Here is a 72,089-nt window from a genome sequence, read left to right as displayed (position 1 = left end):
ACTTTTTCCAGCTTTAACAAACTACAAAGTTCCGGCCTCTTTTTAATTTGGTGATATTTTCGGTTGAGGCATTTTCCCTCGCTGTTACCCAATATCAGAGTTCAAGATTCAAACACTGGAATGTGAATATTTAATTAAAAGAATTGAATACCATTCTTCCTAAATCAATATAGGTGTGAATGTAAATAAAGGAATTTCCGCGAAATCAGAATATTCCCACAAAAATATTTATGAATAAACGCAGTTATTTAAAAATAAAAACATTAATTTCATGTTTCGTGTTGGCATTCCGCTGAGTGCACGTTGGCCCTTGCTCCATAAAATTGTTTACTTATTTGAATTTTGTAATTATCGGAATTCTATTTAAGTTGCATTTAATATTTAGAGATTTGTATGTATTGTTACGCGTCTTAACTTCTAAATTAGAAAGGTCTTTTCTTTTTACATTGAAATACGTATTTAAGAGTTCTACAGTGGGAAGTCCAAGGAAGCTTTACATAAGACAAATGAAAGACTCAGTGTAAATGTTTATCCAAAATCTTTAATATTAATTGCTAATGAAATTAATATTGAGGACTCTGAAACGTCTTAAAGGATTGAGTATGCGATTTTAAAAGTTTTACGACGTGAAATTATACATATTATGTACGTGCAAACAGAACCCATAAACATAGCTGGAGCAGTGGTTGCTAAGGCTACTTTAACATATCATAGATGGTTGAAATATCTGAGTATGGGCACTGTTTGAGTATCAGAATCAGATGATTGGAATTACTTTAAATTGTTATCATCAATTTAAATTATACTTATTTAATTTATTAGTGTAAATTTAAACGTAAATTAAAATTTTAAGTTGTTAATTTGGAAAAGTCATTCAAGAATGAAATCTATTTTCCGGTTACTAACGATTACCGACCGCGATGTTTGGTAGCTGAAAGAGTCGACAGTCTTAATCTAAGGTGTTGTGTGTCCAAACGATTAAACCAATTTTCATCAAATTTAACACATTTGTTCCTCAAAACAGGAGAAAAAATGCTATATTTTTTAAAGTACAGAAGTTAATTAAATATTCAATTAGAAATTAACTGAAATTTTACCTTTTTATGCAATAATTTCGAATTAAACTTTATAAAAAATATTACGGTATTTTTTTTAAATTAAAAAGTTAACTATTTTAATGAGATCAATTATATTTTTGCACACTATTTCTCTCAGTTGAAATTTTTTTTAAAAATTATTTTAGCATTTTAATTTTTAAAATTTCAATGCATATCATTTCATCTTGTTTTCAATTGTTTGCATGTAGTGATTTAGCAATACAAACGTGAGTCAGACATTCAAGAAAAATAATTTGCAATCTTGTAAGTAAATGAAACAGATACACACTGATAGCAACAGCTGCAGGCTATTTAGGTTTTGACCTTTTTTTTTTCTACAGAATTTCAGAAGAATTAACAGTAAATTGCAGCATGAAATGTTACTTTTTTAACCTCACAAATATCATTATTTTTGCATAGATTTTCTTTCAATTATTTAGAAACTTTATCGCAGAGAATTTTGGCATAAGAATATTTGTAGATACATTTCTGGGCAACTTATTAAATTATTATACCACTAGTTTTAAGAATTCTTTTATTTTGTACTCACATGTAGTCATTTTTAATGGAATTTAAATACTTTAACGTTGCCAAAACGTAAACGTACTTCACTCTCTCAATCAGAGGCATGAAAAGTAAAGCTTTCGTCAGTAATTGAAAAAGCTAATAAACGGTCAATTTCAGCTTCTAGCGATGAGGAAAAACCAAAATTGAGTGTCTTGTCTATAATAACTTCCGAGAAAATTATACCAGAAAATATTTTTACTTGCATTTAAAAATTCAAACTTTACTTTTTTTCAACCATGTCAATTTTATTTTTAATTTTTTGATCGATACTGATTTTTAAGAACATTTAGCGGAGGCTATGGATATTTAGAGGTACTTCTTTGCCACTAAATATAAAGGCTTTTCTATACATTTTTTAATGCCTCACGTTAATACATAACTGTTTATAATGTTTCTTGTTTGTTTTAAAGTAGTGATTTAACGATAACTGAAAAAGAACAAAAGTGCACTGGTCAAATTCAAGCGAATAAATGCAAAAATATATCTTTATGAGCAAAAGAAATATTTTTTTTTTATCTTTGATAAACAAGAATACGCACAAAGAGCTGTTGCCAGATTACATCAGCTATCATTTAAGAGAACCTGAAAAGTAGAGGGAATTATTAATTGGCATCAGGAAAACTACTGACATATTTTCAAGTTTTGTAATGAATGAAAATTATTCAATACTCTCACTGTTCTTTAAACTTTTTTTTATATTTGAGCATTCATCAATAACATTTGCAGGAAAAATATAATAAATATTTCAAACTGATGAGATAATTACCTATTGATGGTTTTTAAATCTCTGCTCTATAGATATTTTAAGGAAACGTTTCAGAAAAAAAATTTGTGATATTAAATCTTTCTATTTGCAGTAATAATACGCGAAAAACTATATCTGTAATGATAAAAAAAATATTTTTTAGAAAGCCAATTTTTATGTTAAAAAATCATGAGGGTTTTATACTCAGGCAGCGTTGTGTATTTATCTTGTTTACTCGTATATAAGCAGTCAAAAGTTTGAAGACTGCGTTTTCTCTGCATGGGCTAGCTATTGCGCTTTACATTCGATGAAATGTTATAGTTTTACTACTATTCTGAATCTGTCATTTTTTAAATTGAGCTTTTCCTCTATCCCAAACGATTGTGTGTTTTTCAATATGTTAGGATGAATATCTGGGGTTTTTTTAAACATTTAAAAATTGTTTTAATTTTGATTATTTCTTTAGTATTGACGGCAATTAAAATATTAACTAAAGCTTGAATTCATATCAGTATTACTTGCTAAGAATAATCTATATTTCTTAACCGAATTGAAAGTGCTGCTCGATGGATTGTGATTATCAGTTGAATTAACGTTTTGAGAGTTCAATTTAAGTGACGTCTGTGATGCCAATATCTTTGAACAGCGTCAATTTCCGATGACAGTTTTGTTGTAAGGATAGCGAGGCTGTTATTGGAAATTGTAAAGATTTTTGATTAAATCATTTAGCAACTGAATGAATTTAATTTCCTTTTCCCATTAACTTGCAACCTTATTAATAGAAGACAAAGAAATCCGCTACCGCTAAGATCTATTTTTAATGTCGGGAATAGATGTTTCAAAGAAAAATTTGTGCCTTTCGTAAGATTTGCTAAATTACTCCTGAATTCTTGTTGTGTAATAATTGAAGAAATTAATAATTTGATATAAAAATAAATTATCAGTAGAAACTACGCAATATGAAGCATTTTGCATTTAAATTATTGTTTATCGTGACTAATAAAACATTTAGTATATTTTTGATGGAAAATTATTCCGAGATCAAAGTTTCGTGTATTTATCAGTGTATTTCAACTAGAAAGTAGTATAAGAAATCATTTGTGATTACTCCTATCTTTATTGAAAAAAAAAATTAAGGTTTGAGACTACTGTAAAACAAATTTTTTAATATATTTGAAAATAATTTAACGGAATAAATTCTTAATCTTAAGACCTAAAGCTTTCGTTTCAAATAAACATTGTAATCGAATATATGTTATTAGATGTTTTCATTTTCTTACTCATCGAATTCTAGTTTTCATATACCGTCTGGAGTTCTACGTATGAATAAAATATCATATTCAAACAAAATTTATTAAAATATGATATTAATCATAGTTAATACTTCGAACGTTTGTTTTAAAAGTAGACATCAAATTTTTCATCTTGAAGTAAAGCAACGCACTTTTATGAAAGCGCTATTGTTCATTCATTTTTTGCAATTTTAATAATCTCGCCATTCTTTTATTGTTCATTTCTGTCCATCTAATTTGGATCATTTTTAAAGAAAATCGTCCTTTTCAAGACTTCAGCATAATTGAATATTTTAATTCCGATAGAATTTGGAAACGCTGCTAGTTAATAAAAAGGCATTGTCTCATCTATACTCGTATAAATCTCAATGTGTGTGTGTGTGTTGGCGCTCTACTGGCCAGACCGTTCGACCTATAGCTACCAAATTTGCCACATGCATACCATGGAGGTCGGGAATATGCCACTGGTGTCCCTTTTTTGAATTTTTAATTATAATTTTAATTATTAATTAAAAACTAACTTTCCCGCCAAAAAAATCTTTTCATTTCTCTACCGCCAAATGAGTAAAGCTTCAATTTTTTTTCTCACGCTAAAAAGGATAGGCTTAAGAAATTTTCGGCACATTATTTCAAAGAATTCCGTTTATTTTTTAAGTGATTGATGCATTTAAAACTAAACATTGTTAATTAATCGATCTGTTCATGATGAATCTGAGAAAATTTTGTTGAAAAACTTCTTCAGATATTATATAAATTGAGTAAAATATTCTTTAGTGCCCATAAGGTTTAAATACTCAGCGACTCTGTTTTCAGTACTCGTATTTAAAAAAAATGCTTCGTTTGAGTAAAAAAAAATATATTTATTGCAATTTAATCATTTCCACTTTAATTTAAAGGGATTTAAATTCTACAGGAGCTAACCGAAAATTAGAGATACATATTACGTTATGGTTGAAGGCCTTTATAATATTATGAGTAAATTATATGGTTATTAAAATTTGAAGTTTTAAAATATTTTAATGAAGAAGCAATTAAAATGGGAGTTCCATAAAATATTTAATCATTAAAATTTTAACGTGCATTAAGATTGACGAACCGGCTGGTCGACAAAGGCGGCTAGCTATGAATAAAGGAAAATGTGAGGCGAGTAAATGGAATTTTCAAAATGAAAAAATTTAACTTAGGTTGTTGAATTCTTTATTTAAAGTGAAAGAAATAATTCTGAATATTTATTAGGACATTTTAGTAGACAAGTAGACAAAGTTTAAAACTTTTTATAGTATAAGAATTGTGATTGAAAAGTTAATATAAATATTCTTAAACAAGTTTTTATTTAATCCGTTTTTCTGAAAACTTTTCTTGTTTCAAAATCGGTTGTAAACTATTTTAAATAAAATATTTAAATCTATTTCTTGGTATTAATAAGCATCCAGTGAGAAAATTAAGAATGATTTCCTAAATCTATCGATTATGAAACCATTGATAAATAATTTTAACTTTTTCCAAATATAATTAAAATAAAGCAATATTAATTACTAGAGAAACGATTAAATTCTATGAAATAATCACTTCTCGATTACATGCTTCGCTATAATTGAGAAAAATAGAAGAATGGTGATAGTGAAACAAAAAACAATTTTCCAAAACCAAACTCCACTTTTTTGGGAATATATTTTCTTCGAAATTAATTTAAATCGTGAGAATAGGATCCTAAATTCCAATAAGTTCATTGATGTTCTTTAAAAATATTTGGTGATTATTGGAAAATAATAATTTTAATTTCAAAGATTTGAGCATAAAAAATGGTTTTTAATATTTAAAATTCTGAGCAATTTACATGTAATCACTACAGGAAACGGCAATTTTTTTAGAAATTGTAGAAAGTCCCTTTTAAATAGGAATCTTTGGTGAATGGAAACCATATTAGTTCAATTTTTTGCATCTGTAAAAAAACTAACTAAAAAGTTTTATTGTAGTAGATTCTACTTAAACAGTATATTTTGCTACAGTTTGTTTAAATTTAATATTTATCCACATCCTTAAAATTTTTCTTTAACACTGACGTTTATAAAATATCATCAGTTTGAATTCGGTGGACTAACAAAGTTTTAACGTAAATATGCTTTAACTAAACTAGCGATAATACTGTTCCCTGGATATTTTCGAATACTTCAATACGATACATGTTATGCTTAATTTCGTAGAACAGGGAGATAATTGAATAACTGAAAGTTGTTACATAATTGAATTTTTATCGTTTGACTTACGATTGATTATATGTGAAAATAATTGAAATTGACATAAACGCATGCCAGGGATTTTGAATTGAGAATTTTCTACAACTATCTTATGTTTTCCTTTCATGTATTAATGCATTTCATTATTTTTATATAACATAACTCGTTGAGGTTTATGGCCTATTTAATATTGTCTAACTAATGAAATTTTGAAGTGAATAGAGAAGTGACATTTTGGATATCTTGCAGTTGAGGTGGTACGATAAGTCGCGATGATAAATAAAAGAAATCTTCTTTGGGTGGATAATTTCTTCTGTCCTAGAAGAGATATTCGAAACCTATGTAGTTGAAACTTAGAAAATCATTCTGAATGAAATATCTTGTGTAATATCTTACAAGGTTTTTTTTTGTACCTGCTTCTCTTATGCGATTGTGGCTTTTTTGCTTTGGTGTTGGATGAATAAAGTTGCCTATCGAGAATGATTCCTAAATATTTAAAAGTGTGACTTATTTGGCTTTTCCATTTGATGGTTAGACCTTATATCAGTTTCCAAATCGGATGGTAAATAGATTTTGAAATAGAAGTGTTTAATTGGTTCTTATTTGTCTAATTTTAAAAAAACATTTAGTGCTTGTTTAATATAGATTTTGAGACTATCTGTAGTTCTGGGACATACGTAAATAACGAAGTCGTTCGCAAAAGCCTTTTTTTTTTCTATGAATCCTTAGAAGGATAAAAGAGTATAGTTAGGTTGCTTATTCTTTTGAGTTCTGTTCTATATTTGCATAAGTAGTAGGTTTTGTCGTTCTTGTTTGATTTTTGTCACTATTTTTTCTGGCCCGTTTTTCTTCTCTATTTAAGACATTTAATTGCTTTTATGAACGCTTGATGGCTGTTTTCTCCGGGGAGGTGATCTTCGTTAATATCTGCTATTTAAGTTCTACAAAATCCTAAAAAATTTTGGATTTTGTAGAAAATTTTGGATTTTGTTATTTTGGTCGATAACGCAATGAATTACAATTAGAATTTTTCCGTAGTTGTATTGTTTAAAACTTTCATAGCCCTTTGTGGTAATAATTAAACTTACAAATATGACCGAGTATATTTTCCTCAGTGGAAAAGAAACCTATTGAATCATTTTAATTTTCTATTCAAGGAATAAGTTTCTTACTCCTTCCGTTATATTATTAGAATAAAGAGTGAAAACCACTGTTAAAATTGCTCCCCATCATATGCAAACATCTGAAGAGCCATGATTTTCGAATATTTATAAAAAAAACAACTAAGAAATAGGAGAAAATAGTAGAGGAACGGGACAAATTTAATGGAAATTATGGGGTGTGTTTATGCAAATATTATTCCAGTTTTATAGTATTAAATTGCTGAATATCGTGAGGTAGCAAGAAAATTTAATGTATGCAAATGGTTGTGAAAAAGGGAGTGGAAGAAGAGAGCGGAAGTTTCTTAAATTATGAGTTCCTTTAAAGAAGTAATTTTTTCCCAGAACAGCCTTTTATTTAGCTTGCGAATGGCATGACGTAGAAATTATTTACCTTCATTCCTTTGCCGAAACCAATTATCAGTGAGTAAATAGGGAATATCGTTAAGGAAATGGAGATAATTGAAAAAGAATGATTAAAAAACCTAGAATAAGAATTAGATTTATAGCAATTAAATATTGAATCGAAATATTTAACACTATGCAAAGGAAATTATTTGAACATTTGGGCAAACTTATTTTTTTCCCTTTCTAATCTGCTATCATTTGTTTTATTTTCCGATTCTGTTATTTAATAGTCAAAGGCTGAATACTGAATAAATAAATAAAAATTCAAATTATGGAAGAAAGAATTAATCCATATTTAATGTAGAATTGTAAGAAAAACTTTTTTCAGGAATACGAACTTGAAGAAAACAAAGAGTTAAATATTATGCTGCAGAGGAAGATCTTTGAAAATCGCGAAAGACAACCTAAGAACGTTGTGGGTTAATGCATGAAATGTTCGGTGATATTTCTAATTAAAGCCACCTGTTATGAAAGACGAGTGGCAAATTAATGATGAACGATAGTAAAAATAATTCAAATCGCCGTTAAAAAATATCGTTAATTGATTGTTTAACAGAAATATTATGTAGTCTCATTTTATCCCTTATTTTAGGCGAGACACCCCTACCTTCTCGAAATAAGGAAGTATAATACAGTGTCCTAAATGTTAGAATGATGAATTCGTTGACCCATATTTCATATCTAGACCAAAAATATTCGTAAAAAAAATGTTTACACGCTTTTACCCGAATTTCTTGGGGAGATTTTCCGAATCATTCTTGAGATTCGGCCTTACAAATTATGTTGCTCTAGGTTTGACCATAGAAAATTGAATTATCTTCATGAACTTCTAAGCTCATTTTAAACTCGAAATTTTTATGAATCGTTACCTTTGAAACATCTTTAAATCAGAAAAAATACATTTTTGGAATTATTTATGGCTGTGAACCTAATTAAAAAATGTTTTGAGCTAGGTGGATGAAGTTTGTCTTGTGCATTTAGCATTAACATTTATTATTCGTATTAAATTTTGTCGAAATATGTTTAGTTCTGTCTGTTCGATTGTTCGAATATAAGGTAAAACACCAACTAGAACGAAAGAGCTGGACGGATAAAATGTTGTACATAAATTTAGTATTTCAGTATAGATATCTATTGTGAATTTGGTACAAATTTACAAGGTTCGGTCGTTTATGGATCTATACTTAGGTTCTTTTACCAGAGCGATAAATCAAAAAGGTAACGACTTATGATATTTATTTGATTTAGTTATGTAGGTGTCAAATTTTGTTTTCAATCTTGTTGGGGGGGGGTTCAAAATACATACACGGTTTTTCACTATATTACAAACGGAAGAAAATAAAACATTTATGTGTGTTACTTCTAAAATTAAATTTGAGCAGAGCTGGAGCTCCCGGTACTTCTCTCACTTTTTTTAATAGACTGTATTCGAAAACGCTTAGGGAAAGCCTTCTCTCTGGTTTATTCTCAAAACTATAATATACTGATTAATCCATTTCGTAACATGCGCTGATGCCATCACTATCAAACGATCTTTCTTTCGGTCTCTCTTTTGTCTCCGTCTTTCAGTCTGTCTCGGCCAAATGGTGCGTTTGTAATGATATGGCTTAAATCGTATTTTTCTCATGATTTTCTGTTAGATCCGGTCGCGAAATTATATATGGGATCGGCAAGAAAGTGATACAAATTATTCGTGATCATTTCATTGAGCAGAAAACTGATCCTGACTTGTAAAAAGTTGCTTTCTTGTGCGCACTATTTATATGCATTTTCATAACAATTTGAAGTATTCGATATGAACTTACGAAATTCCAAATTTTTTTTCTTATAACTTGCTTAATTATGCAAAATTTAAGGAATTTAATTTAATGTACTATTATATTAAATTAAAAGTAAATGATTCGAATATTTAAAAATGTGTTTTTATTAAATTAAGAGTTTAAATGCACATATGCGAAGCATAGCAGAGCACTTTTCTGATCATTTCAAAATCCGGGTGAATAAGGCAATTTTTATAAAATGTTCAATGGAAAAATTCTGGATTCAAAATTCTGAAAATTAATGGCATTGCAGCGAACTTATTTTTTAAAAAAATCTGCCCAAAGCAAGCATAATGAAGGCATATTTGGTACAAATTGATATATTTTAAGCTTTAATCTCCAAATAAATTATACTGAATTGTATGAGATTAAAACTATTCTGTACCTTTCCATGTTCATAAATATATAATTGATATTGCAATAAATTAAGCATCTGTAAACGAAGTTTAACGGAGTATTATTCAAACTATTTGTTGAAACATTTCAATTGTATATGAGGATTGCAATTCTGAATGGGATTCGAACTCTCAGTAGGTCAAGCCATTGCCTCAACATCCATTCTATTCCCGATATGTGAAATGAGTTGGAATATTATTCTACGTGAACAAAAATATCCCACATATTTCATAAGGCTTGACTTTTTATTTTATTTAATTTTTACAAGAATGGTATATATTTCTTCAGAAATATTTCAAGAACTGATATTTTGTTACCAGCTGTCATTATAGCAATTGACTTCATTTTATATTAGTGATTAACGCATATGCAGGAAAAGTGAAGCGTGAAAGTGTGCAGATACTTTAAATTTTTTAATGTAATAATTTCCAAGTAGGTATACAATTCTAATAATTGTACTATTGTGAATCTGTGAGTGACTACGGGCGCATGATTATTCCGACATAGTGTGCCCTTAAAGAAAAGAAAAGAGGGAGGGGTCGAACCAGACTGTTCAGGTTTCGAGAATTCGCTGCTTTTGAAGCTAGAAATCAGTCAAAAAAATTACAATCAGTCACGACAAATATTGTTCATACGGCTTAACTCTGTGGTAACAGCCTAGCTGTAACAAAATGCATGTTTGAGCCTTATATAATTACACAACATTAAAAGGATTAAAACGAAATTTAGTATACTTATTCCTAAGAGGACTTCTGGTTCTATTAAAAGGTTTCTACGGTCCTCTAAAGGGGGTACTAAAACATTTTTCTACCCTTATAAGGGTGTAAGGTAGTGATTTAATGATGATCAAAATAGAACATAAGGGCAGTGCTCCAATTCATACGAAGAATTTCAAAAGTAAACATTTCGTGAAAATATAAAATTAATTTTTTATCGTTGATAAACAGAAATACGCACTAATAGTTATTGCTAAACCTCGTGAACCATATTTCAAGAGAACTTCAGAAACGCAGGGGATTAACAATTTAGTATAAGAAAAAATTTATTTATTTTCAAGTTCTTTATGAATGAAAATTATTTAATGCCATAAAAATGATCTTTAAACCTTTTTTATATTTCAGCATTCATGAGTAAAATGTGCAGGACTAATATAATAAATATTTCAAACTAATGGGAAAACCACCTATTGATGGTTTTTAAATCATCTGCGCTATAGATATTTTAAGGAAACGTTTCAGAAAAAAGAATTTTGTGATATTATTACTGCAAATAGAAAAATTCAATACGCAAAAAGCTAGAACTGTAATGACAATTTTTTGTAGAAAGCCAGTTTTTACGTTAAAAAATCATGAGTGTTTTATACTCAGGCAGCGCTGTGTATTTATCTTGTTAACAAATATATAAGGAGTCAAAAGTTAGAAAACTGCGTTTTCTCTGCATTGGCAAGCTATTGCGCTTCAATATGTACATTCGATTAAATGTTAGATGGTTTTACTGCTTAACTGAATCTCTCCCAAAGTCATTTTTTAACCTTATTTTTCTCTCTAGCTCAAACGATTTTTCAGTTCGTTAGGATGGATATCTTGAATATATTTAAAACATCTAAAAATTGTTTCAATTTTGATTATTTCTTAGTGTTGGAGGCAATTAAAATATTCACTAAAGCATGAATTCATATCCGTTTTACTTACTAAGAATAATCTATAATTTTAAACCGAATTGAAAGTGCTGCTCGATTGATTAGTGATTATCAGTTGAATTCAAGTTTTGAGAGTTCAATTTAAGTGACGACTGTCATGTTAATATCTTAATGATCTGTGTCAAAATTTCAGTTGACAACCCTATTGTAATGATTGCGAAGCTAGTATTAGAAATTTTTACCTTCTGAATCAATCACTTTGTAAGTGAATGAATTTAATTTCTTTTCCCGTTCACTTGTAATCGTATTAATAGAAAACATAAAGGAATCCAAAACCTCTAAGATTTATTATTTTAAAATAAAATGTCGGAAATAGATATTCAATGAAAAATCCGTTCATTTAGTAAAAGTTGATAAATTACTCCTAAATTCTTGTTATGTAATGATTTAAGAAATTAATAATTTGATAAAATAAACTTAACAAAGAAATTACGCAAAATAAAACATTTTGCATTTAAATAATATCTGTTTTAAGCAATTATTTAAATAATTGCCTAAAACAGTTAACATGTTTTTGATGGAAAAATGCATTTCTCCGAAACCAAAGTTTCGTGGTATTTATATCTGTGTATTTCAACTTAAAGGTAATATAAGAAATCATTTGGGATAACTTCTATTTTTATTGAAAAAAATTAATCAACATTTTAAACTACTTAAAACATTCCTTAATATTTTTGATTTAAAAACAAAGCTTTCAATTTAAATAAACATTGTAATCGAATAAATGTTATTAGAAAGTTATTGGATGTTTTCATTTTCGTAATGTTCCAATTGTAGTCTTCATAATCCGCCTTAAATTCTACTTAGAATAAAATATCGCATTTAGTATTTGGATTGTTTGTTTTGAAAGTAGGCTTTCAATTTTTTCATCTGGAAGTAAAGCAAAGCACACTTTTATAAAAGCGCTATTGCGCACTTATTGTTTGCCATTTTGATACTCTCTCCATTCTTTCATTGTTCATTTCTACCTATCTGATTTGGACCATTTTTAAAAAGAGAAGCCTTTTGAAGACTTCAACATATTTTTTTGATTACTTTCAATTCTGATAGAATTTGGCAACGCTACGAGTTAACAAAAGCGTATATTGTTTTATTATAAATGATGGAAAATGTGAGACACGTAAATCAAATTTTCAAAATGAAACTTTTTAAATTTGGTTAAATTCTTTTAGTAGAACATTTTAGTTTCAACTATACAAAATTTAAAGCTGCTTTTCATGGTGTATTTCTGTTTCATATCACAAGAACAGTGATTGAAAAGTTAGTATGTTTTTAAATACATTTTTTTTTAACTTTGCTTCTTTCGAAATCGGTTTTAAATTTTTTATTTAAATAGTTTGCAACAATTTTTTAGTATAATTAAGCATACGGTCAAAACAATTAAGAATTGTTCTCTAAATATATCAATTATAAAACAATGAATAAATGATAACTCTTTTTTTTTTCAAATATACCTAAATTAAACTTTTATTAATTACTAGAAAAATAATAAAACTTAATTAAATTGCTACTCATATTACGTTATAATTGGGAATAATCTGATTAATATTATGATTAAATCTAATAATGTTCATGTTTTTGGATCCGTAAACCCGCTTTTCTCAGTTTACTTTTTCTTAAGTCTTGTCTGTAACAAAATACTAAAAGTAGTGTTTTGTTTAAATTACTTGAAATTTTTACCCTTACATCAACTTACTAGATTGAGCCGATTTGTAAAATTATTGATTAAAAAAACAGTAAGAATAGTGACAGTGAAAAAACAGATTTAAAAATTTTTACGGGAATTATTTTCTCCAAAATTTAGATATCGAGAATAGGATCCCAAATACCAATAAGTTCATTGTGTGAGAATTCTTTAAAAATAATTGGTGACCAGATATTGAAAGTTAAAAAATAATTTTTAATGTCTGATAATAAAAAATCATATTAAATGTCGGATATTTTTTAAACAGTTAAGGTTATACTTAACATACTATACATTTAGTCGCAGCAAAGAAGGAATATTTTCTAATTAACGTCAGTGTTAGAGAAAATTTTTAGATTTAATATTTATCCACATTCTTAATATGCTGTTACAAAATCTACTTAAAATAAGTCAACCGATATAAAACAACGAATCAAAAATTCAACTGATTTAATTTCCATTCACCAAAGCTCCTTATTTAAAAATATCAGTTTGAATTCTGTGAAATATCGAAATTTTAGCTTACTTGTGCTTTAACAGAAAACCAGCGTTCCTTGGACATTTTCAAATACTTCAACAATATGACACATGTTTTAACTTCAGAACAGTGAAAATAATTGAAAAGTTTAAAGTTACTTTGCACAGTTATGTAGCTAAATTGCTATAGTTTCGCATACGATTGATCATGCGTAAAAATAATTGAAATTAACATAAGCGCGTGCCAGAAATTTTGTGAAACTTTTAAAAACATCTTATTTTTATCATTAATGTATTATTCTATTTAATTTTTTATCAGTCATACATTATTCTACTTCATTTTTGACATTCATACGTTATTCTATTTCAAAATTTAGATTTAACATAACTGAGATTTATGGCTTATTTAATATTATCTGAAGGATAATTATTCATCGATAACACGTAATTTCGCTGCGAAAGAACCAATTATATTTATCATGCTACAATTAATTGTTTTAAAAACAGTATGAAACTGAAATTTTGGAATTAGTCTTGAATGTCAACAAACAACGCTAGTAAAATCTTTAGCTATTACTGGTAAAAACGCAATTCTGATAGTTAAAAATATTCTAATTCTTCTAATTTAATGATTTAAAGATCTATATATTTATAGAATATCCTTTCCCTCTAAATAAATTTAATCCGCTCTTGTATATTTTAAATACAAGTACTTTTAAACATGTGTCGAATTTTTTGCTCAATATCATATATTCTACTTTTACTAAAGTCTATGGGTATATAGGTCTGTTTTAATAAGAACACATTTCTTTCATAAATATATTTGCATTTTTTTTTTTTGAAAATTAAAATATATTTGTAACGTTATCTAAACTGTAATATCCCATCGTACAGTATCAAAACGAATTTTTTTTAATAAACCATTATCGTATTCATCAACCATTGTAACAGCCTTATTGCATTTCATGACGCTTTGCAAGATGTTATATTCCACAGTACATGCCATCATATTGCTTTCAAATTAGAGGAGCACAGACTCCTCTAATGCGTTATCTTCAACAGCTCTTATACTTTTAATATGCTGCAGTTTTCGCGATAATCTGGTTAGTTCATTTCTTTTGAATTTCAATGAATGAGAAGTTGCGAAATGTTTGAAAATTTGTTATAACGTCCATTCCACATAAATTGTCTTTTGTAATTCACAACGAAATAGCCTGTTAATATCATTGCACGTTGAGGTACTGTAGAAATAGTTTTAAATACCGACTTATTTATATCTTGTAATACAATATATAAGCGAAATCCACATGCTTTGTTATGAATACATAATTATTAATAATCCCCGTTCCTAGATTGTAGAACACTCCTGGTCATTTGAGATAAGTGAAACGATATGAAACATTTTTTCCCCAATTTTCAGATTAGATAATAAGAGAAGGCTCTGAAATTATATGAAATAAAATTTCGAACCCTTTTTTTTTTTTTTTACCGTATAAGAGTCCCGAAACTTTTAACAACGAAATCGTTAATAAACTAGCAATCATCTCCTTTTTTTAAGGGTTCCGACTTAGTATATGCGGAAGAATATCTTAATCTAATAATTTTGATCTTTGATATTGTAGTTGGGATTTTATACGAAGTATTTAGTATAGCATCAAAGGGAGAGAAGAAATCAGGGAATATGTATACAAATAAAAAAAATTTCATTCACTGTTTCAATAAGCTTTTTAGAATAAAGTGACATGGAAGGGTGATTATATATCTTCTTTATACTCAGATTAAACTTTCGAAATACGTAGGAAATAGGCTATGCCCTGTTACAAATAAAATTAGTTCCTAGACTATTAACTAGAAATTGGCGATACCTTGTGTGTTGGATATCCTCTGGCCACTAGTTTTCCCATTTTTGCTATTCTTTGTCCGGATTCTTTAGACATACAACAATTTCTTCAAGTAGCTCGCTGCATTTAGTTGTGAACTTGGTTTCCTTCAATCATGGCTCGATACACTAATTCGTCCGTATTTTTCTTCTGAAATGTCTACGCTTTGATCCTGTTTAACATTATATGTCTATATTGGAAGAAATCTGGCTAAGTAGATCAGAATTTGAATCGGATAATCTTGCCCTCTTCGTGTGTTGCCAAGAGCAAACTATAAAGGATGGAGTTTATCTATCCGCTTATATAGATTTGTTAACCTACAAAACCACGAAGAAATTATTTGCTCTTCTTTCCATTTTGAAATCGTGTATATATTAAGACCTGCAGAGATTGTAATTTTGGTAAACAGGTTAATTATGTTACCGATATCATGTTTAGCCAGTTCTAATCTGAGATAGGAATTTTGGCCTCGCACTGTTCTGTGAGAAATGATTTTCTGCAAGGAAGTGCTATCTTCCTTCCAGTCTAGTATTCGAATGTAACAAATATTTTGTTCTGTCTTCCGTAGAGGTAAAATTTTGGATATCGTCTGGATAGTTGAGGCGGTACGATAGGTCCCGATAATTGAATAGCAGAAATGTTCTTTGAATGGCTGGTAATCTCCTCTATACCGGGGGATATTCGAAACCTATTCAATTGAAACTTGGAGAATCATCCTCTCTGCCTCAGTGAAATGTAATATTTATCAAGGTTTTTTTTTTTTGTTCCTGCTATTCTCTTACGCAAGTGAGTGTGGATTTTATAACTTGGCGCCTGATGAATAAAGCTGCCCATCGAGAATGATCCTTAAATATTTAATGGGGTGATCATTTTTGACTTTCCCATTTGTTGGTTTGACCTTACATCAATTTCTCAATCAGATGGTAAATAGATATGGAAATAAAAATGTTTAATTGGTTCTTATTTGTCCGATTTCTAAAATTTTTGGTTCTTGTTGAATATGTTTTGAGACCGTCTGTTGTTCTGGAACATATTAAATAACGTTCGCAAAAGACTTTTTCTATGGATCCTTATTAGAATAACAGAGTATAATTAGATTCCTTTTTCCTTTGAGTTCTTTACTATATTTGCAGAAGTAGTAGTTTTTGTCGTAATGAATATGCATATTCCAATGATATAACGGAAAGAATAGCAATAAAGAGTGAAGACCACTGTTAAAATTGTTCCCCATCATAAGCAAACATCTGAAGAACCATGAATTTCGAATATTTAAAAAAAGACTTGACGAAGAAATAGGAGAAAAAACAGTAGAGGTACGAGAAAAATATAAGGAAATTATAGGATGGATTTATGGAAATATTTCCAGTTTTAAAGAATTAAGTTGCTGAATATGCATACTTTAATGTGAAGTAACAAGAAAATCTAATGTATGCAAAAAGTTGGGAGAAAGGGAATAGAAGAAGAGAGAAATTTTCTTAAATTACGAGTTCGTTAAAGAAATTATTTTTCCCAAAACAGGCCTTTTTATTTAGCTTGTGAATGGAATGACGTAGAAATGATTAACCTTGATTCCTTTGCCGAAATCAGTTATCGATGCTAGTAAATAAGGAATATCGTTAAGGAAATGAAGATAATTGAAAAAGAATGATTAAAGAAACATAGAAGAACAATTAGATTTATAGCAATTAAATATTGAATCTAAATATTTAAAACTATCAAAGGAAATTATTTGAATATCTGAGCAAACTTATTTTTATTTCCTTTCTAATCTGCTATTATTTTATTTTACGATTCTGTTATGTAATAGTCAAAGGCTGAACATTGCAATTCAATAAAAGATGTTTCAGGTTTTTTGAATAAGAATAAACAAAAATATGAGGATTGTTATCAAATTTCATATTCAAGTGGCGGATGAGGGATAACATATGAGGGATGAGACATATCAAATAAATATTTGGGAAATAAATAAATAAATAAAAATTCAAATTTTCGAAGAAAGGATTAAGCCATATTTAATGTAGAATTGTGAGACAATTTTTTTCGGGAATACGAACTTTAAGTAAACAAAGAGTTAAATATTATGCTGCAGAGGAAGATCTTTGAAAATCGCGAAAGACAAACTAAGAACGTTGTGGTTTAATGCATGAAATGTTCAGTGATATTTCTAATTAAAGCCACCTGTTATGAGGGATGGGAGTGGTAAATTAATTCGATTTATAATAATAAAAGTAATTTAAATCATCGTAAAGAAGATCGTTATGTGATTGTTTAAAATAATATTATGTAGTCCCATTTTGTCACTAATGTTAAGCGAATCGCCCTTGCCCTTCTTGAAATATGGAAGTATTATATAGTGTCCTAAACGCTAGTATGATGAATTCGTTGACCCATATTTCATATCTGGACCAAACATATTCGGAAAGAAATGTTTACACGTTTTTTACCCGAATTTCTGAGAGATTTTCCGACTCTCTTGCAATTGGGCCATATGAATTATGTTGTACTAGATTTGCCATAGATAATTGGATTATTTTCATGAACTTGTTAACTTATTTTGAACTTTTTTGTCAAGAAATGCATATTGAAAGAGAAAGTGATGCAATTGTCAAATTTTGAAATTTTGATGAATCGACAGCATTTTAAACATCTTTAAATCAGAAAAAACACATTTTTTTTTTACTTATGGATGTGAACCTAATAAAAATGTTTTGAGGTAGGTTGATGAAGTTTGGCTTGTACATTTAGCATTACATTTATTGATTCGTATTAAATTTTTAATAAATATGTTTTTGTTTGTTCGATTGTTCGAATATAAGGTAAAACACTAAGTAAAACAAAAGAGCTAGATCAGAGGGTCCCAAACTTTTTTTCTCGTGGACCACTTTCAAAGTTTTACTATTTTTGGTAGACCCCCTGCTGCTACATTTCTACTGTATTCCCAAAACTCCTAAAAATATCACCTTAAATTGGGGGTGTTAAGAAGAAAAAAAGTAGCACAATTTCTTGTGTCCTATTTATTAAAATACTTGTGGTTATACAAAATTACTTTTCATACTTTTACATACTTTTAGCCATACTTTTAATGAGACGGATGTACTTGATGAATTGACAGCAAATAATCAATATTTGGCTTCAGTTTCGTAAGAAGTAATCTCAAATCTCCCCGTTCTGTGATGTTCAATCTGCTCCTTTTTTTTTTTTTTTTTGTTAACAGGTTGGTAACGGCACTAAAACTTCTTTCGACAAGACATGACGAGGGAAACGCTATCAAAAATTTTCTCGCAATTTCCCACAGCCCAGGATATTTTTCGGGGATTTCTGCTTGCAGCCAAAATGTTTGATAGACTTTTTTAAATTTCACTTTCAGTTCCTCGTTGGTGCTGAGCTCAAGTAGCGCCTCTTGTAATACCACATTCGCCTCTTCGTCTCATCAAATGGGGTTAGGATCCATGGTGGTATTTCCATCGTCAGAATATCTTCAAATCTATTTTTGAAGTCATCGTGCAGGGTATTTAAATGTTGAGCGTATGTATGAATATCCTCATCAAGACATTCTATCTGTGACAAGTGCGGAAACTGGAAGAATTCGCGCCGACTAATATTCTGCTTCATTAATTTCAATTTACCAAGAAAAGCCGAAATTACACCCTTTGTTTTTATTAAATTAAGGCTGTTCCCTTGTAACTGCAAGTTAACGTCATTGAATTTTATGAACAAATCTGTTAAGTACGCAATGTCCGCTTTATATTTGATCAGATTTTCTTTTAAATCTGGTGTTTAGTTTCCCGACACTTTATCACTGATTCGAAAAGTGAGTAAAATCTCGATAAGCATGTACCTTTCGACAATCAGCGTACTTCAGTATGCAAGAGTAGTCGTTGAAAATTTTCATCGCACAATAGTGCAAATAAATAAGTATTCAAAGCATTGCTTCTTATTTTCTTATTATTTTTGGTGGACTGCCACTTACAACTTGTGAACCCCTGTTTTCTTTTCACGTCTATGTGGACCTCCGTGTGGTCTCCTATGGACCCCTGGGGGTCCACCTGGACCACTTTGGGAAAATATGAGCTAGATGAATAAAATGTTGTACATAAATTTAGTATTTAAGTATAGATCTCTATTGTGAATTTGTACTAAATTTCTTCAAGGTTCGGTAGTTTATTGATCTATACTTACGTACGTACACCAGTGCGGTAAATCAAAAAGGCAACGACTTATATGATATTTATTAATTTAGTTATATAGGTGTCAAATTTTGCTTTCAAACTTGTGGAGAGTAAAAAGTTCAAAATGCATACACGGTTTTTCACTATATTACGAACTGAAAAATAAAACATTTCTATGGTATTACTTCTAATATGAAAAAATTGAGACCTGGAACTCTCGGTTGTTCTCTGTCACTTTTTTTAATAGACTGTATTCGAAAACGCTTGGGGAAAGCCTTCTTTCTAGTTTATTCTCAAAACAATAATAAACTGAATAATCCAATTTGTGACATGTGCTAATGCCACCACTGTCAAATGATCTTTCTTTTGATCTTCCTTTGTCTCTGTGTTTCAGTCTATCTCTGCCAAATGTTGCGACTGTAATGATACGCGTTAGATAAAAAAAATTGAAGTATTCAATATGAACTTTCGAAATTCCAAAATTTTCGGTTTCTTTTGTATAGCATGTTTAAGCGTGCAAAATTTAAGGATTCTTTTTAATTTAATGTACTATTATATTAAAATAAAAGTAAATGATTCGAATATTTAAAAATGTGTTTGTATTAAATGAATAGTTTAATTGCACATATGCGAAGCATAACAGAGTACTTTTCTTATAGTTTCAAAATCGGGGTGAATAAGGCAATTTCTATAAAACGTTCAATTGAAAGATTCTGAATTCAATATTCTGAAAATGACTGGCATTGTAGCGAACTAATTTTTTTTTTTTAAATTCTGCCCGAAGCAAGCATAATAAAGGCGTATTTGTTAAAAATTGATATATTTTAAGCTTTAATCTCCAAATAAATTGTACTGAATTGTATGAGATTATGAATATTGAAAGATAATGCATATTTTTAAATATATAATTTTTATTGCAATAAATGAAGCATCAGTAAACGAAGTTAAAAATTTAACGGTGTATTATTCAAATTATTTTTTGAAATATTTCAATTGTGTCTGCGGATTGAAATTCTGAATGAGATTTGAACTCTGAGCAGGTTAATGCAATGCCTCAACATACATTCGATTCCCGATATGTGAAATGAATTGGAATATCAAATTCTATGTAGACAAAAAATTATCCCTCATATTTAACAAGGCTTGACTTTTCATTTTTACAAGAATGGCATGCATTCTTTTATATTAGTAATGAACGCATCGGCAGGAAAAGTGAAGCGTCAAAGTGTGCTGAAACTTTTAATTGTTTAATGTAATGATTTGCAATTAGATAAACAATTCTAATATTTGTACTATTGTGAATATGTGAGTGAACCGGAGAGTGACTGTTGGTACATGATTTTTCCGACATGGTGTGCCCCTAGAGAGGAGAAGGGGAAAGAATGGGTCGGACCGGACTTAAGACTGTGTTCAGGTTTCGAGAATTGGCTGCTTGTGAAGCTGGATAGTGAGTGGCATAACAATCAGTCACGACAAATAATGCTTATACGGCTTAGCTCTATGGTAACAGCCTGGCTGTAACAAGATGTATGTTTGAATCGCAACACCACTATAAGGATTAAAACGAAATTTAGTATACGTATTCCTTAGCAGCTGAGAGGACTTTTTATTCTGTCAAAAGGTTTCTACGACCCTCTAAAGGGGGGGAGGTGATATAAGGGTGAAAAAATTTTAATTTTCCCACCATAAATGTTGAAGAAGTCTTTGTAGAAAATTTTCTAAAATCTTAAAATTTAAGCTTTATAGTGACATAAATTTCCTTTCTAAAAGACCATTTCTCTAATCAGATTTTTTTTAAATGTTGCACATTTTATATTGCCTTTATTTTCATTTGAAGTATTAAGTTTTATTACGTTTATCAATCGCGCGGTTTTCTAGTGTTGTCGGTAATTCGTCGGTAATTTTTTTTTCATTTGCTTTTGTTATACAGCTGTTTTAGTTGGATTTTTTATCGTGTATTTTTGAAACGACGTATTAAATGTAAATACAATCTTTGAAACGACGTATTAAATGTAAATACATAGACAGAGTAAATATACGACCTACAATGTGTTTTGCTTTAATAGACGCCGGTGTATCCGCAGATACAGTTCATAGTAACGTAATAAATTTTACTGTTAATTATGATGCCTATTTTACATTCGTATGTGCTTAATTTATAAATGTTCAAGAATTTTCAGCGCATTTCAAACCTTAATTTAAATCTGTATTTCTCAAGATCCTTTAATTCCTTTTATTTCATTATGATCTATTTTGGGTTCCAGAAAAGTACTTGATTTTTCGTTGGATTCTGTAAAAGTCCTTACAAATGTAGTCGAAATGTGTTTTTCTAAGAAGGAAGAGAAAACCAGTTTGAGACTTGGTATTACCCGGACTGTTCCGCAAATGTAAAAGAATGGATACTGATGCAGTATCAGTGTCAATTTCTTGTCTCTTCTTTGTACTTTCGATTAATAAGGGGATAAGTGGGGGTTGAAGAGTGAATCCAGCTGTATTACCACAGCTTCCAAAGAATTTTCAAAAGACTTTGAAGCTGGAGATAATACTTGTTACTCCATTTAATTTTTTGAACGATTTTTGTTATAAGTTGTCGAAATTCGATGGAAGTATCCTATATCAAACTCTAAATAATATAAATTTATTGCAAAGTGTAATAAACCAATGCAAGAAAATATAATAGAAAATCTATTTTAATAGAATTTAACACCGTTTTTCGTATAATATGGCTCGCATTTTAATAGATTTAATGAATTTGAATTATCCAGGAATCTAAATTCTTTGATAAAAATTTTTTTCAAAAGTCGTATCTGAAATATTTGGGATTGATAATTAAGATTCTGATGATACTATTCCATTGAGAGGCTATAGTTGGTTTTTTTCCGTTTAATCAAGGAATTTTCAGGTTAAAAACATTGAAAAAGAAACATGTATAGAAAAATGTTTGGTTTCTGTTGGTCTGAAAAACTGTTGGCAGAATACAGCCAAATCACGAAGGAATTGACATATTGGACAATTTGTACATATAATTTATTTATGAGCAAAAATTGTAATCTGAAATAAATAAAAAGAATTTGAAAATAGAATACATTACTGAGGAGATTAAGGTTTTAACATTTAGAATTGTTGGAAACTGAGTAGATGCAATCTACACTTCAGTAGTTTGTGAACAAATTTATTGTAAAGTCAGAAAATATGCGAAATTTTAAATCTATAATAGAATTTTAGAGGTTGACAATTTAACAGAACAGAATTTTTAAAAAGTCTTTTAATGTTTCAACTGTTTGCAGTTCGTTTGGTTAAACGTAACTGAAGATTTGTGGATTTTTATCTGTCCCATGTGCATTTCGGTTCGTTCTGCCAATAACTTGGAAAAATAAGGCTGCAGACTTTTTACAAATGATTTTTGTTTCATCTCGAGTGTGAATGTGCTAGCGAAGTGAATATACAATTTTAATTTGGGTGAAATTCCATCTAATAGTTGGTAACCAAAGTGTAGTTAACGGTAGTGGTGCTTGTATCGTAATTCAAAAGAAAGCTGCAGATTTTTGTTCGACTTTTTTTTAAATGATTGTTTCGTCTCAAGTGTAAATGAATTTCTGAATAGGTTTCCTTTAGATCTTTTAGTGAATGCAAGAGTTTTCTTAAAGTTAAAATACTAGCTTAACTAGTTAACTGCGGAATTTAAAGTCCCTCAAGTCAAGTCAAGCCAAGCCAAGCAATGACGCATATACATGTCGAACGTAATGCAAAAATATGATTTTATTAGAAAAAAATTACATTTCGACCGTGCCAAAATGATTTGTATTGACGGTTATACACATCAAATGTATTTAACTAGTTCAATAAGATTTTTATTATGCGGAATCCTAATATATCATTGATATTGATTTGGTAAACTGTCCAAACCGTCTATATAAGCAAAAGCATGCAGTTTGTAAATTATGTCGGTATGTATTAATGAATACGATGCATTAACTTGTTGATCCGGGATCAAGGACGTCTCTTAGATCAGCAGAGCTGCAGCATCTCCTTAAATAATTTTTACCGGTTGTGTTTTCTTTTATTTCATTTGCTTACTTTCAAGTCTAGGGGTTCGAGTTCTGTGCTTTTTTTTTACATGCTTGAGACTTAAGATAAGCTAAGAAAATGGGAAGAAAGCAGTGAAAATATAAGACAGAAAATGAATCAACAAATAAGACAAAAGAAGGTGGAGGTAAAATAGAATGGATTGCCACAATTAATTTATTTATCAAAATAAAAAAAAAGCAATTCTTTATCCCTTAGAATTGAGGTATTAAAGCTGTAATCAGATCAGACCTAGCGTGGAGCGAGACCAATTGATCTCTCCATTTCCATCAAAAGTACCCATCTCTCCATTTCCATCAAAAGTACCCATCTCTCCATTTCCATCAAAAGTTCGTCTTCGTTGTCTCGGTGTTTTTGCTTTTTCTCAATGGCTGTTCGGTTTCGATTCTTGTTGCCTCAACAGAAATATTTCTGATTTATTGAATGTTTATATCCTTTTGTATTAGAAGTCTGTCTAATAAAAAAAAACAGTATTTAGATAATTTTTTGAAATATTCATTTTTAAGGCCGTATTTGTTAAGTTTAAAAAAAAAAATTGAGACTTTTTGGTAACTTTGGTACTTTTTTTTTGTATCAGTGCTAATCTAAGAAGCTAAAATCTCCCGTTTTGTCATCTCTACCTCCATATGTGGTTATATTGCCATTTTGATCAAAGTTTGTTGAAATTATATAATACAGAAAAGCGTAATTATATATAATTATACTAGATTATATATATATACTATATATAAAATTGTGCTAGATTATTTTTCTGGATTTAATATTAAAGTGAAAGAATATCTATAATGGAAACTTCAGATTTCTCTTAAGATTAAGTTTTTAAAAATATGAGCAGAAGATACGGGAGAAATCAGTTTTCATTAATTTTTTAAAGGCATAAGTGACCCCAGCATACTGGTAGTTGATTTTTATTTTACATAAAATAAATATAATCTATAAAATTAGTTCAAATTGAATTTTATCAATTCGAAAACCTTGCACAATTTGTGCTTCTTTATATAAAACAGAAAAGCATGATTCGTCAGGGAAAAAATAATTCTTCGTATATTTACTCTTTCCTCTTTCGTATTATTTTCAAAGTTTTCAGTTATGGATTAGAAATCTTTTCTAGAAGAATTTACTGGATGTCCTCAATGGTTAATTTAGAAATGGGTGCACGCTTCAATTGTAAAAATACTTGTCCTGAAGTAAACAATTTTTTTAAAACATAGTTTTAGTCAATATATGTACAGGTAAATAAGTTTCAAAAATATAATCTTTTAAATTTCCGTAAACTGCCCTATTAAATAAAATATTGCCATAATATTTTCAGTTCCAATTTTTGCAACTAAACTTGATATGGATATTGAAGCTTTGAATTTTATACTTTAATATATGGTAAATCAGTAAATTCTGCTTATTATTTACGTAATAATAAGCAGAATTTTTACATCATTCTTATAAGCACATATTGTTTATTTTTTCGCGTTGTTATAGTAATTGAAAATATTTGTTAAATCGGATCACAACTTCACCATGTCTGGAATCTTTTAGAAGCCGTTAGTTGTGGGAAAATCCAAAAAATAAAACGATGAACTATTTAAAGATTATATTTTAGTATTTGCATATAATATGTATAAATGTCTGAAAATTACTTCTCGTGGGAGTACGGATACAAAGACTCGTTTATGAGCAAAATATAACTTGTCTGGCAGAAGTGAGATGAGAGATAACTTGCGATAGTCATATGGGAGGAAATCTAAATAAACCAAAAAGAATTGTGAGTAAGCTAGTGACATCACTTTCTAAATGAATAAACTTAGAAATGCGGAACATCTCTGTATAAAATTTATCTTCTCAAGAATTGGATTATTGAAGGGGAGATGGATTAGTTTCACAATCAGTCTTAGCCATCCAAATTGTTATTACGTAAATTAATCCATAATCTTTAGGATTAGACTCAATAACTTTGCCTGCTCGTTTTTTAATTCTAAGCAATATCTTTGATAACCGCAGCGTTATTCAGTTGAATTTTTTACGTCTACATTGTACACTTTTTCCGCGATTGCACGAATGATATATAGGCAAGGCATTCCTGGATTCCCTGAAATCATGAAACCTTTTTCAGTAAGTCTTGCCAGCAAGAACTCGAAACATTGAAATGAATATAATCATTGAGAGGACTGATAAGAACCTATCCGATACGGACGTTAGCAGAGGTGAGACAAAGTTATTGGAGTTGTCACTCAAAGCAATGAAAAATATAGGCTTGGTACAAGATTCTGTTTCTATGGTGAAGATGATGAATTTCTCAAAAATCAAATATATTTCACGATTATCGCGCATGAGATGGAACTTTATGGATTTTACAGCTGCTCTCCACTGGACAAATGTGTAAGAATGAATTTAGCAGATTTAGAAATTTTGTATTTGCAATACGGTTACTGCCACAAGCTTAAAGATAAAAGCCTTTTTTATTGAGGATTTCCAGATTTTTTTTTTCTTCAAATGAAGTAAACTTTTTATCGGCAATTGGCAAAGGCTTTGAGCGATGGATTTCAGAGTTGAAATTTTATAATAAAATATAAATTAACTGAGGTTATCTGTTGGTGGCTTTTTGTTAAGGGATTTAAAACCTGCATTATTTCACCTCTCATCGTCAATGATACGGAAATTGGATGCAATAAATTGAATAATATCCGGTTTACCAATGGTAGTTTTAACTAAGGACTGTGATAGCTTTCTTATCTTAAAGGAATTGTTTTTGTTTTTTTATCAGAAATTCAGAATATGTTTTAATATAATTGTTTCATTAGTTAAAAGGCAAGAAATATAATTGAATTTTTGAATATTAAAAACAGTTTCATTTTCTTGAATCATTGAAGCATATAGTTTTGAAGTCTAACTAGTGATTTTATTTGCTATTGAATGATTTAATATTTATTCTAAACTACTCAAAACTGCAATTGGTGGTATTATCGCCATTCATAGTACTCATTAATGCTTGCATATTAAAATAAGCAACAAATTTCTATAGATTTTAAGAATCTAATCCTACAATCAGACAAATTTTCTTTTCTGAACTCGACTCGTGTCTATATGCAAATGTTGAATCAAAACCAGACTACTCATTTTCTAATCTGTGAATTCTGCTCACATTTTTCCCACAGATTCAGACTAATCCAATGATATATGTTGTGAATTAATGCCAATCTGGCACGATGCCTTTTATTCTTAATAGTTTCTATATCTTTTGCCGTTTTTCGTGAAACCAAAGATAATTTTTTGGAATAAAATGCAACAATACTTAAGCGGATAACTTCCAGTCCTAGGTAATTTAGCCGGTGCTGTCGCAAGATATTGTGGCGCTTGTGGTCTTTTTAGCAAATATTTTCAATTTAATATGTTTATGAATGAAAAATTCCAATAAATTAAACGATGCCTGATGAAAAGATATTTTAATATTTACATATAATATAAGCATATTTCTGAAAACGCTATTTGTGCAGTGCAATTACAAATACTCGTTTAAGAAACAACTCGGAACCTGCGTTTTTTAAGAGTAGGGGGATAGATTGCATTACTTTCAGGTCATCTTGGCTTCTTTTTTCATTCAGAGTTTAAGGAGCACCAGCTTCGAGATAGGGTATCTTCTGTCAAGGAGCCGACTGTTAAAAACTATGTAATTCGTGGTTAGCATGGACTTTTACTATACCTGTGAATCTTCAACTGAACTGCAGGCTCTGATGAAACTGGAGGGGTAAGTGGAAAGGTGAATACTCAGTCACTGTGAGAGCTTAATCTTCAGGAATGTACGATTGAATTGAAAGTAATTTTTCTGAAATTTTGGAAGTTTCCAGGAATTTTTCATTGTTTCTGAACTGCTAATCACAACGGGTCTAGTAATTAACGATAGGTGTGAAGTTATGAGAACTCTTTCATTAATGCATTAATCCGATTTTTTTATTCTCATTATTTGTTAAATTGTGATTGCTTTTGAGACCTGAGAATCCATTTGGGGGGTGGGGTATGGATTTCTTTAAATACCTCCAATTAGTTTTTTTTAAATATCTTTTGACATCAACTAAGCTATTTTCGTCTGAATATGAGTTGTTTAGCTTACCCAGTTTAAATTCTAAATGTGGTCTGTTACTTTTTGATATGGAAAATGAATAAAATTCTCTTCTATTTTCTTATCAGGAAGGTTGTATGCTATTTAGTGGATTGTTATGAGCGTTTATCTCACAAAACCAGATGGCCTTTCTCTTTGCTAATGTTCAGGTGTTTTTCCTTAATTTGTCGGTGATAGAATGTCTGCCTTGAATTTTATACAACGCGAATTGCATTTGCAATACTAATTGGTATGGTAAAACCTGACACGGTTAAAACACGTTCTAACTATAGTTGGAATTCTGTAGGTTTCGATTAGTGCTTTTGATACTGAGGTTTTGATATTGGGATAATCGTACATTTTCTTTTAATTTTCCAAGGATTGTATAATAGCATTCTTGTCAATTTCTAAGTCGAAAAAGTTCTTAGTATTTTAAATAATTGTAATCCCTTCATTCTCATTTCATCTTTACAATGGTTTGAAAGAAAGAATTTAGTAATTGTCAGCGACGTTTCTTCTGGGGTACCAGACAGTATGAATTCGTCTTTTCTTTATTTCCTGTTTTTCAGTCATCTTAATACTATCTTATGCGTTTTCATGTTTTATTCTGATGAATCATTTGTATAAATATATTCGGTGACCTGAAGATTCCGAAAAATATTTTGGTTCGTGATGTTATGGTCGTCTGAGACATTAAGTTTATTTCTGAGACTGAGTTTTCTTTGATAGGAATTTCATCTAAAGCTAAATATATAAACTGTAAAAAAATAAATAAAAAAAATTAAAACTAGTAATAAAAAAATCCCCTGAAGATTGCGGCTATAGTAAACATGACACTTAGGGCACGCCCATCGAAAAATAAATTCAATAAATCGTGAAAATGAAATTACCTGTGCAATCACAAGAAATCACACAAGACATTAAAGTTTTCCAAATTATCATTTACCTTTTGACTTTATATTGGAAATATATTTCCTATTCAAATGACTTGTTTTAGTAAATTTCATTTATCTATTTCATATACAGTCTCTTATGTTTCCTTAATATGGACCTTTGTCCTATAATGAAGATAAGTAAACCTTCAAAATGCATTTAATTTAGATCGATTGGATCGAAATTTTGGTTGGTGTGCAATTCCTGTGAAACACCAGTTTCTGTGAATGTCGGTTCTCATCTTTGAAACAGATTGACGTATTTAATTCTATAAATGCCTATTTCGAAATTGGATTGTTTTGAAATATAAAGCAATCAATTTTGAGGTTTGAATTTCTAGCAATGCAATAGTATATTTACTTTTGCATTTAATATAAGGGATTGACTTCAAAATTAAGAAAATTTATTCAAATAATGAATATCAAAAGCTTTCAGGCTTGCTTTTATCAGCACACTACGTAGTTGAAAGTAATATTTGTTAATTAAAAATATGAATCTTACCAAAAATTGTATAATGTACTTAAAATTCGGTATGAAATATTTAAACCTAATTTGTAGGTTTCTATCATTTTGAATAATGAAATTCATAAAGGGAAACCTTGCTTTTTTGTCCAATTAGAAATGAACGTAGTAACTAAACGAAAAGAGTTATAATTTGATAGAGATTACTCACCTTGTAGTGCAGATTAATATCGGATTCTGAAGCAAATTCTTCAAGCAGATGGCCATCTGTCAGTCTGTATAATCGCATACATGTAACCGCGACAATCCAAATGCAAAACTGAGATAAATGAACTTGATTATGTCATCTTGCTACTTAAAATTGTTAATTTCTTTTTTGATCAGATGGAAAAATGGCATAACCGATTTTTTTTTCTGTGCGCTGTTAAGTGCAAAACGCTTATGGGATTCTAAAAATAGAAGTCTTGAGTTCTCGTAATGTTGAAGGTCTTGCCCAAGGTTTATAATTCTTATTGGGGGAGGGGAGGGGAGGGGGGTTGATAACATCTTTAACGGCACTATAGTTTTTAAGTGTGTTATCGGATGTATAGTAGTAGAAAATACGGATGATGTTATAGTTATTAAGGCTTTATTTTGTGCAACTGCTCCCAACGGATTACAGCATTTGAATGTACAAGATCATATTTGTTATAGGTGGCGCTCTTGCATGCCATGACATTACAGCGGGTTAATGCATGAAATGCTCAGTGATATTTCTAATTAAAACCACCTGTTATGAGGGATGATTGTGGTAAACTTGTTTGTTTTTTGTGGCGACCTTGACGAGCCAGATGTTTCATTGCTTACATTAAGTTGCTCCTCGCCGCCTGGAAGGAGCGTACTTCTGGGTTTGGTATCGAAATGGATCAAAGAATTATGGCCCGATTTTCGACAGCTTCGGCAGATGAATGTGGATTTGCAGGGTGGCTTATGCAATTTCAAACAGTTCTTACAAATGTTATATTTTTCTAAAAGTTCAATTTTTTTAGAAACGCTCAATTTTAAAAATTCAGGGCATCTATGAAAAGGATATCGAATTTTGCATAAAATACATGGTTTTACATTACTTAGTTTATTCAAATTACGGAGAAAGTTTTTTAGCTTATTTATATTGCACCTTGAAATTCTTTGTGGAAATTGTTATTTGTAGGGGTTTACCCTATTTGATCGAGTACCATCGCGCTTGATTCTAAAAATTGCAAGAGCTCCTTCAATGAAGGTATCTGTTTTGATTGTATGGACATTTCTTGTCAAGTCTTTCTAATGTTATATTTACCAATAGAGCATTTAAGTTATTGCATTCTATATTCAAACTTTTTAAAGCTCTGACTTTTGTTTATTGTATCTGATATTTTGTAAGCCTTTTGCAGACTCAAAATTTAATTTTTCTAGTTGTTGATATTCACATTCAAAATATGCTACAATTGCTCGCTTATTTTCAAAGCGTTCTTTGAGACCAGCAAATAGTGACTCAAATGCATCGTCACTTGTTTCTATAAATTTAGCTTCACCACGGAGGGCAGCCTTTAAATAAAATAACTTTTGATCATTCGTTAATTCGGTATTATCGTTTATTAGACACATGAATTGATTTTTGAAATTATTGAATTCTTCCATTTCTTTTTTTCCCGTAAAATAGTGGTAAGGGAATTTCCGGAAGTTCCGATTTTAATTCAATATGATCGATATAAGCTTTCAAATTTGAATTTTGATCATTTTTATTATGCATTACATTTTCCTTAACTTTATAATTAGAGAATAAGCATTTCAAATTTACCACTATTTCGTTTCTTTCTTCTTTGATATCCAACAATTCTTGATCGCACTTCTGGATTAGTGTTTCTTCTTCGTTGATTTCTAAATAATCCTTGAATAAAATTTCTAATTCATTTATTACTGCCAGCTGATGGCAGCTGAATATAAATTTTTCTTCTTCAACCGTTGAACTACTTTTAACAAACCTCTTAATACTTGTTAATTAGGCTTTTATTCTTCCACGGATGCTATTTAACTCTTTGGCTGTTTCAGCTTTATTTTTATCCATATTTTCGCTAATCCGTCTCGCTAGGGCCAGAATGGAGAGGTTCAACAATGACGGACCTTTTTAGAATTTTAAAGATTTTGTTTCTCCTCTTTCGGGAGTTCCTTTGAGCTTTGCCTTTCGGCGTTGCTGCTACATCTATCAATTTAGAAATCTGATTGTTTTTCACATATACCGCTTGAGGGCGTTATAAGTGAGAGGCGGAGCAATATGCTTACGTAACAATGATCTGATTTAACACATATTTTCATAGTTATATTAATATATATTGGGGAATAATTCAATGCCCTGTAATGTGTAGGAAAAATCAGAAGTAAATTGCTTGATTTCAAGATTACATTGTGCATAAATATCAAAATATATTCTGAAAATATATTCTGAAAACAATATTTCTGAAAACACTGATTTGCAGGAGAGCAATTACGAAGACTCATTAAGAAGCAGTTCTGAACCTACGTTTTGTAAGAGTGCAATGGTAACTGCGGGTAGATAATTTACGTTAATTTCAGCTCATCTTTTTACACTTAGATGACGTTTAAAGAGTATCTACTTGCGGAAAAAGTATCTCTTGTGAGAGCTGATTGTGGGAAGCTTTGCACTTCCAGATGGCATGGGCTTTTGCTATACTTGTGGTGGGAGAAATGAACTGGATTGTTAACTGAATTACAGGCTCTGATGAAGCAGGAGGGGTAAGAGAGCTTCATCTTCAGGAATAGAAGAGGGAGACGAAAATAATTTTTCTGAAATTGTAAGTTTTCGGGGATTTCCTATTGCTTCCGAGAGGCCAGTCGTAGCAGGTCTAGTAGTTAACGATAGGTATAAAGTTATAAGAACTATTCCATTAGTGAATTAACCCTCCAGCTGCTTATCCCGATATTTCCGCGGGTTAGCAATCAGTCCATTGTTGTTGTTGCATCCCGTTTAGTGTGTCTTTTTACGATTCGATTTTTATTATGTCATATTATTATCGTGTAATATATAGTATCAAGTCACTTTGTTTGAAAAATTTTTTAACTTATTTGCGAACAACGCATCTAAATATTGATTTTAAAAAATTACGTAATCAGAGTATCGATCAGTTTTTCTTTATTTGTTTTTCATTATGATTGCATTTCTTTAAATACTTCCAAATATTTTTTTATTATATTTGATATCCAGTAAACTCTTTTCGTCTGGTTACGAGTTTTTAGCTTTCTGTTTGATTTCCAACCTTGGTCTTTTGTTTTGTGATATTTTGATATGGAAAATAGCAAAATTCTCTCAAATTTTCTTGTTTATCAAGGAGGAAGTGTATTTTCTAGGGGAATGATAAGTGCGTTTATACCCACCACGAAACTAACTGGCTTTTCTTTTTACAAATGCTTTTCTGTTGTTTTTCTTGAATTTGTCAATGAATGGTGGAATGCCTGCTATTGAATTTGATGCAGCGGGAATTGCATTTGCAATGCCAATTATTATGGTAAAAACTGGCACTTTTAAAACACATTGCAGTTATAATTGAAGTTCTGTAGGTTTCGATTTGTACCTTTGTTACAGAAGTTGTGATATTGTAGATATTGAAATAATCATACATGTTTCTTTAATTTCTCAAAGAAATAAAAATTAAATAATAGCATTTCTGTTCTGTAATAGCTAAGCCCATAAATTCCAGGTATTTTAAAGAATTGTAATCTCTTCATTCTTTTTTCATTCTTATAATGGTTTGAACGAAAGCTTTTAATAATTTATACAGGTGTTTCTTCTTGGGGCGTCAGACAGTACGATTTCGTCTTTTATTTCCTGTAGTTCAGATATCTTAATTCCATCTTACGCATTCTCCTGGTTTATTCTGATAAATTATTTGTATAGATATTTTCGGTGACTTGAAAATTTTGATAAATATTTTGACGGGTGATGCTATGGCCATCTAGGACTTTTCTTTTATTTCTGGGACTGATTTTTCTTTGATAGGAATTTCGTCTAAAGCTAAATATGTAATTATAAGAAACTATAAAAAAAACTGGTAATAAAACATCTAAAGATTGCGGCTGTAGTAAACATACCTGACACGTGGGGTTCGCCCATCGAAAAACTAAATTCTTCAGTAAGCGTGTAAGTAATTTAAAGTAAAGCGTTTAATGAATTTACCATTGCAATCATATGTCATACAAGTCATTAAAGTATTACAAATTACCATTTACCTTTTGACTGTATATTGAAAATTAAAAAATTTTTCAAGTAAAATGACTACTTTTACTTCAATAAATTTTCTTTCTCTCTCTCTAATACAATGTCTTATATTTCCTAAATTCGGTGCTAAGAATTTTGTCCTGTAAATCCTTACAGGATACTTGCAGGATAATTGCACTTACAGGATAATTGCACTTTCACAATTGCATTTAATTTTGACCGATTTGATCGAAATTTAAGTGATCTGTAATGTCTGTGAAAGCCATATGCTAGTTTCCATTTTTGAATCAGACTGACATATTTAATTCTATAAATTCCTCTTTCGGAATCGGGTTGGTCGAAATATGAAGTAATAAATTTTAATGTTCGAATTTTTAACAATTCAATAGAGTATTTACTTTTGCGTTCAATAATGCAATGACTTCTAAAATTAAGAAATTTGAATTAAATAATAAGAATCAAAAGGTTTTAAAGTTGCTTTTATAAGTTGAAAGCTACGTAGTTGAAAGTATATTTGTAAATCAAAATATGGATCTTAGCAAAAATTGTCAAAACGTAAGTATAGAAAAGATACAAGTCGATTAAAATTCTTATTCCATTTATAATGTACTTAAATGCGGTGTGAGATCTTTAAACCAAATTTGTAGATTTCTAACTAATTTTCAATCATGAAATTAATACAAAATAAGCTTGCTTGTTTGCCCAATTAGAAGCGAGCAATAGTAGCAAAACGTGAAGAATTATAATATCATATTTTTTTCTTATTCTTATTTTCTTATTTCATGTTGCTCGATTGTACGAAATAAATTGTTGAGCATAATAGAAAATTTCGAAATACTTTTTATGTTAATCCACTTAATTAAACAACTTATTAATTTAAAAATAATCCTAGTTTTTGTAAAGAAGCGATAGTAAATACTCCAGTATACAGCTGTTCCATTTTTACGTTCTCGTATATGATATATGCAAAGAAAATCGAACATGAGATTTCCTTCCCCTCACCCCTCCCTCCAACGTTGGAATGACGTCTACCTGGCGTCTCTCTGCTTGCCGGTCACTGAACACGATAACACAAAAGCGTTTTTAATGGTTTAAATTTTATGTGTGATCTTAATACGAATTTTTAAAACATTCTACCGAACTTTGCTCCAAATCGACGCAGAAATTCTGGCTGGTTGTCTCTCTGAATGCAAAGGTGGTAATGTCACGGCTTCGGAACCGGAAGGTTTCAGGCCGATTCCACCGAAGAACCATCGTGTAAGTGGGTCTGGCGCACGTTAAATCCGTCAGAACCAAACGTTCTCCCACGGGAGTGGTGGAGAAGTTTGGAGAGGGTAGGTGTCGTCGTAATTTCTGTCTTCATCTCAGGTGTCGTCTTCTGACCGAGGTTCAAAATGACGAGGTCCGTTCCAAAATAGTCCTGGTATTGCTTTAAAACTGGACGTTAATGTATCTATACTGTCCTAATGCAGGTGAACAAAATAACTAAACACAAAGCGATAGATAAATTTTAATATGCAGAATTTGTATCTGAAGCATAAATTAGTATCAAAATTTGAACAAAATCTGTCAAAGCTTTGACCGTCAATCAATCAGTACATTCACATGCAGGTAAATGGGACGACTCCCAATAGCAGAGGTTTATAATTAAATGAAATTTGGTATGTGATCTTGTGACTAAAATTGTCTTTGGTAGAATCTGGATTTTAATCGGTTAGAAAAAAAGATGTCCGATGTTTTTCTTTACTGTACTATGAAGCAGAAAATCTAGTTGCTGAAAATAAGAATCTAGATGCTCGTGCGAATCGCGGTGTTACCGAAGGTCAGTAATTTTATAAAGGGAGATTAATATATTATTAGATTACAGAGCACGTGGATAAGAAAGGAACAGTCCCATTCTTCTTTGTTTTTGGCTACTGCAGTTTTGTATCTTTGTGTAAATGTTTTAATTTTACACCATAGTTCTCCCAAAAACGGCCTTTTATCGAAAGAAAAAATATCTATTTTTGTAATCTTAATTGCTAACTTTAAAAGTTGTTTCCTTTTATTATTATTTTTTTTACAAAACCCTTTTACCTTGCCTATAACTACCAATAATTAAATGCCATGTTTCAAAATCTGATTTTAACCCTCCAGTTGCTTATCCCGTGATTCCAGAGGATTGACAGTCAGTCCATTTTAAATTGCGTCCCGTGCTTTTGGAAGTTTAGAGTGTTTATTTTTAAGATTACAGACCGTGTAACATAAAGTATCAATTCCCTTTATTTAAAACTTAAATTATTTAAACTTATTTGCAATAGTAATAAATAGTAATTTTAAAAAATTACGCAGTCAGAGGGTTAAAAGTAATATGACTATTTCTGATTCAAAATCCAGCAGTGAAACACTATTTTCAGTCTTGTAATTATTGTAGGGCTATATGAAACTGAAATCTAAAATTATTTGAATTCAGTATCTTTTTTATTTCTTTTTGAGAATATGTTTGATGCTAGGACTAAGCAATATTTTTTGTAAAATCACTTTTCACTATTTGCAAAATCACTTTTCGTGAAAGCATATTTTTAAGTGTCTAGTGTTCTGTATTTTTGTAATTATGAATACGAGAAAATATTTTTAAAAAGATATTTTTGGGCAAAATTCGTTTTTATGTGTATTCCACCTGTCGCTTAAAACTGGAATGTTTAACATGGGATGACAAACTACGTTCGTCTTTTTTCTATTTGAAATGTATGTAAACTAGACTTAAATTTTCCTATGTATCAGAGTGATTAACAAATATAGTTATACTTGTGAGGCAAAAGATTAAACGTGAAATAATTTGTATTTAATTTTTTATAGATTAAGGCTTTTTGAACCTTTGCACTCTGATGGCTCTTCTCTGGCACAAATCAAACCGTTGCATCATTTTGACGTTTCATATATACAGAGGTTAAAAATGTTTCCGTACGCAGTTATGACTATTAATGAAAGTTTAATTTTTGACACTAAGTATTTTGTTATGAAAATGAAAATTTGAAAATTGGTTTAACACAATTTTATTTATCATTTATGAATTTTATAAAGGAAAAACTACGGAGAAAATTAAATACGTAAATTGAAAGAATCAGAAAATGCCACTAATAAGGAACAAAAAAAGTTTCCGTACGGTATTTGCATAGTACATTTAAGGTCTTTTTCGTGCTGACCAACTTGCATTTAATAATCGGTAGGCCTTCCTTTGAGCTTTATCATTCTCTCAAACGTTGTGACTTCACCTCCACAAGTTTTTTGTTGTTGTTGTTGTGTCTGGAGAAATACTGTTCCAAATGTCTTGAATGGCTTTGAGTTCAACCTTGTTCTTTGCGTCATATTCTTTTAGTTCATGACTGATTTTTTCCCATAAATGTTCTATAGGCCTTAAATCTTGAGACTAGGTAGAGCTATGAAGCTGTTGTTTAATATTATGCGAGACATTACTGTTGACATATCTTAGAGGTGTGCTCAGGATCGTTGTCCTGCTGTAAAGTAAAGTTAGTTCCAAAGGACAATTTTCTGCAACGGTGAAAACATTTTGTTTTAAAATGTCAAGATATATGTATCTATCCATATTTATCACTAGAAAACAAATGTCTGACACCAGCAGCACTCATACACCCCCATACCATGTTCCCGCCATCACCATGCTTAACAGTTCCACATAAATTCCTAATTAACATATATTGCTTTGATTCCTCCGGACCATAACTCGACCATCTGACCTACGGATATGGAATTTTGATTCATTTTTAAAATTACAGGTTCCCAAAAATAAGAGGCTTACTTATATGCTTCTTTGTAAATTCGAGACACTTTTCTGTTGCAGGGACTTATAACAGGCTTCTTACTGGCCGCATGCCCATTACAATCCTTTTTTAATGACATTTCTCACAATTTGAGGTGCGACTTTGATATTGTAATCAATAATTAAATCAGTTGCATTAATCGGTGGGATTATATTGCCCCTTGCACATATTTCTATTATGCAAGCAATTTAACTACACAGGTCTTTCCAGATCGATCTCTATCTTTAAATGTTTACAGCTCACGGTATTTTTTTAATAATATACTGCAATGTAGATTTTGGTTTGTTAATGATTTCACTAATTTTTTCATAAATAATCCATCTTTTAATAACCGAATCACTAACTCTCGAATAGATTTCTGAACTTCCATTTTAAGACGATCTTCTACAAATTGGAATTAAACAACTGTTGCTATGTCGTATTCTTCACTCTGAGAAACCATCAAATTTCGAATATTTACTGCTAGCCAGTTATAGAATACGTCAGGAAGAATTATTATATTGCGTGCGGAAACTTTTTTTCCATGTTACTTCATCAGTTATCTTAAAACTTGCACACAGAAAAACTTGCTGCGTTTTGTAAAAATATAAATTTATTATGAAACTCCCTCTTAATATTTACCATATATAAGTAATTTACAAAGATAAAAAACAAAGTTTAGAAATAATGCTAATTTATTTTTATTTTTGTCTTCCGTACGGAAACTTTTACCTACTGTATATATATTTCACTTTTGATTGCTTGAATATTCAAGAGTAGTAAAATGATGTAGAATTAATTTTTCGTGGATATTCTATCAAAACAATTGTGTTTATTTTTCGCAAAGGTAAACATTAGATATATATTTATGCATGTAGTTACTTTTCCAAATGCAAAGGGTTAATTTGTCAAATTTCATTTAAGAATTATAATAAATTCGCACTTTTATTGTTACAGTGTGGTAAGGAATGCGATGCTGTATTCAAGTGTTATTACAGGTCAAATGTTTCCACAATCTTCAATAAAATTGGATTAAAAGTTGGAACGAACTGGGGAATGCATTTCTTGCATAGGTTTTATTACCTTCTGAGCTATGGCTAGTGCTTAAATTAAGTATTATGGCATAAATATTTAGAAGAAAAGTTTTTATTCTATTGAAGATACACATTTCATATCTATATCATTAATACATATCTATATCTTTAATATTCAATCTAACGTTAAGTAAAATAGAAAATATCACTCTTATTTTGAAGTGTTTTGAATAAATTTAGTTTGTAAAATGTGTAACAAAATTTTGAATTCTATTTTAATGGGCATTTTTTTTATCTATAATAACTGAATGTTGGAGATATTTCTTCGAATCTCAATCGCAGTTTAATAAAATAAATGCCGATGAATAAATTCATAAAATCTGCTTGGAAATCTTTTATTTTCTCTCCTTTATAGTTTTATCTCACAAATATTGATGAAAATACAATATCAAATTTTAAAAGTAATCAATTTTTCAAGATTTTTAAAAATAGATTGTGTTAAAAATTAAGCTGTATATTTTAAAAGATCGCATTGTATTCTCTATAAAAAATACAGTTCATGTTTGGAATGAAAGAATATTATTTATTAATTTCTATTTAAAGGTTCCTTCTTCTAGTTCGAATAGTGGTAGCTCGATAGTGTTCGAAGTTCAATTCATCTTTTGTATATTTTTTTTTTATTAATTGTAGCAACTATAATGCACGCGAACAGGAAAGAAATGCATCTTATTTCTACAGTTGAGGAAATAAACATATTTAAATATATATAAAAGTATAATTAAATATGCTAAATGTTTCTTAAATTATTAAAATTGGAGAAAGAATTAAATAAAAATTCTAGCTAATTTTTTGAAAGCCTTGCGCTAAGGTTTTTGTACTATAATTGGCTTCTGTCGTTTTGGGGAAAATCATTTTAACTTCCGTAAATATTTATTTCATTTTTTAAAATTTTAAATATATTTTTTATTGTGTACTTATCACCGAAGAATAATTATGTGCTGTATGTGGTAGCTCGAAACCGAAAGGACTCGGTGATTGTTTCTATTTAAAATAATTTTATTCACTATGAGCAAACAACTTGATCTGATAGAATTTTCACAAATCTACTTTATTCTATGAACTCGCTAGCTGTCGGTTTACCGTAATAATGCGATTAAAAATTGTGTATCCATTGCATTGCTATATGATGAATTATATTTAGGCTTATTGATTTGAAAGCATTTATCGTAGTTGTGAAAGGAATTAAACTTCACAGGAAAATAACTTTGCCGTAGGATATCAATTATAATTAAAACAGAAGTTGTGTAAGTAATTAACATTGAATTTTTCTGGTAGTCCAAATGTAAGTACGACTCTCTAAATTTTTGAAGTCTGGTTCAAACTGATTATAAACTTTCTCCATTTAAATAAGTATCAGTCGGTGAACACGCTTATTTTCCCACAAAGGCAGATAAATCCGTTGTGCGGTCTCTGTCTCTATATTTATTAATGATATGAAAGTTTAGTTTGTTTATGGCTTGCTTCTTGTCGACAGTACCCGCTACTGAAATATCATTGTAGAATTCTCGTTCATGAGACGTATTCCTGTTTTATGAGGTAAATATTTAAGAAAGTAATTAACAAAAATCTAAACCATACTCGCATAGCACATAGATAGATCGCGAGCTGGTATTTGGCCAATCCTTATCGTGTTGTGACTTTCACTTCTTGTTAAGTGTTAATTTCAGACGTTGAAATTATTAACTTTGGTTAACACAGATGATTCGCATGTCAAAATAATCTAATGCGGTCTTTTAGTCCATTATTTGTCGTTTTAATATATTTTTGATACCTTTTATATGCATTGTTATTAATATTTTTCTTCCTTTATCCATACAATTGGAGTTACCATTCAGCGAGAGTGAAGAACATTCAGCTGGGCTGAAGAAACTTTTGCTGGTCATACCGGACAGGAGTGCAGGTCTGAAACTCCTCTCAATGAAGGACCTTTTACAAGTGACTGAATTGATAGTGTATTAATCAAGGACACCTGTTGACATTTGAAAGGACAATCTGCTGAATTTGTTACTGATCCATGAACAATGGACATTTTTTTTTCTCAGAAGACTTAAACACACTTTCTTCTCCACTTTCTTGGACTTTTTCCTTTGCTTGTTCTTCGGAATGAGACTATGTTGAAATATCTTTTGTGTTGGATTTCTTCATTCTTTAAATCATTAGGACTTATCACAGATATAGACATTGGACTTTCACAATATGCAAGAATATCTTTTTGTAAAAACATGCAAGAGCTTCCACATTATTTTGTAATTTAAATTTAACTATTATCTATTTTTAGTAAGTGACGAAAGAAAAAAAAAATATAACTTCATCTTTCTCCTACAAAAGAAAAGGGGATATAGACAGCCGCCAAAAGGCACCCATAAACCCGCATCGCTCGCATCCAGACGCCGTTTTATGAGCTGGCATGCGACTGCTGTGTGGTCAGTAGGTCTGTGTTGTGTTCTTTTATTTGCGCTAAAGCTCCTTCAATTATGGAAATCTGGTATTATTCTAAATTTGTAGTTGTAGTTTCTACTTCCTGTTTCAAGCGAATTATCTTCTTCCCATTTAAAGAAATTAGTTTGTTGACTTTTAAGACAAATTTGCCATCTTATATAGGGAGTATATATATAATATATATAGGTTTTATCTTAAGTTTAGAAAAATTTAAATAATTATCAAAATCAAGCCTTATATTCTTATTTTAAATTGTCATTTAAATGAGATTGGAGTAGAGGGATTTTATTTAAACATAATAATTGAATTTAAACAGTATAAATTCTAATTATTATCCCTGAAGAACAGAAGTGAAATGCGATTAATATTTTCACTTCGCTATTTGAGCATTGTTGTATTTAATATTTATACCAGGTACTTTCGGATAGTTTTTTTATTTCACAAAATTCCTAGTTTGAACGAAAATGGAAATATGATATGTACAGTTTTTGATTCGCTATCAACAAACTTATTTCATATCATCGATATCATAACTGTATTCTAAAAACTATCGTCAGTAAAGGTAGCTTAGACAGGCATTTGCGCTGATGTTGGTAATTTACATATGTTAAGTGAAAAAATGTTATAGAAACCATCTCTAAAAAACTAACCCCAAACTCTTAATAATGGTGCATTTGTTTTTTATATTCGCCTTCTTGCCAAACGCTTGAAATCAAAATTGCAGTTAAAATTAAAACGTAGAAAAATTAAATATATTTAAAAGGTTGCATTTTTGAATTAGCACTTTTACATGCTTCTGAAAGTACAAACCGGTTGACGTTTAATCTCTCTCGTGGAAATTCAAAATTTTATCTGCGCCAAAGCGACTAGAGTTATGCATCTTTGATATTAATGCTTAATTGGGCGTGTCGTTTTAAATAAGACTCTCCTCTTGCAAATCAAATCATTGAAATCTCTTTTTCAAAAAAACGTAATTTGTTTTCTGTAAATTTTTTTAATTGAGCTCTCCAAAGTCGCAATGAAGTAGTATGAAAGGCCCAAATACTTAGTCTTATTAAAATCATACAAATAATGTGAGCTCCCCGCGCTGATAAAATCAGGCCTTTTTTTGTTAGTTTAAATGGTCGTTTAAAATGGATTTAAGTAATAGATTTATATTTAAATATCGTAAAGCGAGTTTAATTGTTCTTTATCCCTTTTAAAGCATGTTCTCTGGTGTACGACGAATTCTTTATTCACATCCCTGTATTGTTTTAATATTTGATGACCGAAACTTTACGCGTATGTCGTCAAGTTTGCTCCCATAAAATGAGAAATATGACTCCTTGATCTCGAATAGGATCGTTTCCAGATTTTAATTTTGTTATTTTGCGAAAATTCCCGGTAAAGTTTTAAAAGCAATAATGCACAAAGATCTCTACATTTCGGGCAACGTTACTTTAAATGATAGTCGAAAAAATGTTTTTGAATGTTGACGAATTTTCGAGTCGTTATCAACCTTGTAGCCTGCTCAGTAAATATCAGAAAATCCGGAACTGTATGCTAAAAGCAGTCGCCTTTTAAATTATTAGAATAACTGGAACTGGGTAGGAATAAGATGCGTGACAAGCATCAAACAAGTGGGAAAAAATGAAATTTCAACTTTTAATTAGTTACTATTCAATTGTATAATATCCCGTGAATTAGAGGCAGTTTCTTTAATTCAGCGATTTAAATTTTAACTAGTTTGTTAAATTGAAAAAATAATTACGATATCATCGAAAATATTGGTAAAACTAATCGCTTCCTTCGCTCGTGGCAAGGGAGACATAAATAAAAGAAGCTTCGCTAAAAACAGTGATCAATAATAAAAATAATATTCATTAAGATGTTTAAAGTTATATATTATAATATTATAGCAACTTATCTTTCGATTCTTGACTTAAGAAATGAAATGGTAACTTTTTCTCTCAGTTAGGCGTCATCTATACCAACAAGAAAGGAGCGGAGCGTTTGGCACATAAACTTGTAAGATTTAACTGGTTTGATCATCAACTGTAGGTTGTAGTAAGGTTAAGTTTAATAATTTATTAAAAAGGACGGAAACAATGTAATAAAATAATCTGAAAATATTTGAATTTTCAAATATATTCCATATATCCTAAATGACCGACGGTATAGTAACGGAATGTGGCCTCTTGTAGTAAAAATCATTAGAAGGAGAATTTTTTTAGAAAAAGTTCGGGTTTGATCAATTTCAAATATTCTCATTAGCAAAATAACGGCTATGGGAATAAGAAAACGATTAACATTTAGATATGATAAAGGGTCAAGATTGGATTTCAGTATTCAATTTATTGCAATTCAAGTAAATGCGTTTCGAATGCTCAAAACATAAAATTCTGGGAAAACTCGTAGCTAAACTTTTTTATTCGAGTCATTTTTGGAGGTTTGCACTTTTTCTCTTTGCTGGTACATCGTTTACTTATTCGAAGCTTGGTTGTGCTTTTCTTTTTAATTAATCTGTTTAAGGTCATTTTATAAATAGTTCAAAATATACCATCTATAAAATCACTTGGCAGTAATCGCAGATCTTTTAGAATAATATGGCAATTCATTGTAAGTAAATTTTTAAAAAATTACTGCACTACTTGAGCACGAACTTGATTTAAGGGTCGTGTGTATATGTAATATAAAACTTTTTTTAAAATTCTCGAATTCTAAACTTCAATTAAAGGCAGGAAGAATAGTCGAAATTGTGATTTCTTACTGCCCTAAGGTTAAAAGTTAAATGAAATTATACTTTATTATAAATTCTGTTATACGCGCTCCCGCTGGAATGTTAAGAATCGGCAGAAATTCGAAATTGTGTGCATTACTTTTCCTTATCGCGCGAAATTAATATACGTTCCAAGTAAAACTGCAAGGTGGGGAAAAAAAGGAATAATTTAGAACTTTAATTTAAATTGTAACACATTCTTGAATTTCTGTTGGAGCCGATTCGTCTTTCAGTTGACATCCAGTTTGCTAACCAGGCTTCCGTATTTATGTGGATTTTTCTGCGATAAGCTGGTAATTCAATTAATTAAAAACTTGGAGAATTGAATAATTTCTCTTTATGGACAGTTTGAATGACCATTAAAACTGCATTTAGATAATTTAATTTAAAGTTAGATGTAATGGAGGTTCGAAGTTAATATTCAATACGAGGTTTGAGTCATCCGTTCATAGCGTAGAATTCGCTCTTTGGAGTTCTGCATTTTCTCTTTTATTACCATCTAAATGCTAAATAACCTGAAGTGATAAAATGGAAAATGTCTTCCATTACTTCCAGCTGAATTTTCCTCGATCATTTATTCGTTAATTGATTCAGAGTCGATAAAAACAGAGGCTAGGTATATATCATGTAAAAAGGTAATTTCTGATGTTGCATTAATTTTTATGTTCTGTCTTGATCGGTAGGGGGGGGGGGGGAGGGATCGATTTAATTTTCAGTACCGTATTCACTTCGAATTTTGGAATATTTATATGTGTGTAACTATTTTGCAACTTCAAAAGCTAAAATGTTAAGATAAAATTATCATTTGGTCAGGTTCCTACATATCAATTTACGTTCATTTAATTATAAGAATATATATACGTATATTTGAAATTTTAACTTTGATTTATTTTACCACGAGAGTTGTATTATGGACATCGAAAATGTGATAGAAATTCGTCTATCTACATCGCGACATAAGAGCAAAATTTTTCTGTTCATTGATTTTACTATGAGATTTTGGTAGGGATTTCTTGGACACGAGCAGACTTGGAAAGGAGTGTTTTGAAAAGAATTTTAATATTTTTATCCCTTCGTTGTTATGGAATCGGCAGTTTTACTTCGAATGTGTTATAATTCAATAAACAAAACAAAAAGTAAGAATTAAATCAGGATGCAAGAGAATGTTTCGGAAGAAAAATAAGATGGGCTGAATGAAATTAAAATTAGGAAATCATGTTTCAACTAGATATCATTACATACATACATATTTATATATATATATATATATATATATATATATATATATATATATATATATATATATATATATATATATATATTAGCATCAAAATTTAAGTCTCTTGTAAAGCTTAGAATAGAAATTTCCATGGAGTAAAATAAAAATAATCCCGAAATCGGTATGAGCGCCATTATTTATAATTTTATGCATTTATGAAAAGAATTTTGTGTTCTTATGAATAGCAATATATTAATATAGTGATTTCTAAATTATTATCTCCAATGTTAAAAGAAATTTGATCTGAAAAACAAAATTTTATATATTTATTCCATTTAAAAAGCAAAATTGCATTGCATTTCATTACATGGTAAGCTTTATAAGAACACAAATTTTGTGTTTTGCTTCCATAAATTGTAATCAATAATTCATTCTCTTTGTTCTCCATTGTAGAAAAATACTAAAACTTGAGAGGATTTGTTGGTGAGTAGAAAACACTTCCTCAGTGTAGCTTCATACATTCATAAAAGCAAGCAGGCTTGCAAATGAATAAGTAATCAAAACTTTCTTTCTTAAAAAAAAAAAAAAAAAAGAGATGAAGGTGATGGGATCTTCTTTTAATAACATTATTCCGATCGAAAGACTACGAAACGTATTGTTTGATAGATACCCCCCCACACACACACATAGAATCTAATTTTTTTTTAAATCAAAAAAATAAATGGGAACGTTGATTTGCATCTTTTAAGTATTGTTCTGTTTCATCAATCTCGTAGTTAAATTTTTATCTCTCTTCCTTGGCGTTGATTTAATTTTAGTTTGTTCACAAAAGTGTTTGGAAATAACATCGCATCTTAATTGCCTTCATAAACTTTCAAATTGCCAAAAAGGCATTTATATCCAGATAAGAACTATGTGATTGTTTTGAAATTGCTTATTTAAAGGGGTCTTTTAATATTAAGCTTTAAAGTTTTGAAAATCTGGGAATGCAGTGATATTTGCAATTGCCATTATCATCTATTCAAAATCTTTTATCATTGAATAATAAATTGCTCAAGTTGCAAAAATATGCCTTATAAATTTTTAATGCATATTTATTTGAAAATGCAAATAACAAAATCAAAACATAGGACCTTAGCTTTATTATAATTACTGAAAGGAATAAACGTAAAACTAAACACAGATATTTGCTATTTAGGAGCAGACGATTGTTTCGTAGTGAAAAGGATTTTAACCGGACACGTGTTCTGTCTAAAATTGTTTGCTTACTGCCGTCGAGCTCGCACCTGTTGTGCACTTCTTGTATTTGCTTTTATGTTGATCTTTCTGTATGAAATTTATCACATTCAGGGTTGGTGTTCAAGAGTAGAGGGTTGAGGATCATGTCTAGCAGGGTGGAGATCGGAAAGAAGGCTCGAGATATAGAGCCTTGGGAACTAAGGCAAATGCTGCAGGTAAATGAATCAATTAATTACTATACTTTCTGGACTGAGGAATATTTCATGAGTGTTTTCCAATTGATTAAAAATTTTCAAATTTATTCTTTAAAAATATATCTTTTCTGTTTGAGGTGGAATGACTCGAATTAAAAGTTTTATCTGAAAATTTCCGTTTCGGAAATACGGAAGCTATCGGTGGAGAGTAATTTTAGGCAATAGTCATTTTTCAGATTCTTTACAAATCTTGTTAGTAGTTTTGGTGCTTTCAACAAACTGGATGGCATGCAAGTAGCATAAGTTCAATTTTGTTTACATAATATTCCCTTATAATGATCAATAAATATGTAAAATAATATCCTGCGCTATAAATTCCTTTTAAATATCATTAAATATTTCAACAATGCGCTAGTTTCTCAAGGCCTTTTTATATTAATAAAAAATACACTGAATTATTCCTGATGTTTTTCTGAAATCTTTGTTTCTATGCTCTTTTTATGGTTCGAAACTTTCAATGTACCGAGATGTTTCATATTCTTTTGAAAAAACTAATTAATTCCGGCCAGCGGTCTTATTTGCAGAATATGCATACATTAGTGATTCTAAAACTTTTTAAAATTCTTTTGCAACTTCTTTTTACTTGCATTTGCTCCATGAATGCGAATGGCATCGAGTCAAACTGGAGAGTATTTACGTGGTTGGCTTCTCATTGGTATAAAAGAGATAAATCCAGATTTGTTGTTTGCGTTTATTTTTTTAATTCTCATCTACTGAATGTCAATAAATGGGTGCTATTACTGTTCGCTTCCACTGTCTCCTGTTCCATTATAATGCATTGAAGGAATGCTGTCTCTTCTAGTTCGGATCTTAGTTTAGTTATATTAACGTCCCGTTGTAAAGCAACACTAGGGTTACTTTGGGTCGGACCTCGTCATTTTGAACCGCGGTCAGATGACGAGGAGATAGATAGAGAGAGATATTCTGTCAATTTCATTTATTGAATGAAAAATTGATTTTTTTTTTCATTTGAATATTCTTAATATATACATTGCTTTATTAGGATCCGAGTAGTGATATTTTGGATGATGTCGACGCCAAGCTCCAGAAAGGCCATAATAGAATAATCGTGGAACTTGAATTAAAACATAAAAAACCTCAAAACGATTTTATAAATAAGCCATCGTTACCCAAGTAAGCATTTTTATTATTTTTAGTTTTTTTTTATGGCTCTTAAAACAGAAAATTATTTTTATATTTATTCAACACAATTTTGTCTCCAAGAAAATCAAAACTTTTTATACATCTGAATTTTGAAAAAATTTTCAAAACACATGTAAGAAATAAGTTAATTCTTAAAAAAGCGGAGATGTATTTTAAAATGTAATTAGAAATTGGAGCATTTTTTGCTACATTATTTCGTTATAATGTAATATTATGTATGTTTTAGTGACTTATAATATCAATGGAGCGTTTAGATACTTTCTTTTTGATTTAATATCTTGTAATATGCCGGATTTTTATAGTTCATTAATAGTGAAGAAAAATGCCTCTAAAATGCAAAGAACGAAATAGACAATGTTAATCTAGAAATCTCCCATTAATAAATAAATTTTACATTTATCATATTTTGTTTGCATTTTTATTTCTATTTATATCGCTTTTCCTTGTGAATTTTTATGTCCTTCGTGCTTTTCCTCTCAATATCTTTTTAGTATACAAAGTGTCTCAAAAACGTTTTAGTATTATAGTTCCGTGTCTTCAGCGAACTCCACTCTATCAAGGGTCAGGCGAAAGCAATAACAGTCCTTATCATTGCAAGCCAAACTTCACGCTGTAATTTTCTGACTCGATAGATTTAATGTGGGTATATTTATAATGATGCACCTAATTGATGCAATTTAGTGAATTTTAAGGAATATTTACTATTATTTTTAGTTTAAGGATGCAAGAAATGTAGAGATATTTTCTGGCAAAACTTTAAAGAAATTATTGATAACGACAACTAACAACTATGAATGTCTATAATTGTATTCTATTTCTATCTTTTCATGAAATATTTTATCTCTGATTAATTTCAGCTTAAGGTAAATCTTTAAAATCTGATCAAACTTAAATTTTAAAACTTTAATAGACATTTAATATATAATTAAATGCCTTGCTGTCAGATTCATAATGTAAATAGTATTAAAAGTCAATTTTTCTTAACATTTTCTGCATTAAATTTTTTAGTAAAAACAATACATGATTTCAATTAGCATATTTTTGGCAAAATAAATGAGTTACAGGATGACAACAAAATTATTTAAAAATTCAATACATATTAATTCTACAGCATCAAATCTTTCAATCACAGATAAGGTTTTTTCCTATGTCTCAAAACAGTAATTATATCTCTTATTAATATACTATATGTGAAATACACTATTGTTCTCTTTTGCCTTATTTGACGAGGATTATAATACTGTAAAGGGAATCGGTATCATTTCAAAACCAACTAAGTACCTCAAACATTCAAATCCGTCATACAAACAGAATACTGCAATATTTTTAAAGCTGTTGCATGTTTGGTAAAATCCAATGAATATAATGTAGCTTGATTTTAAAATATATTTTAATATTTACCACATATTTACATTTTCTTTTAGAGGCATTTACAGGTCATAACATGCAGTTAAAGTCGTAAAAATGCGGATATAAAGTATACAAAAGGTTAAAAGAATAAATATAAGTTGTATTACACAAATGTGATTTAAAAACATAAAAAGTTCTAAAATTCCAACGATAAGTGATTCTCTGAGAGGCGAAATTAATTAATTAAAAGTAAGAAACCAAGCAGTGAACTAGTACCGCTATATGAAGGTCTTAATTAGGAAACAAAACGATAAATTAGTAGCGCCATCTGTAGGCAATGTCTCTTCATAGAAATGCCGAGCAAAAAGCATTAAATCGAAAATTAATTCTTCAAGAAATTTCATTAGTGAGACATAAAGCACGATATGGTTTCATGAAAGAAATTAGCCATTTCTATAGAACTGGAATGAGTCGTGAACTCTATTTTAAACAGCTAATATCAAAAATTGATTAAATAAGTTTAAAAATCTGGTTCTGTTGATGACTTTCCAACAAGTGGCAGGTTAAAAGAAGTAATACATTTCTGTATCTCGTTTATTATTTTTTAGCGCATTTCTGCAAAATGAATTCGTATTGCACCAAGGGAAACATGTCAGGCATCTAGGACAGAAACGTTTCAAGGAGACCTGAATTGTATGCCTATACAGAACAAACTTTTCAGACTTTTCAAACATTGTTCCTGAGACAAGAATTTGAAATTGAGATTCTCGGTGGAATAAGTGACGACAATAATCACTTAAATTGGATTTGTTCTTATAAATCATCCTTTCATGGCGTCGGAAGGGGTAAAAATGCAAGTCGAGTGTGAGAATTAGAGAATCCATAGGTAGTTCCATAGATAAAAGTATATAGCGCTAAGAAATTTATTGCGTAACGAAAGATATGTGGCAGAGTTTCACTTTTACACTAGCAATAAAAATTATGTTGCAATTAACTGACAATCAGCCTATAAAATTATTAATAATTTACAAAAAATAGTTGTTTGTTTAAATATATTTTTTTGCTGAATGAATTTTCATAACCAGGGAACGACGCCATATTCAGCCTGTAGTTTTCCATCCACATTTATTCATCTAAAATATTTTTCAGATATTCTGAAGCTCTGAGGGAATTACGAAGAAAAGAATTTGTTTTAAGAAATTCAACTTTAACGTAAGTCATAAGATTATTACTTTAATTTAAATATATTTTTCTCCATTCAGATAACCATGAAAATAATGTTTTATTTTAGATGCCATGCCATTAAATATTTTTGCTAAAGTATCATTAATTCTGATAACTTTTAAGTTTAATAAATACTATTGTTTCAAAATATTTAAAATTACGAGGAAAACCAAAGAATAGTTCTTTGACTACAACCACTTAATATATATAATTTCAAATGAAAGCTCACGATTCCTAGATTTGTTTATAAGTCACCAGCCATCTTGTCTTAGTTGAATATTGAACTCGATGTGATTAACCATGGTTCAAATCTTTTTGATGGTGGCTTGATTCAATGTTTCATTTTAAATGTTGTTTATTACTAATTTATGTTTCTAAAGAATAATAGATCTTTCTTTACATTTCTGAATAATTATTCTCAAATATTCTTCGAATACATAGAAGAATTTTGAAATGCCCTACAAGTTGTGGACAGTTTTTCTATTCTTGTATGTTACGATATGCTCCAGAATAATAAGTTTTATTTTATCTTTAAATTGTATTCTGTATTCCTTTGCAATTTTTTTCCCATTTTTTACTGAATTCGAGGTCATTTCGAAGCTAATTAACTGCGATAATTGAAAATATTTGCGATGTTTTTTATTTAACGTGAGTGTCAATAGAGATTTTAAAAAAATTGTGAATATCGCTCAGTTATCCTAACTTCATAACAGAGTAAAGTAGACTGAGTCAGGTTTCAAAACAGGGACTTTTTTCTTTTACGAAATTCCTGCAAAATCATAATATATATTTTATGGATGCATGCAGTTTCGTTGTGTTTATATTATTTTCTTAATTCTCATTTATAGTACACGATAAAACATATGCTATTTTACAAATACGAAAATGTCTGCAGAAATAGTTTCAAAAACGAATTTTTATTCAATTTAAATTTGATTTATTTCATGTTCAGAAGGACTGACGATTGTTATTCCATTTTAACATGCATTTGATATGCTGGAAATTAGAAAATTTTTATACCTGCGTACTTTCGATAAAAAAGCAATATTCTAATATTTCAAAACTTAATTTATTATTTTATCAATCAATTTAACTAAATTTGACTAGAATTTAAATGTGTGTTAAAATTCGGAGTATGTGGCTTGATAAATTTAATTTTGCGTTGTAAATAATTTCAGAAAAATAATTACCGTATTACACGATAATTTTAATTATAAATTAAAGATTAATTGAAAGAGTAGAAAAATTAAAATTAAAGTTATTCTGAGTTTAAGCATATTAATAAAAGTAGCTTCAATGAATAGTTTCATTAGATTTATTTTGAATTCGGCGATATCTAAAATGGCAAATTTTTAGAGAATCTTAGTGTCGTTTAATTTTTAATAAAAATGTCTATATATGCACTTGCGCATACGAAGAAATAAAATTGCAAGCATGTTGATACCACCTGAAATTTAAACATGGTTTTTTCAAAGTATGCAATTTTAAATAATTTTGATTTCGAATAAAATGTATCAAGAAATTCTTAAGAATCTCTAACTGATTTTATGCTTAAATGTCAAAAATTAAAAATATTAAGCATTTAAAAAAAAGTTTTTATTATTATTATTATTGATTTTCCGTTTCTATTCAGAAATCTTTGGAGAAGTCCTAACGTACGCTCTTTATACAACTTAATTCTTGCTTTTTTTGTATTCCTGTACCTGCACATCGCTATCTTCTATTACTTTAATGTCGAACGGTAAGTACCAGATTTTTTTTTTCTTTCTTAGATTCCGTTTGCATTCAGTTTCTAGAAGTTACTATGCTGTAATCTTCATTTGAAAAAAATGTATATATAAACATACAATTCTTTTATTTTATTCGCCTACCATAGACTTGTTTATTAACCACAATACGTAAGCATACCATTACTTAACCCTTCTTTGCATGATGATAGAAATTTCCATCATAACATCTAGTGAACAAAAAATGTACTGAAAACAGGTGTACTGTAAATTTATTGACTTTTTTCACAACTATTGTGTAATAAGGAACGTAGCTGTCAAAGAAATTAAATGTCACAATCATTATAGGAGGTTTGAATTTGTCATTTCACTGCTTGTTGTGGTTGGAAGAAACTTTCTATTTCTTGAATATTTTTTATAACACATCTGATTTCTTTTTCTTTTCTTTTCTTTTTTCCTAATAAATACGATAATGAGTGGAGGAATTTAGAAGAGAGGGACATTGAAGATTTCCTTTAATCTAGAGCAGGAATTATCCTGATTTATTTCACAAAAAAAACATACAAAGGAGGGTTGAAAATCAGTAAACAATGTGATCTGAATCATGCCGCAGAATATAGAAATGCGCCAGTTGATCATTTATGATATGCACAAATTTAAACTGGATCACTGATCAATTTATAATAAAGGTTTTTACTTTTAAATATCATATAAAGCCTAATGATGATAATCCGCATGTAAAAATTTTAATATTGTTATAAACCTAATTCAATTTTGAAAGGTATTCACTGATTAACAATTTAAAGAAAACTATACAGCATGATATCCATATTTTCCTCCCTTTTGTTCAGGGCAAATTATCATTTGCATTATTTTATTCGTTCATTGACAATATTTTTTCTATTATTAATTGGACGATAAATTCTTATAAATTGAATTTTAATCGTTTTTTTTTCTTCTTTTTTATTACTCTGCTTCCATTTATTTAAAATATTTGGAATAATCCCTTTTTTATTTTTACTGATTTGATGAAAATTTCTATTCGCTCATATTTCTTCACTCTTTATGACATATACTTTATTTTATGTCTTCATATATGTGATGGATTTTTACACTTTTGTGACGCAAATTTTTATGTGAATTTTATTATGATATTTGGATAATCTAAACATTTTAACTGTACAGAGTTGACGAAATAAATTCACTGAACGCAGATTTTATTGTTGATTATTTATATTTAAGCACAATAATATACATAATTAACTTTTTATAAAACATATTACATTAATACAATGTCATATGTTCTATATCATTTTTTTTATTTCTTTCTCGAATTATTTTCTAAAATCACATAACCACATTTTTTTATGTTCTCTTTGGATAAACATTTGAAATTTTTAATTGAAATAGTGTGTTCATGTTTTGCCTTCTTCTCAGTCTAGCTTTTGAGGAATACTATTTATTATAACTGCATTATAACTATTTTCTGTGCTATTCCACTTCAAGAAGATATTTGTGTTCCAGTCAGGTGCAGTTTTTATAATTATAATTAAATTTAATCTTATTTTAAAAATATGTTAGTAAATTGTTTATAGTTAAACATATTTCCACCTTTAAAATTACATATTTTGCTCCTTTTTATTCATTTGATCATGGTTCAAAATTGAGAAATCTGTTCCAAATAATATCTTGTAGTAGCATTATGCGAACAAAACTAAATTGAACTATTTTTTAATTTTTCATTTGTTCTTTTATTTGCTAAAAATTGAGAAATCTGTTCCAAATAATTTCTTATAGTAACATTATTCGAACAAAGCTAAATTGAACTATGTTTTAATTTTTCATTTGTTTTTTTATATAAACCTTTACTCCCATTGAGGCTTTTAGGTCGACCCAACTACCTTAATACAAAAATATATTTTAAAAATAGTTGATACTTAAAAATTATTTACGCAACATGATCGAATATATCCCTTAGTTTTTTAAGTCCATAATCCAATTCAAATAAAGTTTTTTTTTAATTTAAATAATGATTTTATGAATAATTGTTGCATTCTATTCGTTATTTTATTTTATTGTGATTTAAATTTTAGGTTAACAAGAGATTTAGCATTGGTTTCATGGTCATTTGGTCAGTTTCACATTGTTACTGCCGTATGGATTGGCATCAACTTATCGATTGTTTTCTTTTTACATCCTGTCTTTCGATTCTGGGCTTCTTCTAGAGCATTTGCGAAGAAGAAGGGTAAGTATTAAGTATTTTTGGGTATCTTAAATAAATATGCCATTGAAATAATGAATAGTCCAGAAAAATATGGGATAAAGTAGAAATGAAATGATTTGTGTTGTCTCAAGTGAAAGATATGATGATAGTAAGATAATATTCATATGATTCAAGTGATACTATTCATCCTCTTTATAAAAAGTTAATTTGTATTTTCGTTATTATTTTATATTTTTAAGCTTTCTAAAAAGAAATATTTTCCAAAATGTTCAAAAACATTTTGAAATAAACATATTTAATTTTGAAGTCAGTGTTGCTTTGCTAGATCTTTGATCATTTTTCAAAGCATGTTACATTTAAAAGGAAAAAATCAGCATATTTTATGACTTTCAAATTCAAAGTTTAGTGTTAAGTTGCAAATGGAAAAACTGATTGTTATATAGTTCCTTAGAAAATATATAATTTAATTATTTTGTGATTAAGATCTTATATTTAAAATTTCTATAACGAAAGAGAACGTTGTGCACAAAAGACAAAGGCTTCATATGATGATAGAATTTTTCATATGCTTGTGAAACTGGTAGAATCGAGAGCTGAATGTGTTTTCTGCTCGGAACATTTAGACATAATTTTTATGAAATATGAAATTTAAATTTCCAGATACTTTGGTGTCATATTTTTAATATTAAAACGCACTAATTTCTTTGAACTGTGATTTACATTTTATATTTTGCTTTTGGAAGTAATTTTTAACTAATCAAATAAGACTTTAGAGAACCTTAAGATATTTATTTTTAGTTATGAGATTCAGGTCTTTAAAATGATCTCAAATACCATAACTAAAACTTATTCCTTCCAGTTAGTCTCGCTTTGTGTATAAAGAAATGCAAAAGACCATGTTAGCACTACAAAATTCAGACTCAGACTTCAAGTACATCTTTCCAAAAATGATCATTTGAATAAATCATTTTTAGGACTTGATTCAGCAAATATACTTATGCTACTTCATTCATCTTTACAGGATTTGTATGCCAAGATGCGCTGTATTTCTCTCTAAAGCTTTCCCTATTCTATTTGAATTTTTTTTAATTCCCTAAAATTCTAATTGGATTTTTTTTAATCCTTTAAATTCTACTTGGATTTTTTAGTGTATTTTTTTTGTTGTTGTTGTTATGTGTGAACTTTCCATGACAAAAATAAATTTTTCTTTGAAATTATAAAAATAAATAAATAAACTCTGGAAAAACTAACTAAATTACATTCCAATATTTCCTTCATACCGAATCGTCGTTTATGGCCAAGAGTTCAGTTTAAAGATTGATTGTTGTTGTTTTTCTGTAGTTTATTTGGCGCAAGAGTCATATTTGGCTTAAAGATTGAAAAGGTTGCTGGATAGAGATTCGATTGAATGCTGGTCTGTTGTATGGCAAATCCATTGAGCATCCTCCTGCTAGAGTTGGACGGAGGTTTGAAGAGGATATGGTGGTTCACTTTTCACCTGCATTTTTTAATCGCGTTCTAAATTGAAAGTTGAATCCTAAAAGAGCTCCAATATAGTTTCAAAACGGGTCGTTATTTTGAAAAAAGCTGAAAATCTCAGTTATTGGTTATGTACTCATGCAATTTGATAACGCTTTTATTGAAATTATTTAAAAGTTGAATGCAAAAACATAACAGTGCAGATTTTTTTTAATATTTTGTTTTTAATGAATGAATAGAATAAACAGTTTTTTGCTACCCTACCGGTTTTAATTCCTGGTGGAATTAAACCGATAGGGTAGCATAGTAATCTTAGGGAATTTCTCATTTTTAAATCTGTATTTAACCATAAATTTATTCTAGCTTTCAATTAAATGCTACGTTTTATTTTTTACTTCTATTGCTATTGCTTCAAAAAAGAAAAGAGCATCTCATATTCTTAAGAGAATTTAATTGATTTTTGTTTTTTAAATTAATATTTTTATTAATTTTAAATAAGCGTATACAGAATTAAAGAACGTAAATTCTGTATTTAATGCATGATACGTCGTTAAAGGATTCAGTTAAAATAGCAATTCATTTAAAAGATTTAAAAAAGAACGCCTGAATGTGACTTTAAATTTCTCAGTTGTCATGTGAATGGAAATGACCATATCCTCCCTCCTAAAAAATGTGTCATCTAATTCAGAGTATAACCTCTTGAATTATGAATTTCTTTTAAGACCAAAAATGAATAAGCTTTGAGGATGTCGTAATTAGGGTTACGTGCAGTTGTGGTTGACTCCAATTATTGCAACATGTTAGAAAAATAATTTTATTTACTTTTAAAGTTAAGAAATGAAACAAATAATTTTGATTCACTACAAGCTTCACCGAGGCGAGTGCGCGAACATTCCGAAGAAAACGGAGAGAATAGCTTTTTAGAAGCATCGTGCGTGTCAATACCCGGATGATGTGCAGCGCGCCATTACGTCACCCACAGCCTCGACGGAGACTGTAGTTTACAGATTCATATGGAAAGATGATAGGCATTCGCTACAAGATCCTTGGAGGAATAATGTCTGAAATGCGTGCCCCATAACACTAGATTTGAGACTGAATAGCCATTGGATATTTTACGTATCACCAATGTAGCGCATATCTAACTTTCTTAAACTCATTATTTGATATAAAGGAAATAACTCGCAATTTCTTCGCAAAGAAGATATCAAGTTTACACCAGTACTATAATTTACTCATCCTTTATTCAATCCTGAAAGGTGTTTTATAATTCTGCTTTTCAGTACCAAAGGAATGAAATTTAAAAAAGACGATTTTCCAGTTACAACAATTTTATATACAAAATCTGATTTTACATCAAGTCATAACTAGGTAAATTTATTAAGAATACACTTTTTATAATTTATTCTGGTTAATATGAATATAAATCCTCAAACAACGAATTAAAGTTTTTCCATTTTTATTTTTCATTTTTCTGGAAAATTGGTATAAAGTGGCTTACGTTTAAATTAAAGAATTAATTTTAAATTAAATTAAAGAACGTTTCTGAATTAAAGAATTTATGATCGCTCAATATTTAGAGCTCTGTATGTATAACGATGGATACTTTAATCTCTTTATAGATTTTGTGATTCAATATTTTGCACTTTATTCACTTCGTATGAAACAAAAACAATGGATAAACATGAGTAGATATGAAATTAATGGATATTTTAATCTCTTTATAGGCCTTTATGATTTGATGTTTTGCATTTTATTCGTTTTGTATGAAGCGGCTTTGCTGATAATTCCACCAAAAATAATCATAGACTGCAATATACCACCCGCATCATCTTGCGCGTTAGTAATGGAACAGGTCGGTATTGTATTCTTTTTTATAAACCAAGTATACATAAATAAGAGTTAATAGAGTATACAAGTTAAAAGTTAAATAAGAATTTAATGTTGTCTTTATTTCTCTTACATTTACGTTATGTTATAATTAATACTTCTCTCATTCGGTGAAACATCAGAAATCTATTAATTAATAAATTGCAAAACCATTTAGGGATGATATTCTAAATATATAAAAGATCTGGTTTATCTTTATGTTCGTTTTAATCGTCGCTTTGCAATCTTGGATCGTTTTATATTGTATATCGAGATGAAATATGGGTCACAGATGGATTATCCCAAATGGAATTTTTTTAAAGCTATTTTAAAATTCGAATTAATTTTTATTAACTTGATTCTAAATGATAAATTAGAATTAATAGTTGGGAAATTTTAGGAATCGTCATAATTTTGTTTGCAATTGGAGATCTATAATTTTTGTATCATTCTAGAGTTCAGTACCTTTCTAATTATCGTAACTTGAAGTTTGTAACTGAAAATTGATCTGTGCAACTTTTCTAATTTTAGTGTGTTTTCTATTTATTTATTTTACTGAATAAACTTTTTTTTCCAAGTTGACCTACGGGACTTAATTATTAATTAAACACCAGGCTTATGCATTAGCATTTCGCGCAATATTTGAGTTCCACGTGTTGCCATTCAATAAAAATAACAATTGAGAGTAAATGAATTATTATTGCATACGAGTTCTTTTCATATTTTTATGTGGTTTTAAAGAATTCTTTTTTCGCTTCTGTATTATTTAGCTCAGTGGTATCTTGATATGATACTTGATAGTAATTGAATTATGCCTTCGGAGGCCTTATTTATTTTTATTTCGCTGATAGTGTACATAATAGGCAATATAATGTGGTAACTAAACTACAAGTGTTCAATATTCAATTGTAAGGGTCATTAATTATTACATGGAACCAGTTTAAATATCAAGATCAGAAAAAAAAACATTTATGTATATAGTTTGTAGATTATAAATTTCTTTTTCAAGTTAATTATTTAGGGTTATAAGAAAGTAGTTTTTTTTACAAATCTGAAATCCAGTAAAAATCGCTTATCTAGTAAAATGGTTAAAAGTTTAACAGATAATGGATTCAGGTACCATATATCTGCTATAGTTATAAATAAATTTGTTGAAATTAAACAGAGGAATAAAACGTTAGGTTTAGTAGATAGTTGAACTTAAGATTGAAACAACAATAGTGAGATTGAATCAAGTAATAGTACTGAATTATTGCTTTCTAAAGGAGCTCAGAACTGAAATTTATGGAAATTCCAAGCAAAAGTAATTTTACAGAGCGAAGAATTATTTTAGAATATTTAAAAAAACTGCTCCAGCAATAAATGACGATTTAGAGGAAGACATAAAACAGCTAACTGAATGCAAGAAAAGTTATTTAAATTCATAAGATATCACAGCTAGCTGGAATGAAAATGGACCTGTAATATTGCTAAAGTAATATGTTTTTTGTATCAGCACAAATCCAAAGTGAGTATGTGTATGTTACAAAAAGATTTTTAATGCTACTTGCGATGGAAAACAAATGCCGGAATGTATTTCCAGTTTAAAAGAAATTAGAACTTAAAACTAAAGCAATCTACGGGACATATACGTGACCATATGCTCATCACTGAAGTTTTCGATGATTTGCTTCCAGATTATCAGTATTCCAACACAAACAATCTCTAAATTAAAGGCAAGTAAATGCGCTTACCTTTGTTTTGTTGGTTGGAATCTCTTTTTGTTTTCATACTGGTGTTGTTGTCTCCATCTGCAACTGAAAATCTCAAATATCTAATTAGTGGCAGGTTCAGTGACTGTATGACTCATTAACATGGGGAACTTCTCTTTAAGAATATTATTTTAATAGTTACTTGATTATATGTTACATGATTAAGAATATATTTACAAGTTAAAAGAGTATAAAACGCGTTCGTTGGTTGCCGCCAAATCGAGAGGAAGTCAACAAACCCCTGGTGGTGAGAAGGGAAAGTTCTTCACAGTTAAAACTGGTTACAGTTAAGGCCTGGTATCCAACACTCTCCCACCTTTGAGTTTCGTAAAGACTTTAGAAACTCAAACCAATGAGTCTAGGAGAGCATTGGGCTTTAAAAGCCGGCCATAACGGGATCTTCTTGGTTGTCTCACATCTGAAACAGCATGAGAGTCACTAGAGGTAGGTGTACCATCAGGAATCATCATTGTGGATGAAGAATCACTCTTTGGGAGACACGGGATAGCAGATTTTTCACTTTGGCTGACCTCAAGAGGAAAAAGTCTCTGGATTGGACGTAGGAAAGACCCAGATTTGGTCTGGACTTCCACGAGACGAACTTTCTTGTCTTTTCCAAGATATAATTTGATGACTCTTCCCAAAGGCCAATTTATTCGCTTGACGTTACTATCACCGATGAGAACAATGTCTCCTTCTTTAATTTTAGATTCATTACGAATCTTTGAAAATTCTCTAAGATGTCCAAGATATTCGATTCTGAAACGTTTTCTGAGATCTTGACACACTTTTTGCCTGTAGAAGAATCTTTTATTCATTCTCTTAGCATCTATTTGATCTATATCTGGAACTCCTATTTCTTTTACATCTTGTAAAAACATAGCAGGTGTTAATGCTATAAGGTCCTCATTGTCTTCACTTAAGTATGTCAAAGGTCTTGAATTTATAATGCCCTCAGCATCACATAGTACAGTGTACAATTCTTCAAATTGTAAGGAGGCCTTTCCAAGAATTTTTCTAAAGATAGATTTCAACATACCTATAAGCCTTTCCCAAAATCCGCCCCACCATGGGGCTGATGGGGGGTTGAATTTCCATAGGATTTTCTTTACTGAGGCATATTCTTGTATTTTCACCCAATCAACAGATTTCAGCTCATTAGAAGTACCCACTAAGTTGGTTCTGTTTCAATAGTTTTACAAATTTTGGTAACAGATGTTCTCAATACTCCCCGTTTCTTTCTTAACCTGCCACTTTTATCATCCATTTTTAGAATTGAACAGTTCGAAATTTATATTCAGTAAGATTCAATCATATATAAATTCAATAATAATAATAAATCAGTTCAAAATTCTAATATATATTTTTCAGCTCTAAATTGGAATAAACCACACCAATTATGCCGACAGGGATGCCAAATAATATTCCAACACAAACAATCTCTAAATTAAAGGCAAGTAAATGCGCTTACCTTTGTTTTGTTGGTTGGAATCTCTTTTTGTTTTCATACTGGTGTTGTTGTCTCCATCTGCAACTGAAAATCTCAAATATCTAATTAGTGGCAGGTTCAGTGACTGTATGACTCATTAACATGGGGAACTTCTCTTTAAGAATATTATTTTAATAGTTACTTGATTATATGTTACATGATTAAGAATATATTTACAAGTTAAAAGAGTATAAAACGCGTTCGTTGGTTGCCGCCAAATCGAGAGGAAGTCAACAAACCCCTGGTGGTGAGAAGGGAAAGTTCTTCACAGTTAAAACTGGTTACAGTTAAGGCCTGGTATCCAACAATCAGTATTTCCTTAGTGTCTGTGAATATGTACCTCCTGATAAACAAGGTATTAATGACTTTATTAATAGATTATCAATTGATAGATAAAAAAAGATTGAAAATGCACAGACTCAATAAGGAAATGCTTTCATAAGTAAGAAGTTATAGAAAAAGAAGCAATATGAGCAAAATGAATGCAAGCTGTAATATCTATCAAAAAGTGCTTTTCAAAGACTTTGATTTAAAGTTATGTTTTATATGTAGGAAGCAAATTATAGAGCCAAAACTTTTGACAAAGGCCAATTCTCGCCTACAAGCAAAGAATAATTTAACCAAAAGAAAAAATATAAGATTTCATCAGTATTGTTTAGCTGTTGAAAAATGAAAGTAAAAGAAGTTGGCATTTCATTTTTATTGGTCTAAATTCTGTGGTTAGTCAGCACATGATATATGACAAAGCATTGATTTATAAAGGAATGCTAAGTCTTATAAAAATAAAGATTGTATTGGAAATACAATAGATGCTTTTGGCAGAGATAATTTTCAAAACAGAGCATTTGATGAAAGGGATTGTATTCCAGTGAGTTGAAAAATGTTTTATATTTTCTTAATTTAAAACGAATTCTCATTTTCGTTAGCTCAATAAAAGAGAAAGTCTGTGCAATTGAATTAGATAAAAAATTTGCAGAATCATGAACGACGAAAAAAAAATTCTTGGAAATAGAGTGGAAAAGTTATGCAAATTAATCCAAAACAAGTCTTTTTGGAACATATAGTGATAGATTATTCGTAGTCATCACAGTTTTTTAATACAAGCTAATAATATCATCTGCCTTTTTATAATGCATTTATTCATTCAAAAATGTTTTAGAAATCTAAGGAAAACGAACTTTATTTTCCTTATGCTCTCTAAATTTTTAATTCTCGTAATGTTTATTGACGTCCAATTAAAAATGGTTTATATCCCTTGATGTATAGTAAGAAATATTCAACATTTTGGAACTATCTGATGAAGATAAGCCAATAATGACGACGTAAAATATAGAGCAACATAGACTACAGCGTTGATAGCAGATATTGATTGATAAGACAGATCTATTTCTTATTATAACATACTGATGCCTGGATAAAAAGCATTTTGTCAAGTAAAAATATAGTTAAGACAATTATGATTTTCAAATTATTTGATCTTTCATAGTTTTGAAATATCTTTTTTATATTTTATCTGCAAATTTCATTTTCATCGTTTCATTCATTGTCATTGATATTAAATTGGAAAGGAAAAATATTAGCATTTTTTGTATCAATTTTTACTTATATATATTTTATTTCGCTTTATATCTATATTAACATATGTTTTGTATTTCTTCCATTTCAGTCTAGACTTTTTATGAAGAGTTATGCATTTGTTCGAGAAAACATTACCAGAGTTTTAAAGTATAAGCTCCATGAAGGTATTGTGAAATCTCAATTGATTCGTATTTTTCGTGATTCAATCCTGCTAAAGCCATAAAATTATACAATGCCGTTAAAAATTAAGAAAATTTTCGTTTCTGGTGTTTATCGTTAGAATGACAATTTTAATAAAGTTAGATTGCATATACGATATAAGAAAATAGCTATACGACTGTAATTCATGTATAAATTATCGTGTGCAACCATCATTAACATCAAAAGATTTAAAAGAAAATCAGAATAAAGTACAGACTGGCAAAAAATGTGGCCCTCTCCTAATCCACAGGTCTCGCATTATTAATTCAAATTTCAGTTTTTATAACATAAGGTTTGGTTAGATTTAGTTTGAATAAGTTATATTGACGCTTTCTTTTAATGCATTACGAGGTCCTCTTGTGTACACAGCCGGCCACCCCGCCAACCACTGTACGAAGGAGTATTGACAGGAGCATCACGAGGGTTATTTGGGATGCAGAATACTTAAAAGATTTGGTACTTACCTGCTCCAAATGTCACCATAGTATTCGGAGGATGTTCGGTCCTCGATGTCAGATTCAACGTAACCAAGTCCACTTGCATCTGGAATTCTTTGCCACGAATCCAGATCTTAAACCTTTCCCCAAGCCAGCGCAGTCTAATCCAAGATTGATAATCCAGTTTCTAATATGTCAGTTGCTGCCGGAAATATGCTTGAAATGCTCAGGATCTCTAGCAGAATCAATTCATTCAAAGCAATATAAATCTTCTGATATTGTTGATGCTTGCCTTTAAGAGTACCTATCATAAAGAATTGAATCACCAATGTCTATTTTGATTTCACTTTTTAATCAGTCATTTCTACTTTATGTATGTGTAACACTAGCTACACATTTCTACCTGCGTTTTTCGATAAAAATCTGCTTAGAACACCAATAGCTGATATTTAATGTCAAATCTTGATAAAATATTTCACTTACTACAGGTTACAAGGATGACGATGATTCATTCAGTTGCTTTCCCAGTGCGCAAATCTTAATTGCGTTCGAATATTGCACTATTTAGTATTTCAGTAGCAAAAATGTGTCCCACTGAAAATTTTAATACTACAAATAAGATGATTATAGGAATTCCCAAGACTTTTAATCCTATTGTGATATCTCGGCTTTGAGAAGAAAGGATTATAAATATAAGACTCGATTTTTCTGAATATTCACTGTGTGTGTTGGCTAGCTTTATGTAAAACTCGCCGTCGATATTCAAGACATTCTCGAATTAAAGTGTGGAGTGTGGCTCTGATGTTTTCCTAATCATCTAATTACGATTCAAAACAATGAGATCCTTTCTCAGTGTAGTCATTGCACATAATGTTCTTTTGATAGAATCTGCAAAAGCACTTATTTTAAACACCTACAGAAAATAAATTCAACTTAATCAAACTAAACGTTAAAGTTTCTTTAGTGTAAATCCGCTCTTATCATGCGCAGTATGAATATGACAGTTAATTTTTTTTTTTTTTTTACTTATTTAAAATATTGATAGCGATTTATTAAAAAGCCTTCCATTAATAAACAATAAATAAATCTAGAATCAAACAATGGTATTGTGATAATACTTTAAGCATCTTTACTTTATGCAATTACTTCGTTAATTAAAATTGGTATTACTGAAAAATCAACTTTTCGAAATTAAGAGTATTGTAAAAGTGGTTTTTTGGCTATAGCATGCGCCAAAGCTGCCTAGGAAAAAAAAACAAATTTATTAATCAATTTTTATTTAAAAATAGAATTAAAAGTTTGATAAACCTCTTTCTGAGTACTACCGAAAAACATACTAGATCTGATTTTTGAGGGTCAAATAATTTGCCTTATCATGAGTTTTGAATAATTTTTAAATTTGCATGCTGCACCAAATAATATACAGAGAATATGCAACCAACAATCACTATCAGGTTAAAAGTAATTAAATCTTTAGTACTGCGTATGAATCGTAACAAGCAATTATGCCTAATGTTAGAAAAGCTTTCCAGTTTTTTTTAATTTTATCATTTTTTAATGTTTTATATACGTTAAGAAGTTAAAATAATCATGCCTAAAAGTAATTATTAAAGAAATTTCGCAATTTTGGTAGCTTTTAATGATCTCTACTTTTTTCTTTACTTTTTATAAGTACTGTTATTTGTACTGTTTTTTTTTCATATTAAAAAATTAAAAAGCTACGTTTAAGATTTTTTTTCAGATGATGATGAGGAATCAAACTCACCTCCTTGTCCAGAAGTAGGAAAACTGATATATTTTTTATTTGCACCGACATTAATTTACAGGGATAGCTATCCAAGGTAAAAGAAGGAAAAATTCTTGCATTCGTTCTTTCATTTATGATATTTTACGAATTTGCAGCTACGAATTTTGCAAGTCAGTTATGCATATGTTTATATATATATATATCATCAATAAAATTAGACAAATTCTTGAAAAATGCTTTAATATATTTCTGTCGCTTTAAAATATCATCTCTATAATAGAAAAAAATTACATTCGTTAATTTACGTGCAATGTACTGCGACTTACAAGATAATAACCACACACCTCTGTTTTCCAAATTTCATCATGGAATAAAAAAACTGATTTTTATTTTTTGCAAGCATGAGTGATTGTGGGGGATTCTTTTTTTTTCCCTTTTCCTATTTAGTATGAACATGAGACCTACATGCTATGTCTATGTAATGAAAATCATACCATATTCGCTACTAATTGCGAAAAATTCAATTATTTCCTCCAGTTTTAATATTTGGAAAACAGAAATAAAGGACGATATTACTTGCTATGCAATGGTATGTTGTTTACAAACAATATATATGAATTTGTGAGAATTTTTCTGTTGCATAGATGAGATTTTAAAATAGCATGAACACATTCATTCATTTTCCTTTATTCAATATAAGAAATAAAAATACACGAAATCGTAGTAGAAATAGTATTAAAAAATCATTTCCTTAATTTGATAAATGTTTTAAAATTCTAAATATTTTAATTATTCATAAATTCATTCGATACTGAAATAAAATTCATCTGCATATCAAATGAGATGTTAAAACTTTAACTATTGAGTCAAGTTCATCAGTGGTGAATAGTTCTTTTAGGAAGCATCGATGTAAATTGATTTCTTTTTTTTTAAAAACAAACAAACTTAGATTTAAAATAAATTTAAGTAAAAAAATTATTTCAGAAGCGATCTTGTGTGAATGTACTAAAAAAGGAATTTTCTTATTTTAATTATTTTATAATTCATTAACACAAACATCAGTGAATTTTGAGACAAATTTTTTTCTCAAATTCACTATGAGATAGTGATACTATTGCAGAAAAAAAATGCAGTATGATAATTATATTCTGAAATATTTAAATATTGCATAATTTACTAATTTACAAGTATACTTAATTTGAAAACTCTATAGTGCGTTAAAAATTGATTATAAAGTTCCATTTTTATTTCCTCACGTAGAAAAAGTATTGCAATCGTTAAAAAAAATTTTACTCTAGATTTAAATGAATATATGTTAAACTTAAATTCTTGAGTTTGGAAAACACATTTTTGACATTACGTCTGTCTGTGACAAATATAACTCAAAAAAGCTTTGAGCTAAAGGGTTGAAATTTAGTATATAGTGTTTGCACAAAATTTGTGCATTTTTTCGAACGGATTTTTTTTTCAAAATACGTTCGAAGAATTCTAGTTCGACTAATACAATTAAAAAATATCTGGCCATCTGTCAACTTTTCTGTAAAATCCGTTCTGAGGAAGTCTGTCTGTACGGCTGTTAGAGCACAAGCTAACACGATAACTACAAAACGAAGAGAGATGTATAAAACTCAGTACATAAATTTAGCAACTGTATTGTAATTACGTATCTAGTTTAGAGAGAAATTCAACAAGAGGTTGACTACTTATTGGTTTGTATTTTCAGAAACAAATAAACGCGATAAACTTAAAAACGCAGTGACTTAAAAATATCAAATTTAGCATGGGATTTTGTAACTACAAAAAGCAGTTTTAAGCAAATTTTTGTTTGAATCAGTTGAGAAAAACGTGTCAAAAATACTAATTCGATTTTCGGATACTTTTTACACAAGTCAGAGATGGGTCGCCAAAAAAACTCGCCAAGAATGACACGATGCATTCAGTAAAAATGGTAAATTCACGACAAAGTTGAATATATCATAATTAAAATAGGTCAATACCATGCAGGGTGCTCTCTGGGTTAACAGCTTTATTAGGGACTGTGAGTGAAAATTTTTGAAAGACTACTCCCTCTGGTTAAAAATATGGAAAAGTCACGTTAAATAAAAGTTTGTAAAAGTGTTTCACTTTTTCTTTTATTTTCAGAACATCTGGTATTCGCTGGGGTTTCGTTGCCTGGAATCTTTTGCAATCATTTCTTATTGTATTGGGTGACTATATTGTCTACATTTGTTTTTTAGCGAATAGCTTCAACAAGTCGGGCATTGAACCCATACCTATCACTCATTTTGTGGGTTTGTTGGCTATTGCAATCTTCGCAGGTAATATGATCTCGTTCTTAACGTTTTATCGCATATTACACTGTTTGCAGAATGCTTTTGCTGAAATGCTGAGGTTTGGCGACAGGTTGTTTTATGACGTAAGTATCTTTCTAGTTGCGTGCTGATTTCATATGTTTATAAATGTTCAGAATAACTGCTGATGGAGTGACCTTTTCTAAGATTTTTTGTTATGTAGATTTTAAACACGTTTTTTTTTCTTTTTTTTTTTTTTGCTTTATGTGAGTGATAAATGTAATTTTCAAAATTCTTTAAAAAAAATCAATCTCACTTGTTAGATGAGTCTGGTATTTCTCATGCCTTTGTTTGAATTTCAGTATTCAGTTTTATCATGATTAGTTTTGTTAATGTAACGAGATTTTCTGCTTTCACAACCAGGAAGTCCCACGGGGGAGCACCTCGTAATTGAAAGTGAGAAGCGTTTGGCATGGTGGTTGGTTCTCGCCACCCTTGTAGGTATACAAAATGTTGGGGTGGCTAGTTCCCATCGATGATGGGACGTGCTTCTTAGGGAAGGGTTGTACCGTAGCCGGTGATGGCCCTTAGGAAACAACCCCAGTTCCCGGCAGTGTTGCTGTCACGGCAGTCCAATCATTCTTTTCCGTATGCCTTCGAACGGGTCAGAGTAATTAGTCTATGATTCACCACCAAAAAAGTAATATAGCTGAAAACAATTAGTTACTTGCTTCCTTTTTGAGTTTATTCTAATGCAGTAAATGAAACAAACAAACAAAAAAAAAGAACCATCTTACTGGAAGCTTCATAGAATTTTTGAGGATGAACAAAAAAATTCTTACTTACATTAGCTGTCCTAGTTTTAAACATCGATATTGTATAAGATTAAATACCGTTTTCTATAGATACATCCTATAGATACATCCTAATATTAGCGAACAATTTAAAATTTTCATTGCTAGAAATCAAATACAGATATTGATTGTATATTTCTTTCCCATAAAATTCTGAATAACTTGATTGATTTCCTTAAATATTAAACTCCATTTTTTTGTTGTGGTGGTTAGAACTTCTAAAAAACAAGATTACTTTATTAAATTTAAGCGAATTTTTTTATTAAATTTAATTGCAAGGACTATTTTTATACATACAAATTTTATAATTTCATTTATAATTGTTATATGTAGATATCTTTTCTTTTCCAATATTTTTTTGATATATTTACAATAAATGTTTACAATTTTTAAAATTATAATAGATTGGAGTGTTCATTTAATTGACAATTACCCGCCTTCGGCGATTAGATGTTTCGTTCAGTATGTTGGTTGTATTTAACTTCAATTAAATATCTTATAATAATTATATTTATGATTTTCTCAAAAATAATTTGTTAACTTCAAATTGTGAGAGATATTAAAGCTTTCTTTAATACCCCTCCAAGGTTTTTTGTATGTTGTATAAGTGAAATTTTCTAATAAAGTCTCAAGGCTTCCTCGCTGAAAACAGAGCTGTTAGTGTAATGGACCTTCTAATGTACATCGTATTTCACAGTGATATCCTAGTCATTTCGGTTTATTTCTCATGTGAATCCCATCTCTACTATTGATATGGATGAATGTGGGCGCGCTCTAAATGACCTCGAGTTACTAAATTTTGCTCAGATTTTGAGAAGTATGAATGGGCATTTCAGAGTGATTTCTATGAAATTTTAATTTAAATTTAAATTAATTAAAATAATTTAGATTTTTGAGGTAACTTCTGAAAAAATATTTATATTTTTATATGAAAATGAATGAAATTATTTATATGAAAAATATTTTTTTTGCATCGTTTTAATAACCAGACAATTATCTTTTTCATCTTTTCAATGATTCAGAATTTAATTCCTGTAAGATTTTTAGACCTATATATATATATAATTAGGTTTTAAATGTATTTTGGAGAATATTTCACAATAATATTTTCATTGCTGTGAATGAAACGGAAATCGGTTTCATTGTTTCTTCCAATACGTAATCGCATGATTTTCGTTCATTGTTTCATGCTAGAGAAGAAGGATTCTAATTAATAGCTGAGTAGTTTATAGACGAATAAAAAATGAAAATCGCGTTATTTAGAAGGTGAATGAACTGGACATAATAGAGCTCTGACGTCATGGAGCTGAACTCCATTAAAAAGGTTCTCATACATGATGAACAGAACTTATGTAAGACTATTAAAACTACACTGTTTGAAATCTAGATTCTAGTATTGTGCAATTTTTCCTGGAATTGAAAGTGATATCTTCAAAGTTTGGCTCGGAACATTTCTATGAAGTTAAATCTTATGAATGCACGTTTGCTTTAGGAGAACGTTTCTTATTGAGGCAGTAAACTACAAGCGTGTATGCCTGTGAAAAAGAACTTGCTTTTTCAAATTAAATTTTGTTTTCTTTGATGCTTGTCTTTATCTATTTTACTCTGCTACTAATAACTGAAAGAACTGAAAAAATAATGTATTTCTGAAAGTCACTTGCACCCAGAAAAAATGATACCTCGTGTATTTTTATTTAAAGGATTGGTGGAACTGTACTTCCTATACAAAATTTTACCGATCTTTGAATATACTTGTACATGATTGGCTGTACTCCTACATCTATTGTGATATGTACGCTGTAAGTAACAAATTTATTTGCATATTTAAATGAACCACATAATGCAAAAATGCTATAAGTTCTCTGTTTCGAGAACAGCGTTAGTTCATTTGGAAGACAAGTTGAATGATGCGTTTGTGTTTGTATTTTAGGAAAAATATCCATCTAAATTTAATATGCACCACACTGATGGTATTTAAATATTTATATCAAAGAAAAGAAAAGAAATCTTTAATAAGCGTTTTAAGAATTCAGTGTTAAGTTTTAAGCTGAAATTCACATATATTATTCTATTTATAAACTTAACAAAAATCTTAGATATTATAAGTTAAAAAAGAATTGAAGTGGATATTTCTATCCAAATTCATAATTAAAAAAAAGCCTATTAATAAAAAATTTAGTGAAGAAACAATAGTAAATATTAATTTCTTTCTACATAAAATATAACGCTGTATAATTTTTAGATTGTATTAAATCTTTAATATAATCTAATTAATTGTATTAAATCGTTTTTAAAAGCATCAGAATATTTTGCTTTTTAAAGGTATTTGATTATTTCTCGCTGCTTCTCTTTTGTTTAGATTTTGAAAAGCAGAACTGTTGCTATGTTGTCAGTTTTTATGCTATCTGCAATTGTTCACGAATATATCGTAGCCATTTCTCTCAGATTTATATTCCCTCCTTTATTCACATTATTTTACATAGCTGGTAGTAAGTATCCTTTCATGAATTACTTTTTAATTATTCTAAATAAAAACATATTTAAAGCACGTTTATATCTGTGTACTGTACTGCTTAAAGCACGTTTTATTATAAGAACATCAGAATACAAGATATAATAACCGTAACCGATTATATGTCATATACATAATTTTTTAAATCATTAATGAATACCTAGAAATTTTCTTCATATTAATTTGCAATTTCTTTTTCTTATAATTTTAATTTTGCTTCAGTTTCTTTATAGTATTGTTTTCACTACTTCATGATAACACGATTTTGTTTTCACCTTCACATTTTAAAATTATTTTCAAATTTTCAACACACTAATAAAAGCGTATTTAGAAAATTTTTAATTAACCTTTTAATAAATATTTTGTAATTAGCTATTGTAAATATTACTGTAGTGATTGGATTTCGAAGCGTTAGGAAATAAACGTTCATAGATGGCGCTAGACCACTTGCGCGAGTGTAATTAAAGGAGTGAGGTCATTCGAGTGTTTGCTCTTGGAGGAGAAGGAGTTACTGAGCAGAGTAACACGAACGAATCTGCAATAAATTTGTTAAGTTTTCTATTTGCCTAATTTTTTCAAAGCACTCACGAACCAGCCACGACAATTACGAAATCTGAAAATCCTTTTTTCTTCCAGATTCAATATATAAATTGAGCCATGCATATGGAGTCAAAACTATTGTATACAAGTATAACTGAGTATAAAAGTGATTATAAATTTCACGTTTATAGAAGGAATCAAATAAAGCTAATACAAGTATTTAAAACTGCTTTGGCCTGTTTTAACAAAACTAAGAATGCTTTTTTTTGTAGAATTGAATATTTTTGAATACGCCTTATTTAAACCGTTTATAAGTGAAATTATTTTGGGATTCCTCAAAATGGATTTTAAAATATCAATATAAAAGTTGAAAGTATTTTAATTAATTTAAATTAAAAAACATTAATACTGAACATTAAACTTTATGAATAAAAATATTAAATTATCTAAATTCAGTAGAAATATTAAATTGAAAAATAACATTTATATCATATCGAATAATAACAGATATGGATTAAACTTCTTTTTTCCTTTGGATTGGAAATTTATAATAAAGATTTCCTATATTAAATTTGGGATATTTTTACAGTGAGATCTGAGTATAAGTAGGACAATGAAAATTGACTTTGAAAAATAAAAAATAAAGTTCAAAAGTTGACTGATTCGGCCCTGAAAGTCCTTCTATTCGTCATAAAGTGCTAATTAAAAATCCTGACATGTTGTCGAGGTACTCTTTGTTCCTTATCCGGTGTGACACCTTCCCGATAAGGTGGGAAAAATCGATTTTTAGCTGTCCTTAGACTAAAAACCGTAAAAAAGCAAAAATGAAATCGATTTTTAACTCTTTCTAAATCAAAACTGGTAAAACCTTCAAGAAAAGGAAGTTTGGGGATGATTTGCTTGAGAAATTTTCAGTATACTGTCCACCGTTTCCTCCTGCCAGCTGAAGGAGCAAAACTGCATGTTTCACAACATATCGGAGTGTTTCAGTGGTGATAATATAAATGTGTTGCATAATGCATGTTTGCAATTCACCTAAGACCGCATTCGGACGTCTGTACACAACATTTATAGGTAACTCCACAGGGTTCAAGTATGTTGATCGTAACGGCCAAGCTGTTGGAAAATGGCGACTGATAATTTTGTCATTTCCAAAGTGAAGAATCAAGATCTGCTTTGCTGTGTTGAAATGTCCTGGGGAGTGCTACCCAGCATAAAAATTGTGATGTCCACATCCACTCTGTTGCAGTGTTGAAATGAGTTGTTGCGCAAAAGAGATTCATAACGTATCCTATTGACTGTACCGGTTATAGGATTCAAAATATCAATCTGTTCAAAAATTAAGCAATCAATAATAAAGGTTGCCGTAAACTCTCACCACACGGTGCCCTTTTGAAA

At 29.6% G+C, this 72,089-nt stretch overlaps 2 protein-coding genes across 2 annotated transcripts in view; both read left to right on the top strand.

The window, feature by feature from the left end:
- The first annotated feature begins 46,110 nt into the window (after positions 1-46,110).
- LOC129981390 (sterol O-acyltransferase 1-like) lies at positions 46,111-67,324 on the top strand. The gene is made up of 10 exons (XM_056092222.1): positions 46,111-46,215; positions 47,258-47,388; positions 49,918-49,980; positions 51,626-51,733; positions 53,813-53,964; positions 57,150-57,277; positions 62,198-62,273; positions 64,489-64,588; positions 66,637-66,812; positions 67,209-67,324. The coding sequence occupies exons 1-10, from the start codon at positions 46,144-46,146 to the stop codon at positions 67,322-67,324; spliced, it is 1,122 nt and encodes a 373-aa protein (XP_055948197.1). The 5' UTR covers positions 46,111-46,143.
- Positions 67,325-69,345: 2,021 nt separating this feature from the next.
- The window catches only part of LOC129981797 (sterol O-acyltransferase 1-like), a 6,693-nt gene continuing 3,949 nt past the window's right edge, over positions 69,346-72,089 (top strand). The window contains exons 1-2 of the mRNA XM_056092813.1: positions 69,346-69,438; positions 69,999-70,128. Coding sequence (XP_055948788.1) covers positions 69,430-69,438; positions 69,999-70,128 — 139 coding nt within the window. The 5' untranslated portion in view covers positions 69,346-69,429. The remainder of the gene's footprint in view (positions 69,439-69,998; positions 70,129-72,089) is intronic.

The sequence above is a fragment of the Argiope bruennichi genome, chromosome 8 (assembly GCF_947563725.1).
Source record: "Argiope bruennichi chromosome 8, qqArgBrue1.1, whole genome shotgun sequence".
Taxonomy (NCBI): domain Eukaryota; kingdom Metazoa; phylum Arthropoda; class Arachnida; order Araneae; family Araneidae; genus Argiope; species Argiope bruennichi.
Note: the sequence above shows the minus strand (reverse complement) of the source record. Positions and strands in the feature narration are given on the sequence as shown.

Bases quoted from the DNA above. Each gene is read 5' to 3' on its own strand.
- LOC129981390 (XM_056092222.1), top strand. From the start codon at position 46,144: ATGTCTAGCAGGGTGGAGATCGGAAAGAAGGCTCGAGATATAGAGCCT. The intron at 51,734-53,812 runs GTAAGTACCAGA...TTTAAATTTTAG, and splicing joins TATTACTTTAATGTCGAACG to GTTAACAAGAGATTTAGCAT. The intron at 53,965-57,149 runs GTAAGTATTAAG...ATCTCTTTATAG, and splicing joins AGCATTTGCGAAGAAGAAGG to GCCTTTATGATTTGATGTTT.